The 72,089-nt window shown below is 38.9% G+C and overlaps 2 protein-coding genes and 1 long non-coding RNA gene across 10 annotated transcripts; 2 read left to right on the top strand and 1 right to left on the bottom strand.

The window, feature by feature from the left end:
- Nucleotides 1–2,484: 2,484 nt before the first annotated feature.
- On the bottom strand, nt 2,485–4,554 carry LOC311084353 (uncharacterized protein). The gene is made up of 4 exons (XM_084116339.1): nt 4,228–4,554; nt 3,965–4,099; nt 3,732–3,829; nt 2,485–3,221 (listed from the first exon to the last, which is right to left on the bottom strand). Exons 1-4 carry the CDS (start codon nt 4,550–4,552, stop codon nt 3,129–3,131), a joined length of 651 nt encoding a protein of 216 aa, XP_083972465.1. The 5' UTR covers nt 4,553–4,554; the 3' UTR covers nt 2,485–3,128.
- A 30,481-nt stretch (nt 4,555–35,035) lies between these two features.
- On the top strand, nt 35,036–36,556 carry LOC311084361. Its single transcript, XR_014606494.1, has 2 exons — nt 35,036–35,444; nt 36,219–36,556. It is a non-coding gene; the product is annotated as an uncharacterized lncRNA (long non-coding RNA).
- A 3,086-nt stretch (nt 36,557–39,642) lies between these two features.
- Nucleotides 39,643–59,257, top strand: LOC311084719 (uncharacterized protein). Of its 8 annotated transcripts, XR_014606575.1 has the most exons (8): nt 49,007–49,777; nt 49,959–50,023; nt 50,295–50,350; nt 50,694–50,774; nt 51,202–51,312; nt 51,861–55,483; nt 57,140–57,188; nt 57,511–57,594. XR_014606575.1 is itself a non-coding variant. In XM_084116944.1 (4 exons), the coding sequence occupies exons 2-4, from the start codon at nt 48,181–48,183 to the stop codon at nt 58,335–58,337; spliced, it is 915 nt and encodes a 304-aa protein (XP_083973070.1). In that variant the 5' UTR covers nt 39,643–39,836; nt 47,568–48,180; the 3' UTR covers nt 58,338–59,257. The 8 variants fall into 8 exon arrangements, 3 of the variants coding, with proteins under 3 accessions (XP_083973070.1, XP_083973071.1, XP_083973069.1); XR_014606572.1 differs by having other exon boundaries at nt 50,734–50,774; nt 57,140–57,623; XR_014606573.1 differs by having other exon boundaries at nt 57,140–57,623.
- Nucleotides 59,258–72,089: the final 12,832 nt, after the last annotated feature.

Below are 72,089 nucleotides of genomic sequence, written 5' to 3'. Positions count from 1 at the left end.
ACACAGCCATCTTTCAAATTTTGTGTTTGAACTTCCGTTTTTGCGGTAGCTCTGTGTATTTCTATGGCATCGCAGTCGAATAAGCAGCCGCTCACCTTGTTCTGGCATCAGCTGTTTTTGTATCCCTACACCTCTCCAACTCCACCAACATAATTTTAGAATTTACCATACTCATCATCCAAGCATTAGTAGTCCCACTGGGGGGAATATCTAAGCTCGAGTTGAAGCTGCTTCCTCGAGCCCCTCCACTGCAGACAGCAAGCAAAATACACTTAACCTTATTAGCTTAAAGATTATATGGACAAAGGAACTCATGAAATAAGTTTTAATATGACCTAAATTTAGCAAATAGACAAAATCCACATCCTTAGATTTAGTCCTTGCTCAGTACCTTGTGTTTTAAAGCACACTCAGTGAACAAAGGTTCACAACACAACGGAAATGCAAATTGGTTTTCATACATTTATAGCCAATGTAGTCACTATAGTCAATGTTTTTGATTTATTGTCAGCAAATGTTTTTTAAAATCATGGTTTTCTTGCTCAACACTGCTCTCTTGTGGTCAGGAGATATTTCCTTTGTGCTGTGACTTATTTTTATTTATTTATTTTTTTGTTTCAACAGAAATAAACAAATTACAAAAGCATAGAACAAAGCCAGCAAGAAACATGAAAACATTATTTCTGGTCACATATTTCTGATTCTAGGACATATTATGAAAATGAAAATCTCATGTATAATTGGGTATTATGTTTTTTATATTTACTTGCCCCTAAACAGCACATACATTGATATCAACCATATATATAAGCTTTAAACTTTAACAAAGAGAAAGACATATTGTTTAGATTATATTTTCATGTAACATATCAGTGTTTGTGTTGAGTCTTGAGGTTGTATGAAATCCATATCTTGAAGATTTTGTAGGTCTGTGTCTTGAAATTGTTTCAAGCCGTCTCCGTTTCTTGCATGAACAAACATCTTTAAGAGTCCTAAAAAGTGAATTCAGATTTATCAGTAAATTAGTATTTCGGACAAAAACATGATTTATTCACCCACATTTCATGGTTTTGTTCTTTCTGTAACATAACAATTGTATTCACTATAAAGAGCTGTAACTGCAAGAGCTGTTAAAATAAATGTAAAATAGCATACTGATATTATAGTGAGAATTCAAGAGCACAATGTTCACATTTGGAGACATACACATATAATTTCACCAAAGAGCTCACCTATGATCACAATGATCAGAAGACCATTTATGAAAGCAGATATGAAGATAATAGTCTCCCAATGTGTCTGATTCTTCTCAATGTTCTTCACCACTGTATGATTCTGGATCTCTGCAGTCGGTTCTATATAATATATAATATATTCAGCACTGGGCATCCATTGAAATGTTTAGTTACTTTACATAACAGTGTAAAAAGGATGCATTGTATAATAATTCGTTGTATGACATCAATATGATCACTGACTGTTCACTCACCAGTGATGTGTAGTCTGGTGCCGTCGCTGTATTTAGGAGGAGCGTCTGTGGACACACAGTAATAAAGTCCTAAATCATCAATAGTGACATTATTTATGAAAAGATGAGGTTTTCTTTGCACTGAATATTTTTGTCTAAATCTATTATTGTAGTAATGAGGAGCTGTAGATGAGAAAGTGCGTAATATCAAAACCGGAGAATCTGGTAGTTTTAGTAATAACCAGTTAACCTCCTTTACATCAAAATCACAGTTTATCGACACATTTTGACCCAAATCTGTTAGTTGATCAGTTAAAGTCTCTGCAGCTTCACACCATATGAGCAGATCTGTGGAATAAACACACACACACTAAATATGGATTATTATTATGTCATTAAACATTATAAATAATCTTATAAAGAACAATAAAATATTCATAAAGTACAATAAACTCACAGAGGTAAAGCTGCACAATCTTCATGATGTTAAAACACTTGTTTCTTTCACACGACTGTAGAGATGTAACTTTACCCCAGAGCTTTCAAATGAATAGAGTGATTAACCACAATCAAGAGGAAGTGAAAGGCAGGTTTGCTCTGGCCACACGTTTAGCGTTTTTGTCTGTTTGTTCAAAACTCAACCCTTGACCTAAATATCTCTTGTTTTTAAAAAATATATATTTATATCTAATTCGCTGGCAGCAAAATGACCCAAGACACTGAGAACAGCTCCATTTTTTTTTTTCTTCAGTGTCATTCAAACACATATATTATGTTTTCTTCAACTGTTTCTCATTCTAACCCGTGATTATTAACTCATAAGTTTAGATGAGGTTTATGGTTTCTCTCTCTTGAATTTCAATGCTCTCAGCAGCCACTAATTCACCACCATTAACAATATTTATCCTCGAGGCAAGTGAGAATGTATTTTAATTCATCTGGATTGAATTTCTTTTTGCCTAGTACGCCCTCTTTTAACTAGAAAAGAAGTGTGAAACTTATTTCTCATATTTGTTAAACAATTTATTAATCTTTGTTAATGTTAGTTTTTAAAATACAGCTGTTCATTGTTAGTTCATGTTTGCTCAGGTTCATTAAATAATATTAACAGATACAACTTTTGTTTTCAATAATGTACTTCAATAACTTTCAAAAAAAATTTAATTAGCATGAACTAAAACTTCAAGTTTCTCTTGACTTCAAGTTTTGTCAAATCTATGTAAAACACAAAACATAAACTAGCAGAAAATGTCATGATTAAAAAATAAATAAATAAATAAATAAAAATAAATGAGATGTGTGATTTAATATCAAGAATAACAAAAAAAATTGCTGATAAAAAAAAGAAGCTGTTTCAGCCCCAAGAAACCTCATCATCCATGTGGTTTACCACTTTCACTGCTGAGCATGTCAGCGCACTTATAATAGAGAGAGAAAAAAATGATTATATTACTAAGCAAGATCTCCACTTAAAACAGTACCAGCAAAAAGTGTTACTATCATACACACACTGCATATTTACATACAATGCAGCAAACTCATAAATGGAAATGGAAATTAAAATCTACACATTTAAAACATAATAACAATACATTTTAGTTTGTAAAAAAAACAAAAAAAAACATGCATATGTAGGCACACTCTGTATTCATAAAGTGTATCACATCATACATTGGCTGTAATAGACAGTAGTGCTCTGCTCCTGACTAGGCCTGGTGTTACTGGAGCACATGAAGAAATCAACTTCAGCACACTGAAAGAGGACGATATTATATATGAATGGCCATATACAGTATGATAGACATAATGTACAGTCAGCCGATAGGAAAATAAACCCTAATAAGGTGATCAGGACCCCGAAATGAAGCATAGGGGTCTTGTATCATCCTGAAGGACTAATAGAAACAGATGAAGGATGATGTGAGAGATATAAAACTAGCACAATGATCAAATATAAGGTTTAGCACTAATTACAAGAAATATATTTGATCAGAATGCTGCAACTAACCAATCAGAATTGAGTATCCCAGACAGCATGTGTGCTGTTTTTAAAAGTAATTTTCTAAACCACATTTCATATAATTTATTTAATGTAGTACATTATCTGAAGTTGAAAGGATTTAAGTCAATTAACCACTACTAAAAGATAACTATTATATCACTATACTAACCTAAGAGCATAGTGCAAAAATAATGTGAGCAGGTTATATTTAAACTAATATATTAAAAATAATTAAGATAATTTATTTAAGAAGTGTCTTACCTGTGGATCATTTGTGTTTTGAGCTGCAGTGGTACTTTGAGGTTTATTTGAGGTATTTTTAGATCTTCTAGTTGCGTCAATGCAACTCTTCACCAAACCTGAAACAACAGTGAATAAACATCACTGAGACACTTCTTGACAGTTTAAACAAAGAGCAGATATGATATGGCTGAATTTGTGTATTGATTTAGAATTTGTCTCCATGTAGTTAATTCAATGAAATTTTTACAAACCTATCACTGCAATGGTCAGAAGCACATTCAGCAGGACAGATATGATGGTCATATTTCTCCATGGTATCTGGTGTTGTGGAGCGTCATCTGTCTGATTCCTGTGGACGGAGTCTGTAATATTCTTTTGGACAAAATCTGTAAAAGGTTTGTAGTTCAATCTTTATTCAGTTTCAGTCTTTAACAGAACAATGAAACTCAGATATCAGTTCTTTAAAATCCATTATATTGACTGAAAATACACATGAAATGATAAAATAACTCACCGCTGATGTAGATTTTGGTGCCGTTGTTGAATTTAGTTGGTTCACTAGTTTTCACACAATAATAAACTCCTAATTCATCAATGGTGATATTTCTGATGAACAGACGACTGTTAGTTTTCACTGAGTATTTGTGTTTAAAGATGCAGTTTTCATATTCAGCTTTTTCATATGTTCTATCATAAGTGCGTAAGATCAACACTGGAGGATCCGGTAATCTCAGTTTGTACCAGTAAATCTCCTTTATATCAAGATCACAGGTTATATTCACATCAGATCCTAAAGTTACTGGTGTGTTTGTTAGACTCTCTGTGGCTTGATACAACATGAACAGATCTATGACAGAAAGAAAAACACATTTATTAAGATATAAAATCAAAAGAAAACTGACTCAATCAAATGTGACGTGAGAAACTCACAGATCTGCAGCTGTATGATCTTCATTGTCTGATCCAGATGAATAATATCTGCTATAGTGATCATTCACACATCTCGAACTGTGTGCGGAAACACAAACCTCGACCACACAGACGAGAGGGGAAGTCAGAGCTGGCCTTCTCTGAGAACATGATCATTCTTAGTTGTTTAAATCAACAAGTCATTAGAAGATACAGTGTGTGTTAATATGCCAGTGTGTTTTATTTGAATATACAGATGTGTGAATTTTGATTTGCTCCTCAAAAAAACACATAACTTTTATATAACCATATAAAATTGTATTTATTTATTTATTTATTATTTGCTACCAGCACCAGGTGACATATCAGATTGAGCTTTGACTAAAATGCCATTGCAAAGACTCAAGCTTAAAGAAAAACATCTGACAATATCTTGATGAACAAATCAAAATGTGCACGTCTGACTGGCTGTTTGTTCAGATGTTTAGTGGAAAAACATGCAGAGTTTCCACATTTTCATAATGCAAGAATTTTTTCTCAGAGTTTATTTTAATTTAAATATTGTATTGTTTGCTTATATTGTTAATTGTGAACATTGTGACTGTCAGTCCTACGTTTTAATAATCAATTCCAATTATAAATTTGCACTGCAATTCATATCTCTACCACATGATGCCAGTGTAAACTTTTGTAGAGACTTTAAAGAGGCATTTACCTGAAATATGTCCAGGACAGCCTAATTTTGTGAAAGATCAGTCAATCTAGGCAAGGCAAGGCAAGTTTATTTATATAGCACATTTCATACACTATGGAAATTCAAAGTGCTTTACATAGAGAGGAATACAAATAATCACAAAATAAAAGCAAGGAAAATTCCAACAGTTATTCAAAAGCTTTACATATAAAGGTATTATAATAATCACACTATAGCAATTCATTGATCTTTGCATAGGAAATAGACACAAAATAAAAGCAGGGGAAATTAAAACAGTTATAAAAGAAATTAAAAGAGATAAATGATACAGTTATAAAATGAATTAGAGTAAAATGAATTAAAATAGTAAATAAACTTCTCATCTGGCAAAATACCGGTGTTTCTTATTTTGACTCTGAGCCCACCAGATTAGTTATCTGTACCAATCCAGACCAGTAATCTGTACAAATCACCACAGTGTTCCCTTGACCGTCATGAGTCAATCCCTCTCAAACTCCACCACAATACCCTTCACAAAACACCGGTTATCAATCAGTGCCATTTGAGTTCAGTTTAGAATCAAAAGGAGAATTCAGAGATAAAATACAGTGTAATCAGTCGGACGCACAGTGCTCATTCAGTAAATGCACAGCTAAACAGAAGTGTTTTGAGTCTGGATTTGAATGTGATACTGTAGGAGCACATCTGATCTCTTCTGGAAGCTGGTTCCAGCTGCGGCTGGCCTAAAAGCAGACTCATCATGCTTAGAGTGAACCCTTGGTATTTTTAGTTGATGTGATCCTAGTGATCTGTTGGGTTTATATTCAGTGAGCATTTCTGCAATGTATTGAGGTCCTAGGCCATTGAATGATTTATATGCCTGTAAATAATGATAAGTAAAATGTGTGGAGAACTTTTTAACACAATACCCAAATATTCGAAATATGTGTAATTCCCAAATACTTTGCTTACATTGATAGACATCTTTAAAAAGAGCAGATACACCCCCACCTCTTCTACCCGCTCTGCATACACTCATAAAAGTAAAGTTAGGAGGGGATGTTTCATTGAGGATTGTTGCACTGCAGCAATCTAGTATTAATTTATTTGTTAGTTTATCTGTCAGGTTTTATTGATTTTTAATATTTGTCCAGGTTTTCTTTATTATAACATTAGAACAACTCAATGTATGTATTTAAACAGCCTTTTATCTATAAAAGGATTGTTTCAAATTTGGTGAAGATATTCTTGAATGAGTGAATGAATGAGTGAATGAGGCATTTATATAGCGCTTTCATATGTACTACCATACACCCAAAGCGCTTTACAATCATGTCAGGTGATCTCTCCTCAATCCACCACCAGTGTGAGCATCCACTTGGATGATGCGACGGCAGCCACAGAACAACGGCGCCAGTGCGCTCACCACACACCAACTATAGGTGGAGAGGAGAGAGAGTGATAGAGCCAATTCAATGGATGGGGATTATTAGGAGGCCATGATTGGCAAGGGCCATTGGAGGGATTTTGGCCAGGACACCAGGGTTACACCCCTACTCTTTATGAGAGGTGTCATGGGATTTTTAATGACCACGAGGAGTCAGGACCTCGGTTTAACTTTTCATATGAAGGACAGTGCTCTTTGACAGTATAGTGTCCCTGACACTATACTGGAGCGTTAGGACCCACACAAACCTACATAGGACCACATAGGACCCACACAGCGGCCCCTGCTGGCCTAACTAACACCTAACAACTAACACTTAGAAAGAAATGGTATCTGCAAGGATTTTCAGTCAGGATTTAGACCGTACCATAGTACTGAGACAGCTCTTATTAGAGTCGCAAATGATTTGCTCTTATCATCTGATCGTGATTGTATCTCGCTATTTGTGTTACTCGATCTTAGTGCTGCATTTGATACTATTGACCACAACATTCTTTTAAATAGACTCGAAAATGATGTTGGCATTAGTGGAATTGCATTAGCATGGTTTAAATCATACTTATCCGACCGTTATCAGTTTGTAGCAGTAAATGAAGAGATGTCTTATCAATCAAAAGTTCAGTATGGCGTACCACAAGGCTCAGTACTAGGACCGTTGCTGTTCACTCTGTACATGCTACCCTTAGGAGATATCATTAGGAAGCATGGCATTAGTTTTCACTGTTATGCTGATGATACTCAGCTCTATATTTCTTCACGCCCTGACGAAACTTACCAATTCACAAAATTAACGGAAGGCATAGCTGATATAAAAAATTGGATGACTAGTAATCAATTTAATTACTTAATTCTGAAAAAAACAGAGATTCTAATTATTGGACAAAAAACGTCCTCACGTAATGACCTAGAATACTGTCTAACACTTGATGGCTGCTCTGTCAAGTCTTCGTCGTCAGTTAGGAACCTGGGTGTGCTCTTTGATATCTGTAAAACTGCATTTTTCCATCTTAAAAATATATCTAAATTACGTTATATGAAAAATGCAGAACAATTAGTTCATGCGTTCATAACATCAAGGCTAGATTATTGTAATGCTCTACTGGGTGGTTGCCCTGCACGCTTAATAAACAAATAACAGCTGGTCCAAAACGCAGCAGCTCGAGTTATTACCAGAACCAGGAAGTACGACCATATTAGCCCGGTTCTGTCAACACTGCATTGGCTCCATTTTAAACATTGTATACATTTTAAAATATTGCTGATTACTTACAAAGCACTAAATGGTTTAGCTCTGCAGTACTTGAGCGAGCTCTTAACGCATTATAATCCTTCATGTCTACTGCAATCTCAAAATTCCGGCCAGTTGATAATACCTAAAATATCAAAATCGACTGCTGGCGGTAGATCCTTTTCCTATTTAGCTAACTGTTCATATCCCAATATCACCCAGCTACTTACCAAATAAACATGAAATACTGATCTAAATTTAAATTAGTTTATAAGGAGAAAGAGAAAGAAGAGATATATGAAACTATTACAGCTGAAATCAGTTTAACAGCAGTCAAACAAATCTGACCAATGCCCTTTTGTAGGGGTATTTACAGTTAAAGACCCAAGGTCCAGATATGATGAATGAAAGACCAGGAGTCAAGAGATGGAATCAACAGAAGAATATTTTGAAGTTTCATCAGCAGCTTCAACACTCAGCAAGGAGTTTGTAGGCCGTTCTGCCATACATTCACAAAACCACAGCAATTATACTTTACACAGGTCACTAATCTACATCATTACTTCAGGTTGAATTATTCTGATTGGTTAAGAAATAGATAAACTTAGAAAATCTCCACATATGGACTGATAGACTGAACCCTATCTCCATTGGTTATCCAGATGACACAAGGATCCTGGCTTTAGACACGAAGTAACTCTCTGAGGTCGTGGAGCCAGTTGTTCACCTCACCAATACAGGACCTGTAACAAAGAATACTATAGCGCACACACACACAGCTTCTTCATGGCTGAAGTTGATTGAGCTCTTGCTCTAATCAGGATGCATTCCCAAAACATACTGATAACATGTTCTTATTCTCAGTGAGAGGTTCAATGTTCATCATTATTTTCTAGTGACTGAAGATGAAAAAGTGTAGCAAATTAGCTCATAAGTCAAATATGTATAATTACAATGAATTATAATTATAAATATTTGGATTAGTTTCAGAATTGACTGTTGCAGAATTAATATTACAATTATTTAATCAGTCTGTCCACCGAACAGACAGCATAATCAATTATCAATTCTAGGATATAAATTATCTTCCTGGCCAAGAAAGAATTTTGCTGATGTACTAGAAGGGTAATAGCATGTAGCAAAACCAAAACGTTTCAGTGACTTATTTGTGAGCGGCAAACACAGAGACAATAAAGTGTGGATATAATGGTTTAATAAATGAAACTATGGGTATAGGCTACATACAATTAAACTAAGAAACTACAAACAGTTAACCACAGCCTATGAGAAACAATGAATCTGGGTCACCTTAAAGGGATAGTTCACCCAAAAATGATATTTAAGCCATGATTTACTCACCCTCAAGCCATTCGAGATGCATATGTCAATCTTTTTTCAGACGAACACATTTTCAGTTATTTTAGAAAATGTCTTAGATCTTTCAGTGGTTATAATGTGAAGCTATGGGGTCCACATCGTTCAAGTCCCAAAATGTGCATGCATCCTTCACAAAAATAATCCATCCGGCTCCAGGGGGATAAACGAAGGCCTTCTGAGGGTAATCTGTGCGGTTTTGTCGTAAAAATATACATATTTAAAACTTTATAAACGAAAATAACTGGCTTCCGGTGGCGGTCGGCGCGCGTTCATGGAGATGGATGCTGGCATATGACGTAGGACGTAGCGTAGGAAGCGTCGTGACGTAGAACGAACGCAGAGTTTTGTTTTGCTCTGCTCTCTGGCTGCGCTGTCACGCTCGTTCTACGTCACGACGCTTCCTGCGCTACGTCCTACGTATGCATCCATCTCCATGAACGCGCGCTGACCGCCACCGGAAGCCAGTTATTTTCGTTTATAAAGTTTTAAATATGTATATTTTTACGACAAAACCGCACGGATTACCCTCAGAAGGCCTTCGTTTATCCCCCTGGAGCCGGATGGATTATTTTTGTGAAGGATGCATGCACAATTTGCGACTTGAATCAGCTGGACCCCATTGCTTCACATTATAACCACTGAAAGATCTAAGACATTTTCTAAAATAACTGAAAATGTGTTCGTCTGAAAAAAGATTGACATATGCATCTCGAACGGCTTGAGGGTGAGTAAATCATGGCTTAAATATCATTTTTGGGCGAACTATCCCTTTAAAAAAAAGGCACAACTTTGAGATGCATCTACTGGCTGCAAAACAGAGACATGCATTGACTTTGGTTGCAATAGAGTCCAGAGATTCTTGATGATTTTGTTAGGAGTGTGCTGAAGGGTTCTTCTGGATGGACCACGTTGAATCCAACTGTAATAAGGCATCCACTGAAGGCAAGTGTAAATGAGAACCCAAGTGCAGTTTATTATAAACAAAACCAAACATGAAACAAAAACATGGCGTGGCATGAAAACTCAAAAATCAAGACATGAACAATGAACAATGAACAATGAACAATGAACAATGAACAATGAACAATGAACAATGACTCACAACAGTGGTTACAGGAAACAATACTTGACCAAGACACAAGGCAAACATCAGGGCTTAAATATACAGACTAATGACAAGACAAGTGACACCTGTGAACAATGATCAGACAATTAACCAATGACAAGACACATGACAGGATCACATGACAAACAGGGAATCACATGACAGACATAGAAACATGACATGAACAACCCAACACGTGACACCAACGAAGTTATCTTGAAGGTAAAATAGCCGGAGGAGGTCAGGAAACGTAGTGTCTAAAAAGAGATCGAGCAAGGATGTTCTAGATAAGGAACTCTAGAGATAGGCCCTATCAGTCACACCCATTTCTGGCACAAAGGCCAATCAGAGATGACCGGGAGGAAATCTTTGTTCTATCTTCACCCTATTAGCATGTTTATGCTGGTCTGGAGAATTTGTGCAGTTTTACACAAAAGGATGGTACAAATATTATGATGCATTTTATCATAACATACTATACAGCATTAATTATGGAATAAAATGAGGATTATTTTGATACCAAATAGATGGGGTCTGTAAACCTTAAAAACAGTGATACATAAATAAACCTGGATTTCAGCATTTGAAGTTTCCCCAACATAACTAAAGAATCACAACTAGGCTATAGCCCAGGGACACATAAACACTATATACAGTTGGGGCATTTTATGTGTATTGCAAGTTTGTCTTTAGGGTCCGCTAGGGTCGGTCAGGGAGAAGTTGAAGAGAAGTTGTTTTGCAACTCTTTAGGCAGGGCCAGTTATCAAGTTTGAACAAAGGGAAAAGGGGACTTTTATATGATGCCTCAATCATGAGATCATTTTGATCATGTCAATTTGTTACATAAGAATCGGTCACATAGGAGACAGGCTGGAGTGACCCCCAGTGACCTCGGCTGTCTTGGTCAACCTCAAGAGTAAATATAGGCTATGTTTTAACATATGTTGGGTGACTACATCCTTATGCATCGCTTTCTGCCAGGACTTTTACGTGCTTTTCTCAAATCACTGAAATGACGTTGACGTCCGGGTTAGCAGTAGCATGAGCCATCAGGCAACTGTTATTTAAATAAACTCCTGATGTACTTACAAACTTCCAATGCCTCGTTTTATGAGTACAGAACCTATTTGTACTACTGTAGAAGTTTGGTACCATTCTGGGCATTATTAGTGGGGTAATTTACGAGATACATCATAGGATCCATTAGCGCCTGCACTAAGCCATTTGGCTGATATCTCTAAATAAGCTCTAACTTTAATAATGTTCAACCAAGGGAAAAAAGGCTTCTGGGGGGGTGTTTGGCTCGAGGTCATGGTGCAAAGGACCCTAGGTTGAAATTATTCCGAACCATCCCTTTAAGGTTGTTCAAGATCCATAACTTGGAAGTTGCTGTAGGTTTGTATTTTGAAATTGTTTGTCTCTGGTTCTCTTCTTTCCAAGAAGAAACATTTTTAACAGTCACTTTCTTTTTTAACAGAAGAGTAATAAAATGCAATTCTATCAAGGAACTCGATCATAACAATGATCAGCACACCATTCAACAGACCAACTGTCTGCCGCCATTGCTGTATTTTGGAGGAATGTTTTTGGTCACACAGTAATAAAGTCACAAATCATCAACAGTGGCATTATATACGAACAGGCGTTGCTTTCTTTGCACTGAATATTTGTGTCTAAATATATTATTGTAGTAATGAGGGGTTGTAGATGAGAAAATGCGTAATGTCAGAACTGGAGAATCTGGTAGTTTTAGTAATAACCAAGTTAACCTCCTTTACATCAAGATCACAGTTTATAGTCACATTTTACTCCAAATCTGTTAGTTGATCTGTTAAAGTTTCCGCAGCTTCACATCATAAGCAAGTCTGCGACATAAACACACACACACACACACACAAAATATGGATTCATTATTGTGTCATTAAACATCTTAAAGTATTAATTTCCAAAGCACATGATCTGCAGGCTCTTAAAACACTTCAGCATGACCTAGTCTTGTTACTTTCCCATGACACTATACCTCATAGCTTTAAAACGGTGATTCACACATCAAGAGGAAGTTAAAGTCAAGCTTGCTCTGACCACAAGTGTAGTGTTACATTCTGTTCACAATATATATAGCCTAATCTTTTCACTTTTTGAAAAAATGTAATTCATACTTCGTACTTGTAACAGAAAGCAGTATGACTCAATATAACACTAATTTGATATTTTCTTCAACTGTAGCCTAAACAGCCATTATATAAATAAATGCTAATGACGTTTTTGGCAGTCAGTAATTTGCTGCACTAAACAGTGGTCGACACAAAACATGTTTATCCTCAAAGCAAATGAGCATGGATTAAAATTAGCCTGGATTGTATTTCTTTTATTTTTTGTAATTTTGTTCATATTTTTTCTTCTTCTTTGGAGTCAGATGGTCTAGTTACATTACCCACCAACAGGGGCTAACAGGCTTTGATAACCAGTTTTTTGTTTCTTGTTTTTGACTCACGGTGAAGTCCTATTTCGTTCTTCTTTTAAGGGTAAAACGAAGTTCAAGATATACGTGAGCAGCGATATACTGTTATTTATCATCTGACGCCGCCAACACTGCTGAGAGCGGTGTTTAGATGAATATGTAAATGTGCTGCGTGCTTTCCTCTCAATACCAAAATAAACACAACAAAATTGAGAAAACAGCAAGGATTTTAATAAAGCATAAGAAAAGCAACGTGGTTATATTTGCACAAGCTCTATGGCACTCTAGTCATGTCACGGTTATTTATATAGCACAACCATTGAAGGGTTTTACATACATTTTTACATGAATACTGGTAAAGTGAGACAATGGGTAAACGGATATATTTTTATTACTAAAAATCAACACTGAGCTCATCATTAGCAAGTACGTGATAAAAAAGAAAAAGATTCTGTGGCTATGACATCACTTCCGGGGTGTGGCACATCATATTTAACAACCTTGCAGTGAACCGTGATGGCAAGTAAAATGACATAGCATTCTGAGGTAAATAATGTTAAGGTTATAAAAATAAAAAAACTCATGGATCATTTGTAATTGTTATATATGTTGTTAAAGGATGTAATAGTGAATCAGAATTTTTAAAAATCACATTCATATTAATCTTCTTGGGGTTTTTTTATGCGATTTTGACACTGTCCCAGTTTGCTAATAGCATATTGTTAAACTGGGACAGGGTATTACTGTCAAACTGGGACAGCCATTCAAGTCATTCTAATGGAGGAATTGAGTTCCCTTTTTATATGTCCCTCATAAATTTAGTTAGTTAGCTAGATATTTCAACAAAGACTGACTTAAACTACTTATATTGAGCTTGCTTGCGATGCTAATGCTAATTGCGATGCTAATTGACAGAATAATATTAATGATGATACAGGGGCGTAGCCAGAATTTTATTTTTGGGGGGGCCCATCTTAAAATGAGGGGGCAACTAATAATATATATAATATATATATATATATATATATATATATATATATATATATATATATATATATATATAGGCTAGCCTAGGCTATAGCAGCCTACGAAATAGCTCGGCGATTATCTTTTACATGAAGTAGGCCTACTAGGGCGATTATAAAAAGTGTCAATCATGTCATCTTACTCAGCAAATATATGAAGAGTTTGGTTCCAAAACGCGATAAACGTTAAATATATATATATATATATATATATATATATATATATATATATAGTTCCCGCAAAAATCTGTATTGTTTCTGGTCGGTGTTGAAAAGTCAATTTTTAATTTTATGTAAAATGTGATATCCGCGCAGTCAGCGCACCATTCCACGCTTTGTAAACCGTAACGGCGGCGCTTTGAATAAACCCGGCATCCTAGTTTTCCTTCTACTTTGTGATCCACAAAAAAAAAATACAAAATTTGACGGCACTGGTGACCGTGAGGTGGTGGTTTCTGCGGTGGGGAAGAAACGTAAGCCATCGAAATCAGGCTATGATGAGATTAGGAAGATGAGGCACGCGGGAGGAGGAAAAATCTCGACTGTTGCTTGTTCTCACACGACAGCATCAAACTTCTGTCACGCTGACACTTTCACCCCAGGGGATCTTTTGAAAAACTTTCAATTGTTTTACTCAAAGTCAACGGAAACCAAGCAGGACCAAGCCATTTTACAGCTGATCGCCGTAAAAAAAAGTTCAGGAGGTATTTCTTAGTGGTGATTTAATGTCGGCTATTTTTTGTCCAGTGCCTGTAAGTTATATAAGATTAGTATTGACCAAGTTCAGAGGCTGTCATATGTGGATCAACTTACTTTGTTGTGTATTTCAACAGTTAAAATATGAAAAATATTTTTTATATTGATTCAATGGATTAATTGCATTTTGGAAAAAAAAGTGTCATGAATTTATTGCATTTTGGGGGGAAACTAATCCTTTATTATATTTTATAATATTTGAAAATCAAAATATGCTATGTGAAATAAACAAAAAAATAGTGGTTTTAATCTTTCCACTCTCTTGGTAAAGAAAACACATTATTACTCAAATTAATCATAACGAATTTATCGCGTTTTGAAACCAAACTCTTCATACAACAGATATAGGCTATACAGGAAATGTGTCATCACTGGTTGTGAAGGCGGTTCATCAATTGCAAACAAGTCATTGCGCATTGTGCCGATCTAAGTCGAAGTCTCACCGCTATTTCTGTGATGAAATATGTGCGTTTCTGTCTCCTAGCCACTTCACTCGCTGTCGTCTTGTAGTAAGCTGAAGCAAACTCAGATGTAGATGGCTTATTTTCCCCTTCTCGCTCATCTTTTCGTGCGTATTGTACTTTGCACAACGCTGCCATTCACCGCATGAACTCTCACGCGAAGATGAAAGGATAGGTTAGGCACAACACGTCAAATCAAGTTTGAAAACAGCCGCATTTCACCGCGCAGTATTTTGATTGGTCAATCTATCAATTAGACTAACACATCAACAATTTCTTATTTTTATTATTTTATTTTAAGCAATCAGAAATCTGAGGGGGCCGGACATGTAAATGAGGGGGCCTAGGCCCACCCAGGCCCCCTTGTGGCTACGCCACTGTGATGATAATAATCATGTAGGTCCTATTTCAGATTCCAATGTCAGAAAAGAGGACAGGGAGGAAGGAGATAAGGAAAGCAAAGAAGAATAGGCTAAGCCAGAAGCCATGGCAAAAGCTGAACCAATGGAGTGAGGATAGGATGAAGGGTGCGATTATGGAGTATAGGGAGCAGGGGGAGGCAGGGCAGCCTCCTCAACTTCGCATGATTGCACGTGCATGGAATGTGCCAAAAAGCACCCTCCAGTTGAGGGTCAAGAATCATGTACAAGGCTGCAAGCATGCTTCGGGTCGCAAACCAGTCTTACCTAAAGAGAGTGAGGCAGAGTTGGCTAAGCTGCTCAAGACCCTTTCCAAGAGAGGTTTCCCACTTAGAAGAAAGGAGATCCAGTTGCTTGCCTACCAATACGCACAGGCAAACAACTTGCCTGGATTTTCAGGAAAAAAAAGAGAGGGCTGAGCATTACTGATTTGAAAATTTTATGCGCCGAAATCCTGACCTCAGCCAAAGGAAACCGGAGGCCAGCAGAGATTAACCCCACAGCAATTGAGAAATGGTTCCAGCAGTATCAAGATCTTCTTACTGAGCTGGGAATCAAGGATGTGCCTTCCCACATTTGGAATTGCGATGAGACAGGAATGCAGGACCATTTTCTATCAGCCACTGTGATTTCAGAGGTGGGGAGTGCCTGCTATGAGATCACGTCAGGCGAAAAGGGGGAGACGACAACAGCTTTGGCCAGCTTTAATGCTGCAGGGGACTACGGCCCTCTCTTGGTCATCTTAAAAGCCAAGAGGCTAAAAGCAGAGTGGCTTTATAATGTTACCCTCAACACAGTAGTGAAGGTGTCCGATAATGGCTGGATAATAACTGAGCTGTTTTTGGATTGGGGGAAGCAGTTCGTGGACATGCTCCCTAAGGATGACCTCAGACCACATGTGCTGCTGCTGGACGGCCACACCAGTCATGTATTCAACATCGAATTCCTGAGGCTCATGCAGTCACACAGGGTACATGTGGTGTGCTATCCTTCCCACACCACCCACTGACTGCAACCAGCCGACAAGTCCATCTTCAAGTCCCTGAAACATCATTGGAATGAGGAGGGAAGGAGCTTCATGCAGCTAACAGGAGGGAGAAAGCTCCTTAAAGGGGAGTTTTTTCCTAGTTTGGGAGGGCATGGAGGAGGGCAGGCACAGTCCAGACTGGCTTCAGGGGGACTGGGATGTACCCAGTAAATCCCATGGCTATACACCCCAATGTGTAGTCTGACCACCGAAAGGCCACTGAAGCCTGAAGGAAGCGCACAGGAACATGAAAATCTGGATTTGCCAGAGATCCCTGACTGGATTGGGGCAGAAGTGGCTGTTGGGGAGGATGCCACTAACAGAGGCCAAGGAGAGGTGTTAGAGGGAGTGTCTTTTGCCACACTAATCCCAATTCCAAAGAGAGAGAGAGGCAAGATGAGAAAGAGGTCCAAACCACCCTCTTACCACCTAACCAGTGATGAACATTTTTCATACATTACCTCAAAAAACAAACAAAGCCTGCCAAAAATGAAAAAAACAAGAAAGATGGAGGGTACAAGCTCGGATGGCCAGGACATTTGCAATATTTGTAAAGCCACATTTGGTGATGAAAATGATCCAAAGAAGACAGAGGACTGGATCATGTGCATTGTTTGCGGGGACTGGTTCCATGAGACGTGTGGCGAGGAGAATGGCCTCATTGAAGACGGGGAGGCCTTCACTTGCACTGGCTGTATTGACGTGTAGATTAACCTACCGTACAGAAATGAAATTTAGCCTGTGTGCAATTAATTAGCCTACAAGAAGAGATGTTCATGAAGGTTACTGTTTTTTAAAATTAAATTTGTATGAAATAAATTAAACCCAATATAAAATTTTGTGGGCAGGCGAGGGAGGGGGTGGGTTGAATCTGCTGTACTGCACCCTGCCTTAAAAAAAAGTGATGTTTATATTATTGTTGTTGTTGTTTATATTGTTATTGTGTATTTAATTTATAAGGCCTACACTTGAAAAACATTGAATGTGTTTTAAGTGTGCCAGTTTGCCAATAAAGGTGTCCCAGTTTGACAGTAGCGCCTTGAAAAATGTGGTTTGGGGTCATTGTGTGTTTGAGGAAGAGTCATCCATCTTGTTTAATGTTTCTTTCTTTTTTATTGTGTATAGTATAGAAGAGCTCTTAAGCTATTTAGAATAGTATCATATGAGCGTCTAAGACATTTGGATCATAATGAAAAAGTATGCAGAATATATTATCAGAAAGTGTCCCACTTTACCAGTATTCACCCTACATTTTTACATACAAGTATGTATAATTTATAAAGGATGTTGTGTATTAACATGATCACTGAACTCACCAAAGATGTGCAGTCTGCCGCCATTGCTGTATTTTGGAGGAACGTCTTTGGTCACACAGTAATAAAGTCACAAATCATCAACAGTGGCATTATATACGAACAAGCGTTGCTTTCTTTGCACTGAATATTTGTGTCTAAATCTATTATTGTAGTAATGAGGGGTTGTAGATGAGAAAGTGCGTAATGTCAGAACCGGAGAATCTAGTAGTTTTAGTAATAACCAGTTAACCACCTTTACATCAAGATCACAGTTTACAGTCACATTTTACTGTCACAATCTGTTAGTTGATCTGTTAAAGTTTCTGCAGCTTTACATCATAAGCAAGTCTGCAACATAAACACACACACACACACACACACACACACACACACACACACACACAATATGGATTCATTATTGTGTCATTAAACATCTTAAAGTATTAATTTCCAAAGCACATGATCTGCAGGCTCTTAAAACACTTCAGCATGACCTAGTCTTGTTACTTTCCCATGACACTTACCTCATAGCTTTAAAACGGTGATTCACACATCAAGAGGAAGTTAAAGCCAGGCTTGCTCTGACCACAAGTGTAGTGTTTAATTCTGTTCACAATATATATAGCCTAATCTTTTCACTTTTTGAAAAAATTGAATTCATACTTCGTACTTGTAACAGAAAGCAGTATGACTCAATATAACACTAATTTGATATTTTCTTCAACTGTAGCCTAAACAGCCATTATATAAATAAATGCTAATGACGGTTTTGGCAGTCAGTAATTTGCTGCACTAAACACTGTGGTCGACACAAAACATGTTTATCCTCAAAGCAAATGAGCATGTATTAAATTTAGCCTGGATTGTATTTCTTTTACTTTTTGTAGTTTTGTTCATGTTTTTTTTCCTCTTTGGAGTCAGATGGTCTAGTTACATCACCCACCAACAAGGGCTAACAGGCTTTGATAACCAGTTTCTTGTTTTTTGTTTTTGACTCACGGTGAAGTCCTATTTCGTTCTTCTTTTAAGGGTAAAACGAAGTTCAAGATATATGTGAGCAGCGATATACTGTTATTGATCATCTGACGCCGCCAACACTGCAGAGAGCGGTGTTTAGATGAGTATGTAAATGTGCTGCGTGCTTTCCTCTCGATACCAAAATAAACACAACAAAATTGAGAAAACAGCAAGCATTTTAATAAAGCATAAGAAAAGCAACGTGGTTATATTTGCACAAGCTCTACGGCACTCTAGTAAAGTCACGTCATGTTTATTTATATAGCACTTTATACAATAGATTGCTTAAAATCAAGCAGCTTTACTGTATTAAACATGAAAAACAGTGTCAACTACATTTTCTTCTATAAAGCAGCTCTCCAGTGTGTTCATGTTATCACTCGCGGACGTCTGACCTCAACCGCCGACAACTGAACAAGAAAAGATTTTCACGTGAAAGAAGGCGGAGCCTCCGCGCACAACTACTTATTACGTAATCGCCACGGACCAATGGGAGTACAAATGTGTTTACCAGCTTTGGCAAGCTGTTTTGAACTCCCAAAACCAACTTTGTTTCGGCCTGATGTTGTTCTAAATGACATCACACCAGTTCGTTCTTCGATTTCGCTTTAAGTGTATCGGGGTCTTGACTCCTGAAATCTTTGTTCGGTTTGAGGAGCTTTTTAAAGTAGGACACGTACAACAGAATAGATCCCTGCAAACATGCTGGCTTTTTGCGGGCACAGTGGGCTAGGGCCAGCCACACCAAACCTAAACAGGCCCGCGGCTTTGGGCTCACCGCGTGCTCTCTGTGAGCAGCCCACATTAGCGGATTGCCCACATTAAGCCCATGATGGCCCATTGTGGGCTTTTGTACCTTTGGGCCCATGCAGGTTTTGTGTAGGCAGCCCACTTTCGTTTCCTACACTCTGTTTGGCTGCTTTTTAAAATGTAATGTGAATTTCAATAAGACCTTCCATTTATAACTCTGCACAGAAGGAATAATAAAGAAAAAAAATCATGTCTACAAGATACCCTGGTAATCCAGAGTTCTCGCGAGAGCACAAGTTGAATCTGAGGGATACAATATGGGATACAATATGCCCTTGTATCCGAGCTGCACCAATCACATCGGGTTATCTGATATAGGCGGGCCAGAGGCGAGATGACAACAGCGCTGTGACGTCGAAGTCATTAGTAAACATTGCAAGATGGCTATGGATGAACACCAGTTGTTTGAAACGGCTTCGCTACAATGAACGAGTTAGACTTGGCTTTTTATCTAAAAGAGGAACAGAAGACGCCGCTCGAATCCTTCCTTTGCAAGAAGGACGTTTTTGCTGTTTTGCCGAACGGATACGGTAAGAGTATAATCTACCAGTTAGCTCCGCTGGTAGCTAAGCGTATGGGGTTTATTGTTGTGACTGGTCAGTGTTATCCAATTGCGTGCAGTGAGATTTTCAAATGCATGCTTGGCGTCGCCCCTCGAGCTGGGTGATTTTCATTATTCGACGCCAGACCATTAATCTTTTAGATTTAGGTCTGGATTTCCAGGCTATCTATAAGACGCATGATCCCTTAAAAACTCATGCACAAATCTTACTTTAAAAATATATATATATTTATTTTATTTTATTTTCTTACTGGATATGATGTATGAAGTAGGGTCCAAAATTGTACCATGCCAATTGGTGGTAAAAATCTGGCTGGCTCGTAATTTAAAAAATCTACCAACCTACTATTAAAGCATGATTTTTTGCGACTTGAGAGGGAAAAAAAGTCAGAATTGTGATATTAACTCAAAATTACGTTTTTATTATTTTTTTAAATCTTTTATTCCGTGTCTTCAGACAGCAGAACTGTCACTTTCTGCCACCAGGTAGGCCCTGCCCACAAAACACATTAACACTGTTCACAAAGACACAAATGGACTATTCAGTGGATAACAGTTCCATAAAACAGTTGAAAGTTTTGAGTTTTAAATGTGATCTTGGAACTTTACAGCACATGCATTATAAAGATTTTATGTCTATCTCTCACAGCCTCGTTCTCATATGCATAAAATTAGATTTGGCTGGCATCTATCCCTGGTCTATGACTAATATATAAACAAAATATAAATAAACTCACAGTAGTGAACCATGACTAGAGCTGTGTCTATCAAGTGACCAAACAGCGGAAAAGTTCGTTTGCAAGAAACCACGCCGCGTGTCAACCACAAAGAAGAGATGAGCAGAAGTGGGTGTTTTAATAGGTTAAAACATATTATAAACTATTAATACGCAAGCCAAAGAAAGAAAAAAAGAAAAAGCTGTGATTACCAGCTGCATGTCAAATCTTTATGAAACATGAAAGTAGCAGGACATTTGAGAAAAACAATGCAAGGCAGGAATTTTATATTCAGACGTGCCATCTGATCTGTGGTGAGATTAAGCATTATTTGTTGCAAGTTTCATGAAACTGGGCTAAGAAGCTGCTTTCAGGCTCAAGAAACCCCGTTAGACTGTGGTTTACATGCAATTTCCACTGCTAGTCTGAACAAGTCAGCGCTGTAAAAGCAAGATCTCCATTCAAAACAGCAACATTTAATACCAGACAAGGACAGTATATATCTACCACTCTATACAGCATCGACCACACTGCATGTTTAAACATAAAACAATTCATTAAGCAGCAAACAAGGTAACACACAAAAACATGCATGCAAAATACTCTTTGTTTGTGCAGATCAACCTTGTGGTTAAAACCACCAGTCGTGGAAACTCCCGTTGGACTCGAAACTTTTTAACTTACAGATAGTCTTTTTTGACAATTTTCTCTTGTGGAAAATAGCCCCAGTGCCCACTACTTTCAGCACTTTATGTTCAACCAGTAAGTATTTTAATTCTACTTTTCATAACTTTAAACATTGTGTGTCAAATAATCTCAGAACTGATCATTAACTGTCTGCATTCATACAAGCATGAGTACATGACAACAGATTTTGTTCAACTTTGTTTCAAATCTTATCTCAATTTTCATGTTCATTACTCTGCATTTGATATGAATCAGATTACGCAACTAAAGTGTTTAAATCTATGAAATCCCACAAATAGAAGTACAGAAATGTTAAACTTTATATTTTTATTTACAAATTATGAATATTATAAATCATTAAATATCATACATCATTACGTTTTTATTGGCTGTAGAAGAGAGTAGATGGCCTGATCCTGGCAAGACCTGCTTCCACCGGGAGGCATGGATAATTCAATTTCAGCAAACTGAAAGATTAAGATATTAGCAATGAATGGCCATATATGTAAGGAATAATGTACAGACAGGCGATCATTATAATAAAACAAAACCTCCGACATGAAGTAGATGTGTCTGAACGGGTTTACTTTGCAATAATCTATTAAATCTATAAATGGACATGAAATAGAGATCTGGCAAAGTAGAAGTGCGGTTATGTGAGACATAAAACTAGTGCAATGTACAACAGTCAAATATGCATTTTAGTGGTTGTTATACTGTACTGTAGTTGTTTAATATCACATATTCATTCAAATAATGGATCTACAACACTATGTAAAATTGTATGCTAATTAAGCCATTTTAAAAAATTAAGTTAATATTCATTACACAATTATTCTTACCTGAGCTGGAGTTGTACTTTGAGGGTTCTCTGAACTATTTTTAGATCTTCTAGTTGCATGAAGGCAGTTCTTCACCACACCTGAAGAAAACAACAGTGAATAAACATCACCTTTTGACAGTTTAAACAAACTAAATTAAAAACTAAATTAAGATTTAAGATAGGATATTGTTACATATGTGTAGATCTAGATTTTGTCTACTTGTAGTTCGTTCAATCACCTTCATTTACATAGCACCTTTAACAATACAGATTGTTTCAAAGCAGCTTTACAGTGATAATAGGAAAATAATGGAACAGAGATTCAATGACACTTTTACTGTAGTAAAAAAAGAACAAACCTATTAATGCAATGGTCAGAAGCACATTCAGCAGGACAGATATGATGATGGTCATATTTCTCCATGGCATCTGGTGTTGTGGAGCGTCATCTGTCTGATTCCTGTGGACGGAGTCTGTAATATTCTTTTGGACAAAGTCTGTAAAAGGTTTGTAGTTCAATCTTTATTCAATTTCAGTCTTTAACAGAACAATGAAACTGCAAAAATATCAGTTCTTCATAAATGTGTACAGTATATTCAATCTGGAATCCATCATGTGGTTTATAAAGACATGAAATGATAAAATAACTCACCGCTGATGTAGATTTTGGTGCCGTTGTTGAATTTTAGTGGTTTACTAGTTTTCACACAATAATAAACTCCTAATTCATCAATGGTGATATTTTTGATGAACAGACAACTGTTAGTTTTCACTGAGTATTTGTGTTTAGAGGTGTGGTTTTCATATTTGCCTCCTTCAACTGTGCTATCATAAGTGCGTAAGATCAACACTGGAGGATCCGGTAATCTCAGTTTGTACCAGTAAATCTCCTTTATATCAAGATCACAGGTTATAATCACATCAGATCCTAAAGTTACTGGTGTGTTTGTTAGACTCTCTGTGGCTTGATACAACATGAACAGATCTATGACAGAAAGAAAAACACATTTATTAAGATATAAAATCAAAAGAAAACTGACTAAATCAAATGTGACGTGAGAAACTCACAGATCTGCAGCTGTATGATCTTCATTGTCTGATCCAGATGAATAATATCTGCTATAGTGATCATTCACACATCTCGAACTGTGAGCGGAAACACAAACCTCGACCACACAGACGAGAGGGGAAGTCAGAGATAAACTCATGATTGCACAGCACTTATTTATTCATTCCTTTTTCCAATTAATTTTGGCATCATATGAAGCAAGCTGGATTAAATCAAAGTCCCCTTTGTACAAATATAAAACAGAAAAGCAAAAAAAAAAAAAGACAAAAATGTCTAACAGGCTTTTTGTTACAAATATTTATGAATTGTTAAACACCGCCACCACTCACGTTGGAATGGAAAGATGCTGGAGTGGTTTAAAAGAATTTGCACTCAAGTATATAATTTAGCCAAAAATCACAATATCACTGACCACAAATTCAACTCTGGGCTTGAAAAATCTGTGCATTTGCAGTTTGAGGATTCCACCAGCAGGTGCTACTGAAGTACTAAATGTCCTGAATGTGTAACTGCAATAGAGAAACCCTAACCCTTACAATTAGTTACTACTAACTAACAGACAATAAGAGGCCCTTGCAATTTAACAGAACTGGAACGTTTTTGCAAAGAAGAGTCAACATGTGCCAAGCTGATAAACAATTAAATTGAATTGAATTCACATTTATTTGTATAGTGCTTTGCGATACATATGGTTTTCAAAGCAGCCTTGCAGAAAATGCATGAGTCCACATTACAATTTAGAGTGATCTGTTATCAGAGAAAACTGTCTAAGTTATGCATTTCAGAAATGAAATCACAGTTAGCGAAAAATCTATTAATTTAAACAATGTAATAATTTAAGGCAGAAACGATCTCATTAAAGTAATGAATACTTGTAATACTTGTTTGTTAACAGATCAAATGGTGCTTCAACAAGTATTAGTTCAGGAGTGCGCATACTTAGTTATTAAAAAAAAAAAAAATCTTTGAAAACAAAAATGCTAACAATTAGATAATTACAATATAAGTAAATCACAAATAAAAAAAACTGCTTTAAGTGTAGTTATATTTAACAATAACAATCGCATTCAGGAAAATGTGTCAGATAGCATGAGAACAGCAAGTGGATGCTTATTTTATCTATCTCGGTGACAAATTGCTTATATCCCTATATTGTAAATCATATTGTACATGTAAAAGATAGAGCATTTGACTATTTTTAGGTTTGCAGAACGTTCCCCTAGCTTTCAGCTAAAGCTCTCCTAATGTTTTTACTCTGATATCACCCGGCGTGTTGTATGTCAGTAATCGTCCAGCACTTCCCTTACCCTATATAGAGAATGTGAAGACGTCATGCCTTGTTTCATGTCAATACGTCAATGCAAGTTTAGTGAAAATATCTCATGTTTTTACAGAGTATAGCCATCTATATTAATGTGCACAAACGACAAAAAAAATGTCAGCACATAGAATACAAATTTTGATGTTTTCATGTCAAGAGTCCAGAGTGTCTGCATTGTGATCCACTGGTCCAAAAATGAGTAAAAAAATGAAATAATATAATAATATATAATAAATATACATATATTAAAACAGATGCAGATTGACAATGGTAGTGTTAACAGAAAATACAACTGGTGACTGTCGCTAAATGTTATCAAATGTAACAGGCACTCGAAGCAAGACTCAGATAAAGTGCAGAGTAAGTCCCAATAGAAGAATTAGGAAAGTCATAATCTTCTGTGATTGTGTTTCCATGGATGAGTTTCTTTCAGGCTTTTCTGTAAGAAAAACAAAATAATGTAGAGAGAAGCAGTTCTGTAAATTCATAAGTGTTGTATAGAAATAAAATGAAAATTTAAAACTCTTTAATTTACCAAACAACGATTCCATGTACCTTTGACAAAGAGCTGTAGCTGCTTTTCCTCGTTTGATTCTTGAATAAAACAAGTGTAGTTTCCTGCATGAATTAACTCCACATTTTTCAGTGTAATAGAATAGTTTCCGTTTACATAACCTGAAGACAAACTTTCCGTTCGATTCTGGAATATTGTGTCCTGTTCTTCTAGTGAGAGTTGGCCATCTATAATATTTAACACTTTACTGCTTACATTGTGTCGCCAAAGTACATCACTTTGTTTATTCTCATACAAGCACGGCAAGGTGACGTTGTCTCCAACAACACGCTCAAATTTGTTTGTGGAGTCCTGCAGAGACACTGGGGAAAAGAGTCATTTACGTTAGAAAGCAAACAACAATAAAAACTGCACCAAACTTAAAATACATCAATAGATACCAAATATCTTAACTGAGGTCTGTGAATACTAACCTTGGCCTGTGAGATGTAGAAGTAATACAACGAAGCAGCATCTGCACAAATGAGAGAAAGCAAAGTTAATATTTGATAAACAAAGTCTGCACCATCTATGATTCTTGTGCATATCCATTACTATTATGCTTTTTCAAATATTCCCTTTCATGCAGTGTGCAATATAGCCGTTTGTGAATGTAAAGTTCTGCAAAGTTGTAAAGTCGAAAGTGCACGATAAATGAAGTTATTATCTCTCAAAAGAAAGAATCGACTCTCAACCACCATTTGTGTTTCGAATCCCACTGCGTGTAATCCCACATACATTTGCATAATTCCCGTCCATGTTGTACGTTGTCCGTGAACAACTTGACCAGCCATTAAATGTCATTTTACTGACGACTGCTTCTCAAATCTCAGAGTTCAACGCAGGTTTCATACCCAGTTTATTTGGACCTGCTTGCTCCTCAGAATCACAACCGTAAGTATGAATAATTATTGATGCATATACTTTCTACCGGGTGTTCAAAATACGTAGTTTTGTGTTTTATATTGTGTAAGTTTCCGGCTAACTCACATTATTCCTGTCTTACTGAAATACTTCTGCTAATCAGCTGTGGCCTGGGCCGCTATTACCTAAAACTGTGTCTATTAATGCAAATCGTCTGCTGTTCTCACTACTTTGAGTAAAGATGAAGGAAGGAGCAAGATTTGTTTTACCAACGTTTATGTTACATCAGTTATTCACGTTAGTGCTGGGTTAAAATTATATGCTCCGTTATTTATACAGTTCCCGCATGAGCAACGCAATAAATTAGAAATATACACATTGGTTTGTTGATAGACATACTCTTGTTAATTCTGATGGAAAGGAATTACAGTTGCAACATCTCATAATGTACCTCAAACTGAGGAGTGTATCACTGAGAAACGTCCTGCAATAAACACTGTCATTGTCACATTATCTTGAGTTCGGAAGAATTTATCGGTTGAAAGGAACGGAGGTCATTACACCCAAACAAACATTTGAGATGCTGTGCAAATGAAATTGATTCACTGATTAGTCCAGTTAAACAATCAGATCCTCTGTTGAGGAAAATCAGTTTGTTTCGAAATTAAGGATTTAATCAGTAAATGCTTTTTCAATGTAGTTTGTCTTAATTTATTTATTATTATTTTTTTCTGCTTCAATTGAACATGTTTTTATATGCATTTTTTTTTTTTTTAACTGATACAAAATCTTGGTGTTTCCATCCAGCGGTTATGCAATATCTCAAAATTTGCATAAATATAGGCAAATGGAAACACAGCTAATGACAATTGTGTCCAGAGGAGTGCATGATTTCAAAGCCATACATCATCCTTGTAGTGAAGATAATATTAGACACACACACACACACACACACCATTTTCAGTCTGGGGGTTTACTGCCCAAGACCAGCTCCATCTTGTTTCAACAATAATGTACAGATAGATAAAAACTGACATACTAAACTTCTTAAGCAAACATTCTGCAAACAAACTTCTGTATCTGTACTAGACATGATACATGGGCCTATGCGGATTTTCTCTTTTTCTCTGGGTGTATGAGTGAGTGAGTGAGAAAAGGGCATCTTTTAATTCATAGCACAAGTAAATGATGCACTGCTTTAAATACAAAGTAAAGATGTGTGATAATTTACTCATTCATTAATTTATCAGACTCATTAATTCGCCTCACTTGCCAGATGCCAATAGTTATTGGAAGCCTGATTAATTTCCACGAACAGGTTTGTTTGTTTCAACGAACCAGTTGAGAAAATTATTCAGTGGTTCTTTTACTCCATTGCGTAATGACGTCACTAGAATGTATTTCAACTCAGTGTTATGGTATATCACGTTGAAACAAAACTGCAAGTAGAAAAACCTATGTTTTTAACTTATGGTTTTAGGTCCAAGCTCACATAGCTGAGTGTTTTTGAATTGTTTGGTTTAATAATTAGGCTAAAAGGGGGAGTGACATTTTACCTTTGCGATTATGACTATGCTTTCACAGTTTGCTGGCTTGAGGAAAAATTCTTCTATTTAACATTTAAACTCATGCAAATTGTATGCACATAGGCCAAAAAAAAAAAAAAGATTAGCTCACAATGTCTGGGTAAGTGAGTAGAGGTAGTGCTTCGGAGTCTGTAATCCAGTGTTTTGGGTGCCAAGTCAAATGGATCACTAGGCACGTTTCCATTACAAATTTGTGCAAAACATAACTAGGTATTGGTATCAATTTCAGTATCTATCAGCGAGTGATCCTCACAAGAGGGCCAGCATGCAACAAGGCATGACATCTTCACATTCTCTATATAGGGTAAGGGAAGTGCTGGATGATTACTGACATACAACAGGCCGGGTGATATCAGAGTAAAAACATTAGGAGAACTTTAGCTGAAAGTTAGGGGAACATTCTGCAAACCTAAAAATAGTGTTCCATTTCGGTAAAGCAAAATTTCCCAGCTAACCAAAAACAAATCTTAACTCGACAGCACAGCGTTTCCCTCAGGCAACGTAAAGTTTTAAGCCCTATGTTCAGTATATGTTTTAAAATTACATGAACTGTACATAAAAAATATGTGTGTATGTATGAAGGTGTAGAGAAGCCTTTTGGCAGGTTTTATGAAGTTTTATTTTATTTTGCATGTTTAGAAATTCAGTTTTTCTTTTTGTTGCCTCAGGGCAAAGTTGAGTTATCCTGCGTTGTGCAAAGTTGTACCCCTTGTACTTTTGAAGGATGTATTGGGCAATACCTCACACTGGAAAATAATGTGCTACTGCTTTTCTCTCCGATACAGTAGGAAATTAAATATCAAAATATGGAACTGTAAAATTAGGCTGTGTAGTTGACATGGAGACAAGACGTCGGAGCGCAAAAATGTGATTTCTCCTGTCCAACAACAACCAGGCCGTTATTTCCGGCGTGACGATCGAGTCTGTCCCAAAAATACCTCTCAATGCGCCCTCGTGGACTCGCGCCAAGGGCCCTATAGGTCTGCACTACATGACGTCACCAAAAGTGTGGACTCTGAGGAAGTCCACAAGTCCGGAGTGTGCCATTTGGGACAGAGCGGACTTCGGAAGACCGCTTCAAGGGTACAAAGGGGGCGCTGCTGAGCACACTTCAGAGCGTTAAAATGCTGAATGGGACGGCCTGCGGACCAGTGGCGTAGCCACGAGGGGGCCTGGGTGGGCCTAGGCCCCCTCATTTACATGTCCGGGCCGGCCCCCTCAGATTTCTGATTGCTTAAAATAAAATAATAAAAATAAGAAATTGTTGATGTGTTAGTCTAATTGATAGATTGACCAATCAAAATACTGCGCGGTGAAATGCGGCTGTTTTCAAACTTGATTTGACGTGTTGTGCATAACCTATGCTTTCATCTTCGCGTGAGAGTTCATGCGGTGAATGGCAGCGTTGTGCAAAGTACAATACGCACGAAAAGATGAGCGAGAAGGGGAAAATAAGCCATCTACATCTGAGTTTGCTTCAGCTTACTACAAGACGACAGCGAGTGAAGTGGCTAGGAGACAGAAACGCACATATTTCATCACAGGAATAGCGGTGAGACTTCGACTTAGATCGGCACAATGCGCAATGACTTGTTTGCAATTGATGAACCGCCTTCACAACCAGTGATGACACATTTCCTGTATAGCCTATATCTGTTGTATGAAGAGTTTGGTTTTAAAACGCGATAAATTCGTTATGATTAATTTGAGTAATAATGTGTTTTCTTTACCAAGAGAGTGGAAAGATTAAAACCACTATTTTTTTGTTTATTTCACATAGCATATTTTGATTTTCAAATATTATAAAATATAATAAAGGATTAGTTTCCCCCCAAAATGCAATAAATTCATGACACTTTTTTTTCCAAAATGCAATTAATCCATTGAATCAATATAAAAAATATTTTTCATATTTTAACTGTTGAAATACACAACAAAGTAAGTTGATCCACATATGACAGCCTCTGAACTTGGTCAATACTAATCTTATATAACTTACAGGCACTGGACAAAAAATAGCCGACATTAAATCACCACTAAGAAATACCTCCTGAACTTTTTTTTACGGCGATCAGCTGTAAAATGGCTTGGTCCTGCTTGGTTTCCGTTGACTTTGAGTAAAACAATTGAAAGTTTTTCAAAAGATCCCCTGGGGTGAAAGTGTCAGCGTGACAGAAGTTTGATGCTGTCGTGTGAGAACAAGCAACAGTCGAGATTTTTCCTCCTCCCGCGTGCCTCATCTTCCTAATCTCATCATAGCCTGATTTCGATGGCTTACGTTTCTTCCCCACCGCAGAAACCACCACCTCACGGTCACCAGTGCCGTCAAATTTTTTTATTTTTTTTTGTGGATCACAAAGTAGAAGGAAAACTAGGATGCCGGGTTTATTCAAAGCGCCGCCGTTACGGTTTACAAAGCGTGTAATGGTGCGCTGACTGCGCGGATATCACATTTTACATAAAATTAAAAATTGACTTTTCAACACCGACCAGAAACAATACAGATTTTTGCTGGAACTATATATATATATATATATATATATATATATATATATATATATATATATATATATATATATATATATATATATTAACGTTTATCGCGTTTTGGAACCAAACTCTTCATATATTTGCTGAGTAAGATGACATGATTGACACTTTTTATAATCGCCCTAGTAGGCCTACTTCATGTAAAAGATAATCGCCGAGCTATTTCGTAGGCTGCTATAGCCTAGGCTAGCCTATATATATATATATATATATATATATATATATATATATATATATATATATATATATATATATATTATATTATATATATTATTAGTTGCCCCCTCATTTTAAGATGGCCCCCCCCCAAAAATAAAATTCTGGCTACGCCCCTGCTGCGGACTCGTAGACTCGGCGAGCACGCGCAATTTAAGTCCACGAGACCGAAAGTCCACATGAAGTGCGCCATTTGGGACAGGGCCCTTGGACTGGAATGCAGCCCAGGCTGCAGTCACACCCTTCTCCTATCATAAGACAATCTCTGGTAGTGGACAATCAATCACGTGACTGGAAAGAAAAGTTTCTTTTTTTTCACGAAAAAAAAAAGAACGGAGCTTCACGAGAATTGCGTTGAGTAGCCTACTCGATACGCGATTTGAAGCTTCAGTGTCATCTGACTAACATCACTATTCTGAACACAGTACAATTTATAGTTGATTCAGTTATATAGAGGTCTGTGTTTTAGCTGAATATTTTGGTGGAGCTTTGCCCTTCCAGACGAGATGCGAGATATTTTTTTTTTTACTGTTAGTAAATCTGCTTAAAAAATCTGTATTGTAAAAACCGCTAGTCTATATAAATAATTGTGACATGATCGTGACTGCCATCGGCAATCTCACCAATCGTTAAGGCCGAACTTCGAACAGACCTAATCCTACTCAAAAATTGTCCACGTTATAAACACGTGTGTGACATGGGATTGTCAACGCACATACCTTAGTGTCATGGTTACCATGTAGCGGCCGATCGCCAACAATGATCAGCGGTTTATGCGTCTTCACGTTTCTCTTCCTGTTTTCCAAATGTTTATGGCTGGGCTGCGCTCCACTCCAAATTCGTATGCCCTTCTTCACATAACTTCCCTACGTCTCCCAATAAATAAATCAGTAAATCAGTTTCTTCTTCTTCTTCTTCTTCTTCCTCCTTGCTTTTTTACGGCGGATCGCAGACAAATATGTGCATTACCGCCACCTATCATGGAAATGGACCATTGACACTTCCTATACTATAACCTCTCAACCAACATAAATTCCCCTTATTTACCCGCACAGAGGCTTCATAGAGTTTCATCCGGCGCTGCGTGTTCAGCTCCTCCGTCCACTCTCAGCTATGGACGCTTGTTTCCGCCACAGAATAAAACATTTTAAAAGACAATTGCGACTTTTTATTTACATCTCGCAATTCTGACTTTATTTCTCAGAATTGCGAGATATAAAGTCAGAATTTAGTGAAATAAAGTCACAATTGCGTGTTATAAAGTCAGAATTGCGTGTTATAAAGTCAGAACTGCGAGATATAAAGTAGCAATTGCGTCTTATAAAGTCAGAATTCTGACTTTTTTTCTCGCAATTGCGACTTTATATCTCGCAGTTCTGACTTATAACACATAATTGCGAGTTTATATCTCGCAATTGACATCTTTTCTCAGAATTGTGAGATATAAACTCACAATTGTGAGATATAAAGTCCAATTCTAAGGGGGAAAAAAGACGGACTTTTTTTTTTTTTTTTACCTCAGAATAGTTTATATCTCACAATTCTGACTTTATAACACGCAATTGCGACTTTATATCATGCAATTCTGACTTTATATCTCACAATTGCGTGTTATAAAGTCAGAACTGCGAGATATAAAGTCAGAATTGCGTGATATAAAGTCGCAATTGCGAGAAAAAAAAGTCAGAATTCTGACTTTATAAGACGCAATTGCGACTTTATTTCACGCAATTCTGACTTTATATCTCGCAATTCTGACTTTATAACACGCAATTCTGACTTTATATCTCGCAGTTCTGAGAAATAAAGTCAGAATTGCGAGATAAACTCGCAATTGTGAGATAAAAAGTCGCAATTATCTTTTAAAATGTTTTATTCTGTGGCGGAAACAAGCTTCAATACTCAGCCCCCATGACAGATAAAATAAAATAAAAAATAAAAATAAAAAAACACCCTCATTTAAATACGCTTATTTAACCCAGTATTTCCCAAATATTCTACCATTAAATTTATTATACTCCTATCTGACTTTAATACATTTTGAATTGTAAACTTAACTCCTATATTATTTAATTCCTCCTTCAACTCTTTACTTTCAACATTATATCTCCTACAGTGCATTACTACATGCTCAACTGTTTCACTAACTTCACATGCCTCACATAAACCTGTTGGATTCTTACCTATTAAATGCAATGTACTATTCAATCTTGTATGCCCCAATCTTAATCTTGTAATCATATTCTCCTCCTACTCCTACCTGATATTCTTCCTTTACCCACTATTGACTGTATTTGATGCATATGTCTACCTTTTATTTCATTATCCCAATATTGCTGCCATATTTTCAGAATATTCTTTTTAATAATTGACTTAATTTCTGACCTACTAAATAAAATCTGTATATCTACTATTTCTCGTTCTATTGCCTTTTTTGCTAATGCATCAGCCTCCTCATTACCTCTCAACCCAATATGAGCTGGAACCCACAAAAACTGTACCTCTAAACTAGCTTGTTTGATTGAATATAATTCTTGAATTATCTCTATTACCATATCCTGTCTTGTTTCTGACTTCATCTCCTTCAAACTTATTAGAGCTGAACTACAATCTGAACATATTACTGCCTTGGATATGTTAACTTCCCTAATCCACCTTATTGCCATAATTATTGCAAACATCTCTCCAGTATACACCGATAAACAATCTGATATCCTTTTATTCTTATACACTTTAACCTTTGGAATAATGAATGCAGAACCCACATGATCAGTTTTTGAATCTTTTGATGCATCTGTAAAAATGTGCATATATTCCCCATATCTTGACCCAATATACTCCCTTACATTATATACTTCTGTTTCATATGAACCTTCCTTTTGTCTTTTTTCTAATAAACTTAAATCTACTTCTGGTTGGGGCATAACCCATAATGGTACTGGAGATAAAGGAATTATTGGAGCATATCCAACCTCCTCCAATCTCATATCTCTAACTAATTTCCTCACACTCCATCCAAAACTATTACACTCTCTCTTCTCATGTTCCCAACTAGGACTCATTACTTTTCTTGTTGGATGATCCTCTCTCTGTCCTCTCAAATTTGCCCAGTAAGATGCCATTAATTGCTGTCTTCTTATCTGCAAAGGCATTTCACCCATCTCTACTTGAAGAGCCGAAATTGGAGAAGTTGGATATGCTCCGCAGCAAATTCTTAGTGCTTGAGATTGAATTCTTTCTATTTTAATTAAATGAGATTTTTATTTGCAGAACCATATACAACCATAATCCATTATAGATCTTATCATAGATATATATATAGTTTTTAAAGCCAATCTATCTGCTCCCCATTCCTGACCTGAAATACATCTCATTACATTCACAACTCGCTTACATCTTCCCACCATTTTTTCAATATGCTCTCTCCAATTTAATCTATTATCAAACCAAACTCCTAGAAATCTTACTGTACTTACACGCTCTAATTCTTTTTTGTATAATTTAACATCTTAACATCCATATTCCTCCTCATTTTAGTAAAAACTATTATTTTTGTCTTTTCCACTGAAAACTTAAAACCATTTTCCCCTGACCACTTTTCTACTTCATTTAGCGCACATTGCATTTTCTTTATGTTATACTCTATATTCTTTCCTCTAAACCAGATAGCCCCATCATCAGCAAACAATGATTTCCCCATACTTCTATCAATCCTTGAAAAAACATCATTAATCATGATAATAAATAAAAGACTTTATCTTTGACTTTGGACAATAAAAGACTTTGGACTTATTACACTGCCCTGAGGTGTACCATTATCAATTATTCCACTTGAAGATATAGCTCCACCCACCTTTACTCTAACACTTCTTCCAATTAAAAACTCTTTAATCCAATTATACATTCTTCCTTTTATACTCATCTTCTGTAACTTTATTAGTAACCCCTCTTTCCACAACATATCATAGGCCTTTTCTATATCAAAGAAAACAGCAATGACACTTTCCTTATTTATAAATGCCTTCCTTATTTCATCTTCTAAAAATACTATTGGATCCATAGTCCCTCTACCACACCTAAACCCACTTTGATAAGAAGAAAACCAGTTCATTTTTTTCCAAATGATAAGTCAATCTATCAGTTACCATTCTCTCCATTACCTTACATAAATGAGAAGTTAAAGCTATTGGACGATAATTTATAGGATTACTTGGATCTTTCCCAGGCTTTTTAATAGGTATAATTAATGCTTCCTTCCAACTTTGGGGAATTATACCTTCCATCCATATTCTATTATAAAATGTTAAAATCACTTCCATAGAAATTTCACTAAAATACACATGGGCTGCGTTCGAAACCGCATACTTCCCTACTATTTAGTATGGGAAAAAGAGTAGGCGAGCGAAAAAGTATGTACGAATCCAAAAGAGTAGGCGAGAATTACCTGGGCGACGTACTAATTATCGCGAGATTCGGACTTAAGTGCGTTCGAATATGCCTACTTTCCTACTATATAGTAGGCGAAAACAGTACGTGAAGGAAGCAGTACGTTCGAAACATCGATATTCATAAAAGAGTAGGCGAGAAGTTCCCGGATGGCTTACTGATTCTGGACAGATTTTTGAGTGCTCAACCGATGGATACTCTTCTATCCCAGGAGGCCACGCGAGAGGATACGTCATAAAAAAGAAGAAGAAGGATAGGTCATACTCGAACGTGACGGAAAGGATGACGGACGAGACTGTTTTCAAATGTGAGTTTTACAAATCAAATGATCGCATGTGTTGAACTACTGTACAGTAAACTGTTGAATTGTTGAAGGTGTAAAGACGCTATATATTTGTGATTTTGCTGTAAATCACATTTTATTATGGGATAGGATGAGCAGCTTACATATAGCTAACAGAGAAGCTCCAGTAAGGACACATACGTCTCCAAAGTGGATTTGCATACATTTTAAACCGTATACATCTTAAATACAATTACTAAATGTCTATTTAATATCTGGCAAGAAACTCTTCTATAAGAATTGCAGATTACTACGTCTAATAGACATGAAATAGGCATCTGAGTGATGTGTGCTATTATGTAGAACCAATCTATAAAGTAACTAAACATAAGTTATCTATTTTATTTGTCCATTAGTACCGTTGATAAATTAAGGAACATTTATGTAGGATAAAAAGTTAAAACAACCTCAACATGTAAATGTAGTGTTGAGCTCATAAATCACAGAGGTATGTGAGTCTCATGAAGCTGAATGCTGCCATCAAAGGCTTTGTGACATTACAGAAATGAATAACAACAACTATTTAAATATTAAGTTGTAGTTTATTTAAATTATTGTAATTTCAAACTGAGCTACTACAGCACTTTTCTGATTCTTGATTTCTGTGCATTTGCTGCACAGCTGTTGTGGTGGAGCAGGACCTGCAAGGAAAGATGATGGCGGCATTTGTGGAAAAAAAGCATTTTTGTCTTCTAAAAATAATGACTGCTTTTGTGTTATGTTTGTGCATTTTTGCAGCATCTGAAATGTCAGCAGACTGGTGTGAGTACTGAGGATGAGGAGCGCAGAGCTGAATCCTGGAGATGGTGCCATGGATGAGACCCTCCATCACTCCACCTGCCCTCATGAGACCCTCCATCACTCCACCTGCCCTTATTGCCTCAGATTGTGAAGCACAACACATCACGCAACAACCTCCGGCACGAGGGAACGGCTCACCTCGGGCGGTCAGCTGATTCATCAGAATAAAGCCGCAGAATAGGAACCGCTGTGTTGAGACGGCAGAAGGATGTGGGGTTCAGCGCCTGTAGCCTACATATATGATTGTAGTTTGAATAAAGCTTTGTTTCATGTGTTGACTTGTATATGCATTTGTTTATTGTGTGATGGTGACTTTGATTCATTCTTTAACTAATTTATTAATATTTCTCATTGTTGTCAGTAAATAAAATACAATTAATTCATGCTTTATTTATTGTTTGAATGAAAATGTAGGTATGTTCGCTATATACACATCTAGAGTGTATTCATGCATAGCTATTTCAAATGACATACATTACATTTTGTTTGTTTTATTGAATTATATCATTTTCAGTAAAAAGTAATATAATTAATTGGTCAGCATTTATCGTTGTTATTATTGTATGTTTTGGGGTGGGATAGCAATGCAATTCGTTCTGGGGTAATATTAATTTTTAATAATGATACTTAAATTTTTCGAGTATAAAATCAACAGTTTTCTCCAATCTTCGCACAGCAGCCCTTTGTGCAGACATTACAAACGCTGAGGAAAACCGTTCTAGGTAGGGCTGTCGAGTTACTGATGTTATGAGGTATATGTGTATATATATCTATCTATCTATAGGCCTATATATATGTATATATATATATATATCATTCATGGGTTTGCAAACATGAGATTTTATACACAGGAAAAAACCTATAAGGTTGAATATCTAAATATATATTTTCTTAAATAATTAATTATATAATACATTTAAAAAATGCATTTTCTGTTATTTATAGGCCTGAGGGATGAAACGAGAGTTAAATTTAACAAGAAAAAGAGGAAAACATAAAGCAGTAAGCCACTTTTGCTTATGGATGAAAATATTTGGATATAAAATAAAGAAATTAACAACATTTAAGAGATGACAATTTTGGGATTTCGTAATAAAAATAAATATCGTTAAGGATAAAACGGTGGGTCACATTAGTAGGGTATAAGAACTTAAATCAACCCTAAATGTACTCACAAAATAAATGGGCAGCAGTTTCTTCAAAAAGTCCACAAAAGGAGCAAGTTTAATCAATATCATGATATTTACAGACAGATTAATTAAACGTGTCGTTCAAATCTTTTAAGTTGTTGCGCTTGTGATAACGCGTCGTAGGTCACATGATAACGTCAACATGGCAGATGTCCGGTTCTCATTCATACTCAACGAGATCTGGCTATAAAGTACCTACTCTTTTAGCGCTCGTTAAGTAAGTACTTATTGAAATTAAGTACCTACTCATTGAGTATGCGGTTTCGAACGCAGCCATGCACTTTCGGTCTTCTTCTTCTTTTTAAAAAATGGTGATCGGCATCCGACGGTGCATTACCGCCACCTACTGTACTGGATGGAGTGTGGTGGGTCTGAGTCAAATTCCTCCCAAGTAAAAAATTCCTGTTCCTTAAATTCTGTTAATTAATCCAGTTATCCAGTCTCAAGTATTTTATTAAACTTTAATTATTATCACCATTAAGTATGTCTTTAATGTTAACTTTCATTGTACCTTTCTTCCTAATTTCTTCCTTTAATATTTATCTTTCCGTGAGGTACTTTTGGCAGTGACTTAATATATGTTCAACTGATTCCTCATCTTGACAATGTTCACATAAGCCATTATGATGTTTCCCTGTAATGTTTTATTTAATCCTGTGTGTCCCATTCTCAACCATGTGATTATACCCTCTATTTTATTATTTCCTTTACATACCCTCCTACTTTCTTCTGTATTTTATAATAATGTACTGTTACTGCCCTATCCCAAATATGTTGCCATTCCTTTATTATACTACTCTTAATTATTACTGTGATTCAGATTTACTATATAGGATTTCCATCTACCTTGAATGCTTCGTTAGCTTTAAAATGTCAGCCATTTCATTTCCTTTTAACTCCTGTATGTCCTGGAATCCACATGAATGCTATAGTCACATTCACTCGCTGAAGTCTAAATAAGATTTCATATATTTCATATATACAGTCTTGTCTGTCCTTTGATGACATTGTCTTCATTGAAATCAATGCTGAACTGGAATCTGAACATATAATTACTTTCCGCGTACCATTTTCCTCTATCAGAGCATTATATTATTATAGCCATCAACTCTACTGTATATATTGCCAGGTGATCTGTAGTTCTTATCTACATTGAAATTGCTAATTCTGGTATAAAAACACCAAAACACGTCTTTCCTGTATCTAAATTCTTGGAGCCATCTGTGTAAACAATGGTCTCCCAATGTCTTCTTGCATATTAGAAAATATATCGTTAATCATTATTGAAAAGAGAATTGGACTTAGTACGCTCCCTTGGGGAGTTCGATTCTCCACCACATATCTTTCTGACAATGCTAAAACAATTCTAACTAGAATACAGTAGCTCTCCCAAATAAAAAGTCTTTAACCCAGTTAAACATCCTTCCTATGATTCCTAAATTATTTAATTTAATCATTACACCTTCCTTCCTTCCATACCATATCATATGCTTTTTATATAGCAACAAATACTGCCAATACTATCCCCTTATTAACCTGTGCCTTTCTAATTTATGTTTCTAGACAAACTATATGTTCCATAGTACTCCTTCCTCTTCTAAACCCGCTTTGATATTACATTTTAAATATTATGAGTTTTCCTTAACATCTTTAACCTCCTTAACCTTCTATTTCTCTTTCTAACACTCTCACTACAAACATCTGTCCACCAGGGTACTGCTCTCTTCTTCATTTTACCCCTACTTTTAGGAATTGTCTGCCTATTAAAGGGGTGGTATAATGCCCTTTTCAAAAGATGTAAAATAAGTCTTTGATGTCCCCAGAGTGTGTATGTGAAGTTTTAGCTCAAAATGTCCCACAGATATTTTTATATAGCATGTTAACATTTTCACTTTTTGAGGTTGAGCAAAAACGCATCGTTTTTGTGTCTGTCCCTTTAAATGCAAATGAGCTGCTGCTCCCGGCACAGAGGGTGGAGCTTTAACAGCTTGCACTCACACAGACATGCACTGAAAATTTCAAAAACTTTTAGCCTTTTATGTTCAAACCAGAGAAATCAGACAAAGATAGAGAGACTCAAGAAGAAGTGACAACATGTAGACAACATTTCTGAAGGGTTAGTTGATGAATTTATGTAGCTGATGTGTAGTTATTTTCTAGTCATTGATTAGCATATTCTGTCTTGATAATCTATAAATCTCGTTCCGGGGGCGGGGTTTATGTAAATTTTAGGGTTTGTGATGTCACTAACCCAGGAGGAAGCTTGTGTAGTCCCTACCAGCCGAGGGAGGCCAAGATGGCGCCATTCCAAGCAGACACGCTGCTCTCTTAATCCTCAGACATCATTGTGATTTACATGCAATAAGTGAGGAAAACTACTTTTCTCTTTTCATTTTGCTAATGACATATTAGGGATTAACATTAACTTGGTTTGAAAAGTCGGTCATATGGGCAAACGCAAAGCGAAACATCACTTTGAGACGAGCATGGAGAAAAATGGAAATATTGCTCCATCTGACAGATTTATCCAATGTTTCTACGGAGTCTGTCGAATCAGAGAAATCCTTAGCAACTCCTCTACCTTGCACTCCAGCTAAAAGCCCAGCACCAAAAAAAGGAAAGACTCTCCTGACTCTGACTTTAATAAGGTTATGGCCGCTATTCAGTCTCTCTCCGCAAAATGTGAAGTTATTTTCGAAAAGGTTACTTCTGTGGATACAACGGTGAGAAACACTGATCATGCCATGGCCTTTATGAATGAAACTGTTGAAAAACTACTTAAAGATACCGCTAACCACAACGGGAGAGTTGTTGCGCTGGAAAAGAAGACACTAGATCTGAAAGAGGAAAACAAACAACTCAAACTTCAACTGCTGAAGGCGAATAGCTATCGACGAAGATGGGGGCTGAGACTGCAGGGTATGAAGGAGGAAGATCAACAGGAAAACACTCGGGATCTGGTGATCAACATTCATGCAAGATCTCTCCGAAAATTGCTGGAAAGCTACCGGAGGTGGTGGATTCCGTGCACAGAATTGGAAAGAGGAAAGACGGTAACACTGCGAGAGGCATAATCATTCAATTCAATATGATTGAATGTTCAATTCATCGTGATATCGTATGGAGGGATGCAAGAGGCTCGAAATTTCTGGAGGATGCCAATCTCCGTCTAAAAGAAGATTTGTCACCTGATGTGTTGTGAATTCTGTCCCTTTAAATATTAAGTTGGTTGCGTGTGTGATATTTTAAGTTGCATTGTAAGCAAATAACGTAGTGCAGCGTTCTCAGCACATACGGACTCAGCGTAATTGGCTATTCACTAAGCTACTCCAGTTGAGCGATCATATCGCGTGCACGCATTCATGTGCAGTGTTTATGTGCAAGAGAAAGTTTATGACAAAAGACTACCTCAAGTACACTTATGTGTATATGGTCACTCTTGTGCAATAAACGACTAAACTATATCTGATGACTCCGACTCCGGTCAATAATATAATCCACCAGTTTTCAGTGGGGCAATCCCCAACATATGGTCCTTCGAGCCGGATCTATTGACTACTGCAGTGATGTCATTGGAAGAGCGATCAACCTCTCTCCCTCATGCTGAGAAGTCAGACAGACCCTCAAGGCATCGTCGCACACCCAAGCATCTGGAGGAGTATCTCCTTGATTACAGCCATCACCGACCTGCTCTTTCCTCCCCACCTACAGCAGAGGTGCCAGCGGAGCAGAGAGGAGCAGCAGCCGCAGTGGGCATAATTAGTCAATCACGACCAGCCTCCAGCCAGGGTGAGCATCCAGCCACAAGCTCCACAGACTTATTAAGTATGAGTTCACTGAGGGAATTAATGAAGTCTATCTCTGAGAAGGAAAGAGGTGAAGCTGCTGATATGGCTGCGCTTCAGAGCAAACTCAAGCAGTACGAAAAACGACAGCGTCGGCGTCAGGAGCTGATGAAACATATCACATCATTCCTGAGGGAAGAAGAAGAGGTGCAAAGTGTAAAGCCTGCCACACCACCGATGAGATCACCTCCAGAAAACTCACCTCATCCGACCCCTTCATCAAGTCATTCTTCCTATTCATCACAGTCACCTGACATTGAGTTACATACCAAAGGACAAGGACATGTGAGTGCCACACAAATAAATGTAAGCACACCTACTGCAGAGGCAGAGCACATTAACTCTGGTTTCGTACCAATACGGCCAGTCACTTCACTCCCTTTGTACTCACCAATTTCGTCTGGTACGTTACATGCCGCCATGCGCCAACACCAGTATGACACAGGAGCAGATACTGTGCCACTACTACTTAATACACAGTTTTGCCCTTATGGCGATGCTGGAACTGCCTTTAAGCCTCGGGTGCAGCCACAGTTAGTAGCTCCCACGCCAACCTACCAACATCCCAGTGTGCCTTACATCTATACAACAGTGGCACCTTCTCCTCGACAACCTGTCGCGGCTCCACCTGCACCCAGTTTTTCAGTTCCTCACTACACTACAATGCCTCCAGTAGCATCAGTGCCTCAAACCCTGCACAGTGCTTCAGTTCCTGCCATGAACATTCCTGCTCTCGCAGACACTTCTCTACAGCCATTGAGCCAGCCACTGAAGCGACCAGAATACTTGGTGCCTCACCGCCCTTTGCATGCTGTCCCCCAGCCAAAGATTCCTGATTTTGTGAATGACAACGAAAGGGAATTCGCTAAACTGAAGTTAGCTTTGGACAATCTTCTGGAACCTCATGCAGAGCTAGATAAAAAATACAAGTATCACATCTTGCTAGAACACCTTAAATTGCCTCAGGCACAAATGATCGGCCAGTCCTGCCGTCATCATCCCTACCCGTACTCTGCAGCTATGCAAGCTCTTCAGTTACAATATGGCCAACCCCATCAGCTGGCGCAGAGCGAAATAGCAGCAATCCTCACAGCACCAGAGGTAAAACCAAACGATGCACGCAGTTTCCAGAGTTTCGCTCTCCGTGTCCACCTCTTAGTGAGCATGCTGTTATCTTTGGAGGGACCTAGAGGGATGGAGTTGAACTGCTGCTCGCATGTGGATCGTTTGCTTAGTAAGCTGCCGAAGTACTTGCGAGATGGTTTCATAGAGTTTCTCCAGCTACAAGGGAAGCTCAACTCCCCCAGTATTAACCCGTACAACCTACAAGACTTCACAGGGTGGCTCGACATCAAAGCTCAGCAACAGAGATTGTCTAGTAGGTTAGTGCAACGCTACCAGTATGAAAGAGATCACAGCAGTTCAAAGGAGAAGAGTGCTGCTAAACCAAGAAGCCAAAGTACAGCCTTGTATCATGGTGCAGCACCCACTGAGGATAAAGTATCCCCCAGTCCTAAGGTGTCTTGGAAGAAGACCCCCCTCAAAGTCATCTGCCTTTTCTGTGGCAGTAAAGACCACTACATCACTCGATGCAGTAGTATTAAAGAACAGTCAGTGTCTGATCTTTGTAAGTGGATTTCAGAGGGGAAGCGCTGCTGGAAATGTGCCCGTTCCCATGCACATGAGACCTGTAATCTGAAGAAACCCTGCAGTGACTGTGGTGGTATTCACCTTCAAGTGCTTCATGGCGTGGCCCGAAGTCGTGCAACTGATACATCATCAGCTACCTCGGAGAGCCGCATCTACCTCTTGCCATCCATTGCATCTGGCAGAGTCCTTCTGAAAGTGGTGCCTGTGCTGCTGCACCACAAATCAAAGACAGTAGAGACTTATGCAATATTAGATGACGGAGCACAGCGCACCATGATCCTACCTACTGCTGTCCAGCAGCTCCAGCTTAAAGGTGAACCTGAGACTCTAGCACTTCGTACAGTCCGACCAGACACTACTCACCTCAATGGCTCAAAAGTCACCTTCGATATCTCTCCAAGAGGTAAACCAGAGAAACGCTATCAAGTGTTTGGAGCATTCACAGCTTCTGGCATTGATCTGGTGGAACAGTCATACCCAGTTCAGACTCTTCAGAGACGGTATGCACATCTAAGAGGAGTTCCACTACAGCCATTTCACAAGGTACGTCCACTGGTGCTCATAGGTTCAGATCAAGTTCACCTTATTACTGCTAAAGAGCCTATTCGTCAAGGCACCAAAGGGGGACCCGTGGCAGTTTGTACAGCTCTCGGCTGGGCACTCCAAGGAGCGGAAATGAGTACTACCGGCCGAGAACCAGTGCAGCAGTGTTTCTTCATCTCCACCGACCACCCAGATGATCTTCTCTACAGAAATGTGGAGCGGTTATGGCAACTGGATGTGCTGCCCTTTCGCAACGAGAAACTGGTTGTCCGGTCTAGGCAAGATAAAGAGGCTATGCAGTTGCTTGAGTCTCAAACTCAGCGAGTCAATGTCAAGGGAGTACAGCGTTACGCCACCCCTCTTCTGTGGAACCCAGGTGCTCCAGAACTTAAAGGCTCCATGCAATCCGTCCTTGCAAATCTGAGGAACACGGAAAGGAGACTCCAGAAGGACCCTGACAAGGCCTCAATCTATTCAGGAGAGATTGCCAAACTCATCGAGGCAGGTTACGTAGTCAAGCTCAACCAAATGGAAGCGACACAAACAGAGGCATGGTACCTGCCCCATCATCTCGTGAGTCATAACAATAAGCAACGACTGGTGTTCGACTGTTCTTTCAGATACCATGGTCGGTCCTTGAATGATCAGCTCCTCCCAGGTCCCACACTTGGACCATTGCTGTTAGGAGTACTCCTGAGATTCAGACAGCATCCTGTAGCAGTAAGCTCAGATATCAAGGGCATGTTCCATCAAGTCCGTCTATTGCCGAAGGACAGGCCCTTTCTCCGTTTCATTTGGAGAGATCTGCAGAGTGAAAACCTTCCAGATGTATACGAATTCGGCACGACAAGCAGTCCATGCTGTGCCATCTTTGCTCTGCAACACCATGCTTGCAATTCTGAATCCAAATATCCAGGGCTACAACACCTAGTCCACGAAAGCTTCTACGTGGATAACTGCCTGACAAGCTTCCCTACTGTCCCAGCAGCCAAGCAAACTGTGGATCAGTTACGCAGCATGTTAGCAGAAGGAGGGTTCGACCTAAGACAGTGGGCTAGCAGTCATCCAGCGGTGGTAGCTCATCTTCCGACGGAAGCCCAGTCATCAGCCACAGAGCAGTGGTTAGTGCAAAACCGTGTTGACCTTATGGAGCCCACATTAGGCCTCAGGTGGAATTGCGCAGCTGATACCCTCGGCTACCATTATCGGCTCATTGAGCATGCAGAACTGACTATGAGAGCTGCTTACCAGGTGTTGGCTTCCCAATATGATCCACTGGGGTTCATACTACCTTTTACCACCAGAGCAAAGGTGATCATCCAACAGTTGTGGGCTAAAAAGAGAGACTGGGATGACCCAGATCTACCACCAAACCTTCAGGCTGCCTGGACCGACTGGGAAAACGAGCTAAAACAACTCAGTGCAGTTTCCATTCCTCGCTGTTACATGCCAGCCTCTACAACTGCAGCAGAACAGCACAGTTCTCTTCATGTGTTCTGCGATGCCTCTGAAAGAGTGTACGGGGCAGTGGCATATTTGGCCATTCAAACCAGTGGTGACATTCATGTTTCCTTCATAATGGCCAGATCACGGGTTGCTCCTAAGAGGCAGCAGTCTATACCTCGCCTGGAGCTTTGTGCTGCCTTAGCTGGAGCTCAGCTGGCCAAACTGGTGAGGAATGAGCTGACACTCTCCATCAGTCAGACAATTCTGTGGACAGACTCCATGACTGTGCTAGAGTGGATTCAGTCAGACTCCTGCCGGTACAAGGTGTTCGTTGGGACACGAGTCACCGAGATCCAATAATTAACAGACCACAGCTCATGGAGGTATGTTAATACGCAGGATAACCCAGCTGATGACATTACGAGAGGCAAAACCCTCCAAAGTTTGGCCGAGCCCAGTCGATGGAGTCAAGGGCCTCCATTCTTGAAACAGAGCCCAGAGCACTGGCCTAAAAGACCTGAAGTTGCACAGTCAGAAGTAGTTTCCGAATTGAAAGGCCTAATCTGCTACTCCGTAATGGCAGTTGAAACAGAGTCCAACCTCCCCGATGTTACGCAATTCAAGACCTGGCGAGAGTTAGTGGGGGCAACTCTACGAGCCTGTCAAGGGGCGGCCGCATCGAACAGTGTAATAATGACTAACAGAGAGGCGGAAGCTGTCCTGCTGAGGGAATGTCAAGCTCAGAGCTTCCCGGAAGAGGTAGCTGCCCTTAGAGCACAGAAATTGATTCCTGTGCACAGTCGATTAGTTAACCTCGCTCCAGAGTGGGACCCCCTGACCAACATGATACGAGTTGGGGGGCGTCTAAGAAGGCTTGCAAACTCAGACCCAGAACAAATCCATCCCATTGTACTGGACCCAAGACACGCAGTAACAAAGCTCCTTATTCAAGAATTTGATGAGCGTCTGTTACATCCGGGAGCTGAGAGAGTCTACGCTGAGATACGGAGGCAGTACTGGATTCTCAGAGGACGTCAGGCTATCAAGCACCATCAACTCCATTGTCAGTCCTGTCAGCGCTGGAGAGCGCAGCCAAAGGTACCTCAAATGGCAGATTTGCCACCAGAACGCCTCCGTCTGCTCTGTCCACCCTTTTATTCAACGGGCGTTGACGGCTTTGGCCCATACCTGGTCAAAATAGGAAGGCGGAATGAAAAACGCTGGGGCCTGATTTTCAAATGTCTCACAACAAGGGCAGTTCACATCGAGCTTCTTAATTCGATGGATGTTGATGCCTTCCTCCTTGCACTCCGCCGGCTCATAGCCAGAAGAGGTCAACCCCGCGAGATCCGCTCGGATTGTGGCACCAACTTCCGCGGTGCAGAAAGAGAGCTACGGGAAGCCTTCTTAAGCATGGAGCCAGAACTCCAAATCCGTCTTGCAGACCACCAAATTGAGTTCAAGCTTAACCCGCCCAGTGCTCCACATTTTGGTGGAATATGGGAGCGCGAGGTCCGCTCTATAAAAAATGCTCTCCAGGTAGCCGTTGGTAACCAAGCAGTCACAGAGGATGTTCTGTCCACAATCCTAGTGGAAGTGGAGGGGATTCTCAATTCAAAACCTCTGGGATACGCCTCAACGGATGTCGCCGACATCGATCCAATTACTCCTAACCTTCTCCTTATGGGGCGGCGGGATGCATCTCTCCCTCAGGTGGCGTATGCTCCAGGAGACATGGGGCGGCGGAGGTGGCGTCACTGTCAAAACATGGCGGACCAATTCTGGATACAGTTTACCAGAAACTACTTGCCTACGCTTCAGACCAGGCAGAAGTGGCATAAAGCTTCAGAAAACCTGGAGGTCGACTCTGTTGTACTGATTGTGGATCCGCAACTCCCAAGAGCTCAGTGGCCCATAGGCAGAGTTCGGAAGACATTGCCCAGCAGTGATGGATGTGTGCGAACTGTCGAAGTTGTTATTGACGGTAAAGCTTACATTAGACCAGTTGCTCGCTTGATACAGTTGCCTGCTCTAGAAGGTAACCCCAAAGACATTTAGAGAATTCCCTTGATTACCCATTTGCTACTCAAATGTGGGGGCGGCTGTTGTGAATTCTGTCCCTTTAAATATTAAGTTGGTTGCGTGTGTGATATTTTAAGTTGCATTGTAAGCAAATAACGTAGTGCAGCGTTCTCAGCACATACCGACTCAGCGTAATTGGCTATTCACTAAGCTACTCCAGTTGAGCGATCATATCGCGTGCACGCATTCATGTGCAGTGTCTATGTGCAAGAGAAAGTTTATGACAAAAGACTACCTCAAGTACACTTATGTGTATATGGTCACTCTTGTGCAATAAACGACTAAACTATATCTGATGACTCCGACTCCCTGACCAGAGTTCTGCAGCGGTCAATAATATAATCCACCAGTTTTCAGTGGGGCAATCCCCAACATGATGAAAGAGCGGTTCGGGCCAAAGTTTGGCCTTTGGTTCAGAAAGCCAGAGAAGAAGGCAAAAGAGCGTCATTCATAGGTGCTTTTGCTTACATTGAAGGTAAAAGAGTTAATGTCGACGTTTAGTTAACAAAATAAACACTTTTTTTTTTCAGCCTCATGTCAACCAAGGCTGCTGCTGGTGGCAGCGGCTGGCGATGGTGGCGGCAGCTGACAATGGTAACAGTGACGGTGGCTGCTGCTGGTGGAAAACAATGCTGGACCTCTAGGATTGTTATGGCCATCACCAGTCCTGTCTGTTTCATGGATCACCTGCCCCTGTTTTTTGTTTTTCTTGTTCACACACACTCACACAAGCACACATTTTTGGTGTCTGTCATTGTTTAATAAAAAATATTTTATTTGAAAACCTTCATTTGTATCAGCCATGCTTAACTGATGTCTCAATAGCTGTAACAGAAGTTACAAGTGTTTTGTTAGTTAATTGCTTAAGTTACTTGGATTGAGTTACAGCTACCCTTACTCTTAGCCTACTCTGTACACTAACCCAGAGCCATAGAGAAAAATCTTCACTCTGCACTTACCTATAGACCCAAACATAAAAGCATAGGCTAAATTCGTTTTTAAACTGTTATAGTTTTGATAATATGTGTATGGCTTAATCTTAAAATTATATTCTTAGTCTTAACATGATCATGTTTCACGTTGTGGTCCAGGGGGTGGCCACTTTCATCAGAAGAAGTGAGCTAGCTTCTAAGCGAATTCTGAATGGACCGCCACGGCAGACCTCTTTGCGTGATCACGAAGGTAGGCTAATGGCTGAATCGGAATTTATAAGCAAAATCACGGGAATCAGTTGTGCTAAAACAAATATCATGAGACGTCCATCATCAGATGAATGATATGGAAAAGTTAAGTTAGAGCCGCTAAAGCCAGTGCTACTACCCATGCGAACATGAATACTAAGCTTTTCCCTCCAAAAATATAGCCTAAAACTTATCTAAGTAATATAGGCTACAGTATTTCGTTATCACCCTGCCTCTCCAAATGCAAAACTGATATTAACAAAATGCAATAACCCAGCAAACACAGAACGTTCCCCTAACGTTCCCGTTTGGTTCCCATTTGGTTATTTTTTTGGGAACCAAACAAGAACGTTCTGGGAACGTTCCCTGTAGGTTATTTTTAGGATCTATGTTTATAACATTAAGGGAACGTTCCCAGAACGTTCCCTGTAGGTTATTTTTAGGTCTAAATTTATAACCTAAAGAGAACGTTCTGGGAACGTTCCCTGCAGGTTGTTATTTAATAACCTAAAGAGAACCTTCCCAGAACGTTCCCTGCAGGTTATTTTTAGGTTTAATTTTTATAACCTAAAGAGAACCTTCCCAGAACGTTCCCTGTAGGTTATTTTTAGGTTTATTTTTATAACCTAAAGAGAACCTTCCCAGAACGTTCCCTGTAGGTTATTTTTAGGTTTAATTTTTATAACCTAAAGAGAACCTTCCCAGAACGTTCCCTGTCTTTAGGTTTAATTTTTATAACCTAAAGAGAACCTTCCCAGAACGTTTCCTTGCAGGTTTTAGGTTTTATTTTTATAACCTAAAGAGAACGTTCTGAGAACGTTCTCTGCAGGTTATTATTTTAATATCACTTACTATTAACAGGCAGATTCAACTGACAACGTCGTCAGTACGGTCCCCTAAGGTTATAAGATAACCAACAACGTTCAGATCTATTCGCAATAACTTTTTATTAATGATATTTTAAATTATGTTATATATTTTAATTCTATATGTTAAATGCTGCGTGACTTTGAAGTGTTTTAATGCGCATGCGCGTGATCAAACACTGGAGCACGTGCGCTGCGCGAGAGCAGATGGAAACGTCATCGACAACTGACAAACAACAAAACTCCCGTCTCTCGCTGTTGGTTTTACTGCTTTCAGGTAAGTTTAGACAACAAAATCTCACAAATAATACACACAAACGCCCCTGACACATTTCTTACGTGTAATTGACACGCTTCTGTTAAATATTTATTTTTAAAAAATGGTTTTATGTCTTTGAAAAAGTCCGTTAGCATCTACGCTAGCTAACCGTTTTCAAAAGACAGCGTTAGGCCTAAGTTACGTTAAGTTGAGGTCTTATTTATGAAAGTTTGGGTTTTTAAACACATATTTAGTGTAGATAACAGTTTTTGATAGTTTTGCTGGTAATTTGTCAATGGGAAGTAAGCTAATTTATTTAGGCTAACCTAAAAGAATGCACTGTATTGTTAACTTAATCAGTGACGTCACTTACCAATATTGCTAAAATGTGATTTCAGAATAGCGAGAGAAAAAATAAAACTCTACAACAAGGGGTGAGTTATTGTTTAATCATGATGATAATTCCATATGCATTTATTTCACAATATATATTCTTAAGATTTGTATATATTTATCTTTTCTGCATTGCACCTCTGTTCTAGCTTGGTTCCTTGTAATAAACCAATCCCATGTAATATTTTTGGCTCTGTGACAAACAGCATGTTATGTTCCTAGATCATCATGCTGTGATGGCCTGCTGCACTCCCTGTCCAAGAAAATCTCTATGAACCATATGACTAGTAAGCAAAACCACCTCAAACCTACAGTGCACTACTGTTCAAAGGTTTGGGGTCTGTAAGATTTATGCTTTTGAAATAAGTCTCACATTTTAAAATCATTAACCCCAAGTTTTTTCAGTGAGATTGTCCTTGAGAAGCCTGTAAGCTAAATAATCAGCTAAATAATAGGCGACTAATACAATATTATAATGGTCATAGTTATAATAATTCATTTAACTATTATGATAACATGATATCCTGATGATTACTATATTTTATTTTATTTCTTTAGGTCTGTTTTGAATTATGTTGGCCAATGAGACTGACACCATACTGTCCAACTCAAAGGTATTTATGTATTTTTTTTATTGATCAATACTGAAATTCTTTGTACTTTTAAATGCGGTTCAGGGGGTCGACAACTTTAGGCAGTTATTTTTCACAGATTTATTTATTTAATGTTTATTTGACAGGGACAAATGCATAGAACATTGCTTTATAAAAAATACAAAGTAGATGCCATGCATACAGGTTTATAGCCATGGCTAATTTGCAACCCCTTGATATCTTGGGCAGCTGTGGCTCATACTCTTAGCCTTTAAAAATGTTTGAATTGATATCCCCAATGCAATATCAGGGGGTAAATATATCAGTAGAGATCTTAAAGTTATGGCTTTGCTCTTGTTACCAGATGAGATAAAATCCCTATTGTTTGGCCCTGTATTCTTCAGGACAAGACCTTGATGCCATCCACAGTCAGTAGATGAAGAAGGTGAGTTTAGCCGAATTCAGTTCTCTTTCACTTTTTTTTTACAGACACGTGCACGCAAAATGAAGTCAAAATGGCGAGTTTCCTCTTGTCTTGTGTTTTAAACAGAAAGAAAACGGATGCGTGTCATTTATATTAGTTCTGCGCATTCGTCTTAAAGGGACAGCAGCCTAACGTACCCACAGCTGTTTGTGTCGCCAATGGTGATCAAACATCAAAAGAGAAAATGACTTGTAGCTTTAGCAAAGATACATTAATTTTATAGTTATTTTATTTTTACACTGAAGACTTATTTTACATTTTGATAAATCAATTTCTGTACCTGATAAGTTAGATTTAACTGAAAAACATAATGCACTGCTTATTTCAACTGTGTTTTTCTTCTATTGTATTTATCTATGCTTGTTATCTATTGTAATTTTCTATGCAGGTTCACTCCTCTACAAAATCCCCCCAATAGGGGTTATGCGGAGCGCCCAGCGGTCAAACCGGAAAGAGGTCTAAGCATTTCCGCTTTTCACTTCCGTACACATCTGCAGCGGTAGGTGATCTCTGAGTTTACTGTTAATTTTTGCTTATTACACTAAAATTCTTACTTCTGTTTTAATTAAAATGTCACGAAGGCTAAAATATCAGAAAAGGGAACATCCGAACAGCAGTTTTTGTTGTGTGCCGGTCTGCTCTATGTCGGGGAAAATGAGTAGTACAAATAGGTTCTGTACTCATAAAGTGACGTCAACATCAGCAGTAGCATTCGCCGTCAGGCAAGTGTTATTTAAATAAACTCCTGATGTACTTACAAACTTTCCAATGCCTCGTTTAATGAGTACAGAACCTATTTGTACTACTGTAGTAGTTTGGTACCATTCTGGGCATTATTAGTGGGGTAATTTACCAGATACAAACCTGGAGCCGTTAGCGCATGCACTAAACCATACGGCTGATATCTCTAAATAAACTTTAAATTTTTCAATATCGTGCAGCACTAATATTGAGCATATCTTAAAGTGAACCTGGAATGATAATTTGTGATACCAGATGAGATGTATGTATGATAGATTTTGAACTGTACTATTTTTTTTATTTCAGGTTCCAGCGGAAGGCATCAAGGCATCAGACGTTGGCCTGGACAGATGCACCTGTAAACTACACCGACCTTTGCTTTTGCATGGATGGCTGATTATTACCATGTTCTGTGAGGGTTTCATTATAGCAAAACTGAGCACCTGTGACAGTGGAATTTGTAGGTGTAAAGTCACAGAGATTTAAAAAAAAAATTGATAGCAGTTTCAAACTTTTTTTCACTTTCTTTCTCATAAACAACACAGCAGTTACAGGTTTTTAAATTCTTCATTGGAGGTGAGACTTATACATAAAAGGTAGAGCGAATTCGCAGGTCAGAGTTCACTAGACTTAAATATTATTTTCTCTGTTTTTTATTTGACTTCAGAGAGAGAGGCTTAATGGGTATCCTTACCCTTATATAAAACATTCCTTTTTTGATTTGTAGTCTGAAATAATAAATAGTGCAATATAAATAAATGCAATGTAGTGTTTTGAAATATATAAATTTTTCTATAAACATTGATGCTGAAATATCTGAATAAATACATGATACCAGCAGCGCTCGTGCTCTCATATCTCCTACAGCTTGTGACACACAATCCCACCTCACTCTTTTCATTTGCTCCAGATGAATATTAATGCCATTACAGGGCTTGAATTTTGGCATGGGATTGTGTGTCCATGTAACATGTTGTCTTTTTATTTTCTTGTTAAATTTGCAGATGGTGTTGGGAGTTTAAATGTTTTGAGCGGTGTGAAGATTGGCACATTCATGTATATTGTATATAAATAAATACTTTTTCAACTTTTTAGCCAAAGTTATAGGCTACAGTTTGCAAAAGATAGTTTTAATTAAAATGTTTTTGCAGTTTTATTTATTGAAATATTTTCATGTTTGAAATATTAAATGTAAATTACTGTTCCTGAATACATTTTGCTAACGCTGTATTTAATGACTTATTTTAGGTTGATAATTAAACAATGAATCAACAAAAACATGGATTGTGTGCTGATTTATTTATTTAATACAAACTGATTGATTTACTTATTAATGATAGTTTCTGTAAATTCAATTTATTGTAATAATATATTCATAGGATTCTTAAGTGTTTGAACAATAAACAATGTAGAATATGTTTGTAGACCTATAATTTGTGTACAGGCATATCAGGATGTGTAGACGTTAGGAGAACGTTCCGAGAACCTTCCGGGAACGTTCTGGGAACCTTTCGGCAACGTTCCCCTAACCTTCCGGGAACGTTACGAGAACCTTGCGGGAACCTTTCGGGAACGTTCTGGGAACCTTTCGGCAACGTTCCGGGAACGTTCCCCTAACCTATAGGGAACGTTCTATTAACGTAAAGAAAACTTTCCTGGCTAACCAATAGGGAACGTTCTTGGGAACGTTCTGGGAACCAAAAACTAACGTTCCCAGAACGTTAAATTGTTAGCTGGGAATGCAATAACAGCTGAAAAAGTACTTGGATGTGTGTTTTATTTTATATGTACCGTTCAATAATGCAATCGCTGCTGTTTGTCCCATAGAAGAACATGACAGCCAGTGTGTGTTTTGGAACTATTGGGGCTTACATGAACCACGTGACAGCCATAGCGGCGACATCAAAGAGTGTCGCAACTCTTTCTCTCTATGGCTCTGACTACGGTTAAGCGCGATGTGACGTCACAATCAAGTTGAATTGTGGGATACAGAGCTGCTTGAAGTGTGCACCAGAGTAGACTCGCTCCCTCGGTCAAAATCGAGGGGTCGAGGAGGGTCTGTCGATAAACTTCCCTCGTCCACTTCACAAAGTAGAACTTCCTTCTCCCGAGGGGAAGTGCTTAGGGAAGTTCGCGAGTGCGTGTCTAAAAGTGAAGTGGAACGCAGCCCATGTCGGTTCTTTTGAATCACTCTGTAAACATCGACACACCGAAAAATATATCTTCCGCTGTATACTATTGCTTTATTTCAGTGTTGTTGAGCGTGTATTTGACATGGATGATACAATTAGATAATGGCGTACGTCATTTTTTTTTTTTTTTTTTATTAATGCCAAAAATGAAAATGTAACAAGTACATAACAACAGGAGTAATAAAAAAAACAAGACATAGATCACGAAAAATACATAAACAAAATAAAGTGCCAGAGGGAAGGAAAAATAAATAAAAATAAATTTTACAAGGTTAAACATTGAAAGCAATCTTTGACTTTTCAAATACTTTTTGTTTTTTATGCCCATTAAAAAAAAACAAAAAAAAAACACATGTCTGTATTAAAGAAAAAAAGACTGATAAACATGTATTTGGAATGGAATTAAATAAGTAGGCTACTTTGGGTGTCTTGTTCATTATATTTATTTTCATATAAAAGCAACAGAACTTAAATTACATCCAGTTTATTAGCAACACTGTGCACGAGCGTGAATCCCGCGAATCCCGCGATATCCATCGTTGATCTCGCAGGTGTCAGATCCACTGCGAGAAGGGAGAACTGTCCGGCTTGCCTGCGCTTTTTTCACTCCGCCTCTCACTGCAGCCGCCTACTCTCGCCTACATTTCAGGCGAGGCAAGGCGCATCTCAAACAAGCCTACTATCTTCATTTAAGTCAGTGGTTCTCAATTCCAGTCCTCGTGACCCACTGCTCTGCACATTTTGTATGTCTCCCTTATTTAACACACCTGAACCAGATCATCAGCTCATTAGGAGAGACTCCATGAACTGAACTGAGTGTGTCAGATAAGAGAGACATACAAAATGTGCAGAGCAGTGGGTCACGAGGACTGGAATTGAGAACCACTGATTTAAGTAGAGTGATCAGGGGGGAAAACAGGAAGGAAGTAAATTAGTTAAGTCGAGAGACATTAGGCTTGTTTGAGATGAGCAAAATCTGCGCAGAACCGATCACCGGTGATCAGCGCGAGATGCATGCGATGCCGGTTAGAAATGTGTCCGAGTGCGGTCCGCCTTGCTCTGATGTCATGCTGACGTATGTCAAAAATCTCTCGCGACCGCAAGGCGCACGTGTCGGATTCTGCAGTCGAGCGCAGTTGCTCTCCACCGACTGCGCTGATCAAAAGCATGATGGGAAACGACTTACTGACGACACAGCTTAATGTTCATTGGTTTAAACAACTGTGATGTATTGTTCTCTTTTAAAATGTTTTGATTTTAAAATTCTAATATCATGTTTTATGTATATATGTTATGTGTGAATATTCCCAAACTATCTGACAGTGCGATCTCTTTGGGTTATGCAATTTAATTTTTATAAAAAAATAAAATAAATAAAAACACATATGTCTGTAAAGAAAAAAAAATATTGATAAACATGTATTTGGAATGGAATTAAATAACAAGTAATTTGGGTGTCTTGTTCATTTTATTTATTTTCATATAAAAGCAACAGAACTTGAATTACATCCAGTTTATTAGCAACACTGTGCACGAGCGTGAATCCCGCGATATCCATCTTTGATCTCACAGGTGTCAGATCCACTGCGAGAAGAGAGAACTGTCCGGCTTGCCTGCGCTTTTTTCACTCCTCCTCTCACTGCAGCCGCCTACTCTCGACTACATTTCAGGCGAGGCAAGGCGCATCTCAAACAAGCCTATTATTAGAACCCGGTGCTCCGCCCATCAAAGAAGAGGGTAGGTGGCGCTACATATTTAATATTCTGATTATTCCAAATAAAACAACGGTGAGGTGAAAAATTATGTTTGTAAACCAGTAACCATGATGGCGTACGTCATTTAATATAAAATAATTGTTGAATTCTTAACCGATTCTTAGAAACGAACCGTTTAAAAGAACCGGATCGCATAAATGAACCGGACTTTCCATCACACGCCCTTTCGTGACTCATACAGTAAACAACAGGACTACCCCGTGCAAATGACATAGGCAATATATAGTCCATTCTTGACAATAATATAAGTTGTTATTATTAATTTAATTCATTTAGCCTATAGCCACGGACAAGTTTCGGAGCTGACACATGACAATTTATTTTAAAAAACGCTCATCATGCAGTGTGGATTTAGATATTTAAGCAAACACATTTCAACAATCTCTTTATTCTATCACGGTATCTATCACTTTATATCACGGTAGTTTCGTAAAGTGTGTCAGATACTTTGTGGTGAGCTAATAGCATCCAAATTCAGGAAATAATATACCTTTCCAAAAAAACCTATCAGGCAGGCACAAGTTTTCAAAATTCCTACTACTGAATATAACACATTGGCTCCCTCTTCTGGTCGCACTAAGCAAAAAGGAAACAGTAGCCTTCATAAATGCAGAAATGATAAATTCATAAACAACTCCAATAATTGCTAAATCACAAAAGTAAACTGCTCTATCTCAGTATTTTCTCAGTTTTCTCAGTGTTTTCTCAGAGATCAGCAAAACATCTGTTTATTAACCATTGCAATTTTTTTGGAAATGCATTCTAGATCTATTAGTTGTTGTGAGATTAGAGTTTTTGACTATCGTTAATCAACACTCGGTGGTGTGATACGCGTATGTAGTGCATTTTTGTGTTTAAGCTAATGGACGTGGCATACAATTATTTATCTGTATCAGTGCATATATATTATAGTGATTGAACGATAGGACAGGCCTATATTAGTCCAATTATCACGCTAAATTATTTTTTAAGATTCAGAAAGAGATTATCTACATTTGGGGTTCATTGGTAACTTTAATGGCGCTCCGAGCTGTTAACAGAATGAGATAGATGTGTATTCCTTATTCCTTAGTTTACCATGTGATTTGTTGACACTTTTAAAATCTCTATTAGTTGTAAAGTATGCCTTTTATCATATGGTTAGGTTATTACTTCTGCACAACCAAATTAAGAATGATTTTAAAAGTTTGAAGTGCTTGAACTTTAATATGCTTTTATGCTAAATATATTGTTAAAATCTATATATTATTAGGCTATTATTATTATTATCTATATCAAAACTATGTCTGGTAGTTTTGCAGATTCACTGTTTGGGCATGTTGCCCTGTTTGTGAAGTTTAAAAATAATATCAGTGTCTTTGTGGCTTCTGGATTTATTTATTTTTTTATTTTTTTATTTTTTTATTTTATTTTTTTATGATGACCATGTTACTCAATTTATTAGAAAATCTCCTGCAGTTTGTATATGTCTGTATTGTTTGAAGGGTCATATTGGCCATATATTGGCCATTTCATATATAACATTTTAGGACCATGAACCATGTTCTCACATAATTGTCATATTCTGAGTTTGTTTGTTTGTTTTATGTTTATTTTTTTGTTTTTCTGTTTGATTCAGTTTCCTTGTCATTGCTTCTACTTCTGCTCTCCTCTGTTCCTCAGTTCAGGTGTGTATGGTTAAGTTACCTCGTTTAGTCTCTATATATTCACTTAGTATCTTAGTATTCTCTATATGGGTCATTCCTGGGATTTGGTAATATTTCAGTCCCCCAGACTTTTTAAAGTGACAAAATTAAATATTAAAAGCTTTCCACAATACTTTGGTATGCCCATTATAATGAATAAAAAACATTATTGCATTTAAATAATTGTTATCATAAATGTCACGGTTCTGTTAGTTTGGACTTTTTGTGTTTCATGACCTTCTGCCTGAGTTAGTCGTTTGTTGTCTTGGTCACTCATTATGCTTCTGCACATTCCTATATGCAGGCCTAAACACCACCGCTAAGGGGCAGTTGTCTGGGGAGGGACCTCGGGGGAGCTTTGAGGATTTTGTGGAGTGGGTGCTGGTGTCATGTGGATCACCAATCACTGTCGGACCCGTTAACGATGACACCAGCCCCACTCGCAACCCAGTGCACAACCATGACCACCCAGATGGCGAGGATCGACAGCAAGAGCCCAACGCAGACGTGAGAGACTTCACCGCGACGTTTGAGCCTGCACCCACAGGTGCAACCGAACTGAACATCGCCATGGAGCCTGAGCAACGTGTGTCTGACCTGGAGTGCGAGCCGGCTGCACCATCCATCGGCGAGGGAGTTCTCGTGGAATTCAAGGGCATGGAAGTGAGCCCCGCCCACCCTCCCGCCACTGAGAGTGAGTTTTTGGTTCCAACACGGGAAAACTTTAATTATTTTGGAGAATTTTACTTGTTTGCCCCATTATCATCTGAATCTGTCTGTCATGTCCCAAATTCTCAGCCTCCTCTCAGTGGTGTGGTTTCATCGCTGGACTGCTGGGAGTCATCCCTGACTCCCACGCCTGCGCTCCTTCCACCCTCGATGTCTGCAGTGACCATCGGACTTTCGGCCTTGCCGGGCTCCCTCGTTACGTCGGCTCCACCTGGGTCGGACTTCGCACCACCTTTGCCACGGCCGATCACTGCCCTCCGGCCCTCCACTCCTTCAGCTGCGGATTGCTCCACCCTCCCTCAGGCTCCACCTCCGCCCTCGGTCGCTCCTGCTCAACCTCAGCCCTCCGGATCCCTGCTTCCCTCTCGGGGGGTGTTGGAGAAATCCCTTTGTCTCATGTAAAAGTCTGAATGCAGTAATGCCAAGCAGAAAATAGGTCACAGGTATAAGAGAATGGAAAAGTACCCGAAAACCTGTTGGAGGGATGCAGGTGTTGGGAAGCACTGGAGGAAAAACATGTTATATAAGATGTTTTGAGATGTTCCTCCAAAAGAAGAAGGTCTAGAGGGGGATGTTTTTAATGGTGACAAGGACACAAGGAGAGACAAAAAAGAAGAGATGGATATGAGGATGCCCATTGGGCACCTAGCGATAAGAAAAAGGTATAAAGGTATAAGACATGAAGACTGGCAATGGTAACTTTAAATGTCCAGCTTGCATCTCACTTTGTTGTTTGTTCATTAAAGTTAATTCTTCTGAGACCTGGAACTTCGACTCTGAGAGCTTCCTTTGAGATCTGAACCAAAGACTTTGAATTTGCCACAACAGGGGTCGTCGCTGCGGCTCCGTCAAGGTCTCCTAGGTCATTGGTGTCCTGTCACTCCATCGACTCTCTAGCTACGCGGTGGGCTCCACCTCCTAAGTCGTCATCGCATTCTGTTGTCACCATGATACCATCCGGCTGTCTTCCCCCATGGCTCCTTCCTCCAGCTACACCGCCATGAAGCGCAGTCCTGGTTGTGCACTGGGGTATCATCTACCTGCCCCTGCTCAAGGCCATCCCATGGATGGGGGTGTTCTGTCACGGTTCTGTTAGTTTGGACTTTTTGTGTTTCACCACCTTCTGCCTGAGTTAATCGTTTGTTGTCTTGGTCACTCATTATGTTCAGCTGTGCACTCATTATCTACCTCGATATCACGTGTACTTAAGTTCAGTTCTGTTTGTGTTCATTGTCAGGTATTGTCTATGTTACGTGTGTGAACAGCTCTCTTTCTGGTTTGGATTTATGCCTGTGATATAATTAAAGAGACTTTCCGCTTCATCATCGTGTCGATCATCTACACAGCATATGTGACAATAAAATAATGTCTTATTTCTATTGTAAACTAAGCATTTTGTCAGGTCCCTGGGGTACTTCACTGCTTCACAACTATTCTCCACCTATAATAATTTAGACTCCACCCATATGTGACATTTACCAGAAATTAAATCATTCAGGTCTTTTTAACAGTGTTGCATAAGATGGTAAGTAGTATCATACTTTTTATTAATATTTTTGAGGCCTGTTATAGTCAAGGGAGGGTACTGTCAAGCTTAACAACTCAACCCCATCACATACAAATTCAAAATGTTACTTTAATCCATAGGTATATACAATGTATGTAATCCCCCCAAAAAAACCAGGCAGTCTAAACCAGGGGTGCCCAATCCTTCTCCTGCCGATCAACTGTCCTGCACAGTTCATCTCCAACCATAATCAAACACACCTGAAGCAACCAATTAAGGTCTTCAGGATCACTTGAAAATTAAAGGCAGGTGTGTTTGATTAAGGTTGGAGATGAACTGTGCAGGACAGTCAATTGGCAAGAGCAGGATTGGGCACCCCTGGTCTAAACAATAAGAGAATCCAGGGCAGAGGCAAAACAGAGAAATACAAAGGAACCAGACAGAAAGTCAAAAACCATGAACATGAGAAACCAAAGACAGCTCTCAGAAATGCAGCAGTGACACACACAAGACTTCATAATGAATGACTGAGGCACTTGGCATTAACATGCTATCACCATGATCCGATCAAGCAGGGGTGCGTTTCCCGAAAGCATCGTTGGCCAACTATGGTCGCAAGTTCATCGCAATGTCCATTGAACTCTATTGGTAACGACGGAACTTGCGACCAGAGTTGGCCAACGATGCTTTCGGGAAACGCACCCCAGATCTGATCATAAGCCAATCAGGACACTGTGCGTTTACACCTGTCCACATCGAGTGACTTCTGTATCTGGATAACAGATCGGATCTCGCATTCCCGCAAAAAAAAAAAAAAAAAAAAAAAAGGATGGCTCCGGTGCAAAGTCGACCTGAAGTGGTCGGTTTTCTTTTAAAAACAGTTTTCAGTCGGGGTACATTTTACAAATCTCGCAAAATGAGGAGGATGAAGAGACTGCAAGTACTAATAATGTGGATATATTCCGTAATTGAAACGGTACAGATAAACGTATTCGAGAACGTTGCCAGCTGTGGTGGGGAAAATGCGTGTTCTTTACAGAAAATAAATTGGTTCTGCAACTTTAGGGTGCGAAAGCAAACATTTCAGTATATTTGCAATGTACTTCGTACTCGACTGTATTGCAAAACCACACAGCTACATGCAGCAATTCCTGGAGAGAGGAGGGGGAATAAAGACAGTGGGCGGGGTTTTGTGTGACGTACCTGTGAATGCAGACACGATGGCTGGATTGCTTTCACATTACACTGAGAATGACTGAGTGATCACAATGCGTCCTCGACTACCTCCGAACCTGCTGGTGACAAGCTGAATTCAGCTGACAGTAATTAACATCCCACAAATACCAAAATATACTGCATACAGAGTATTGTAGCTCCAGTGCTTACATATCCTGACCCAGGGCGTCCATTCATTGTTGACACCGACGTCAGCAATGTGGAAGTGGGTGCAGTGCTATCCCAGGCACATGACAATAGGGGTACGTTATCATGTACAACAGTCAGGCTTTCAATAAAGCTGAGAGGAGGTGTGTCACTTGCCGTGGGCTGTTGGTGCTCCACCATTTCCAGGCCATACCTTTACGGAAGAAGGTTCCGGCTACAGACTCACTGACCACGCTTCCACTACCTGGCTGTTAAGAAACCCAGAGGGTCAGGTGGCCTGATGGCTGGAGGTCCTTCAGGATTACACCTTCAAAATACAGCACGGGACCAAATGACCCGTTGCCAGTGTGAGGTGACACTACTGTTATTGCCAAAGGTTGAAGGAATGGGAGCAAGCAGCGATAGAGAAGATGGTGCAGCCGGTCACAGAAGAAGATGGCGACTGGGCACTCCTGGAATGACATGAATTGCAGCAGCTACAGGAGACGGCCCTACCCTGATCCGAGTAGCTGGTGACTGGGCAGGGACCAGAGTGGACAGAGATAACAGCACGCAGCTTCTGTTGTCTCACACATTTAGATGCTGGATCCTACAGTTGGTCCACGGCTCAGTGTGAACTGGCCATGGCTAAGACCTTAAAATGGCTAAGGATTCAGTTCCATTGGGCATTGTGTTGTCAGGATGTGGAGCTCCATGACCATTGCAGCGATGCAGCCTGAAAAGGTCCCATGCAGTGACCACATGCCACTCTGCAGCGGGACCTTGTGGGGGCTCTGATGGAGCAGTTCAACATCTCCAACATCCAACACCTGAGTCAATATTCTGTGGCCCTTTCAATTTCAGAGGCTGGGAACAGCTCTGTTTTAGACAACATGATCTACTTCACTATGTGGTCACACTATGTGGTACCTCATCAGCCAAGATGCTGATCCAGAAGAAATTCACAGTTACCAGGGATGCAAATTTGGGGAAGTCTGTTGGCTCCTTGGAATAATTAAGGCCTGCACTCCTCCCCTCCCATCCACAAAGCGATGGCCTAGTGGAGCGGTTTTATCCGCACTATGTCCAACCAGCTGGCTATCCTGACTAGTGAACACCAGCGTAACTGGGACCGTCACCTACCTCTTGTCCTGTGGTCCTATTGGACAGTGTACTAGGGGTCCAAATGCTGAACACTGGCTGTTCTCATATTAAATCTGTTTTTACCAGTGGTTGATGATAAAGAGTATAGGCTAATTGCTCATGTATTGGAACTTGAGTGTTGAAATGTTTAGCTCTGTTTAACTCTGACTGTTTCAGGGGTTGAAGAGTAGCATGCCTGCAACAATCTCAAACTTGTAAAGTTCAGTTAACTAGAATGCAGCACCCATCTCCACCTGGACTTTTTAGTTCTGTTAAAAGTGAGAATAGTTTGAATAGAGACAGATCCTATAACTTCAATCAATCTATTTTACACAGAGAACTCTAAACACAGACTGCATAGGAAAATATAAAAATTTCAACTGCTTAAAAAAACAGCAGAAGATTTAAACACATGGCACACTGGGACAAATATTGTATGGTATTAGCAAGCAAACAAAGTTTTGGTCACAACCCACCAGATGTATTGATATAAATTATGGTAAACCATAGAAAAACCACACAAACACCAACTGAAAAAAAAATGCACATAAAAGCAAAGTTAAATGTAAAAATGAATAAAAAGTAATCTGAAGAGGCACTCTAAATATACTGTACACAGCATTAAAGACACATTATATTCACCGAACACAAACACCACAAAAGCTCTGGGTAATAACTGATTCATTCCTGTACAGTTAAACAAAATGTTTTCTCCTTATTTCGTTGGCTATATCACACAATTGATTTATATTAATGTTTTTAAAATGCACAGTAACACAAATGCTCAAGTTATTCAGGAGAATGCACAGTAAGAACATCCGAGTAAACTCCAAAATATTCACATCAAACTTTCTTCCATTAGTGACTTGACATGTAGCCAAGTATGGTGTCCAATACTCTCTCTCTCACACACACACACACACACACTGTGAACACACCATCTATACAAATGGTGTAATATAGCAGCTCATTTGCACACCATCTATACAAAAGAAAATCACCTACCAGACTGCCACTGGTATCTGTTCAACCCTAAATGCCAGATCACATCGCAAAAACTACATACTAAAACAAAACGAGATTGAATCATTCCACAGCTTCTCAGGAGAAGACAAAGTCAAGCTGGCTATTCTCAAAACAACCACTTCATGTACACTGGAGTCCCTCTCTCACAAACATAAAGACATACCGTTTACATTCCATCTCAGTCAGGAGATATTTGTCCTTTTTGCTTCTGTGTTTCAACAACAATATGAAATACATTTTTTTTTTCAGAGCTGGTTTTTCAATTTTTAAACTTATTTTAATATTTTACATTGCAAATTTTCTATTTTAAACCTATTATGCAAAATTCACTTTTGCATGGTGTTTGAACCACCCTAAAAAATCCATGGTAAAAAATCCACCCACTCTTATTTTTAATCCCCATAAATCATCATAAATCCATTGCAATGGTTGAATATTAATGTTTAATAATTATTACATGAAGTCACGTGAAGGCCAAGCATGGTAACCTATACTTGGAATTTGTCCTCTGCATTTAACCCATCCAAGTTAGTGCAGACACATTAGGAGCAGTGAGTAGTGAACACACAGGAGTGATTGGGGGTTATGTGCCTTGCTCAAGGGCAACTCCTTGTCATTTCCTGCCAGTATTGAAAATCGAACACACAATATTTGGGCAACAATCTTCAATCTGAGCAACACACATACTCACACACTGTTGCCTTGATGCTATATGCACGCAATCATACCAGCATGTACACATAACACCAACAAACACACACACACACACACACACACAAAAACTGTGTTTTTTCTGTTGTGTCCAGTTAAATACGGTTCCCTTTCTGGGAAAAACTGGCAGTTCCTGAAATTATAGACAAAATAGTGTAGGCCTATATATATATATATATATATATATATATATATATATATATATATAACCTTTTTTGTTTTGTTTTTTTTAGGGCTTTTCACACTGCATTTAACCCCGGGTTATTGTTGTTCTAAACCCTGCTTTTAACCCCTGGTAAAGAAATGTTTCACACATGTAATTTACAAGCAAGTGTTAGCATCACCTTTTACCCAGGGTTATTAAACCCTGCTCCGGAGGTCGTTGCTCAGTTTCGCTGGTCTGGACATGCTGTACGTGTGGCAGATTCACGCCTGCCTAAGGAGGTTTTCTTTGGCCAGCTCCAAAGTGGTATGTGCTCTCAAGGAGCGCAACTCAAACGTTACAAGGACGGCCTATTGAAATGTGAAACTATGCAACGTGAACCCAAATGACGGTCGCAGAGAGGAACATCATTAAGAACACACTCCTTTGAGTCCAGCCAGAGAACCATTGCAGTAGAGAAATGAAGACACTGAAAGCACAATACCTTAAAAATAACAACATCTAGTCAGTTTATGTGCGACACCTGTGGCCGGCTACATCGTAGGACGCACCAACAACAAATGTGATGAGATGGTGTCGACAGCTCAGAGCATCGACAGGGTGGACTGGAGTTTGATAAACTAATTTAATGGTTTTACACATTATAAAATTGTTATGACAATAAACTGTATTTTTTTGCCAAAGAGAATTAGTAAATGTACATGATAATAATCAAAATTGCTAATTTAGAACAAATATGTAACCATATATTTGAATGTTGAGTTGAAAACATGATTGGGGAAAAATCTAGCCTCTCTTTGTTTTCCACAACTGAAGAAAATTAGAGAAAATAAGCAGTACAGTACCATTTAAGGAACAAGTCTATGCTTGCTACATACTAATGTATTTGTACAACAGCAGTAGAAAAACAGTCATTTTATCCCTAGTCAAGCATGGAATTTTAAAAAGATAAGTTTTTTTTTTTTTTTTTTTTTTTTACCAGTATCTAGTAAAGGGAAAAATGCTTGGAGAGTCTGCTGGAATAGCATGACTAGCTTGTTTGAACTTGTAGGGTACAGCTGGGCTATAGGCACATCTTGAGGAAAACATGCTTTTCGTTAGTCAGGGAGGGAGGTATGCATTTTGTCATTATTTTCATTTTATTTTGGTAGGATATTTAGTTTTGTTCTTCCTTTAGTATGATTCAAACACACACACACACACACACACACACACACACACACACACACACACACACACACTTAATTATTTTCCAAATAACCAAATAAAGTTTTTGTTAAGCTTTTATCTGCTGTGGTTGATCTATTTTTATTCTGTGTCTTCTTGTTGCATTAATATTTGTTATTTCTTTCCCTAACCATAGACTGGGGTAGGAATGTAACACATTTGTATTATAAATACATTCTCTAATAAAACTAACATGCAACTCAGAAGGGGCACCAACACAATGTGATCACAACCACACACTAGTCACAAATGCCCAACATAAAATGCAGCCTTACCACCATAAAATGTCCACAACACCACAAAATTACTTATATCCTATACCATTAAAAGCACATGATTCTGGCCACATAATATACAACATCAATGTTAAAAGCAACATGATTAATGTGACACTCAAAAGAGAGGAAAGGAGGTATGTGATAAAACATTATATAACTATAAATGCAATGAACTATTCAAAAACAATTAAGATAATTACTTACCGAACAGTGACTGGAATCTGTTGTTTAAATAGCAGTTGTTTAAATCTGTTGTTTAATCATGTGCAAAAACCACCGTAACTCATACTCCCACAAGAATCACTTCCTTGACAATCACAAATGCTCAATTCCAGTACAAATGGTCCCTCCCACACAAAGGTCTGTTTACATGCCATATCAGTCCAGTGGTTATATAAGTGACATATAAAGATTAAATTCTGTCAAGTCATGCTTGGGTCACATTTCACACCACAATCAGAAGGAAAGGCACATTAAGTTAATTTGTCATTAACTACATCTCAATCTAGATGCTCACGAGCTGTAAGAAAAAACAATGAATTAGTTAATCTTTTCCCACAAACTTTCCTCTGTTGTTCCGCTCATGCAGTTTCAGATAATTTTCATGCATTCCCACATGGGAAGAATAAAAACACAAGCAATGCTCCACATCTCCTTCTACTTTCTCAAACTTTATTGGTCAGCTCAGTTTAAATAATCTGCTTGTTATGCATATTCATTTATCATAGAAAAAACTTGTACTTCTGTTTACCCAAAGTCTAATTTCAATACATTGCATAATACATGGTCCACACAATAAAATCAACAGAATGATAGTTGAAATCAGGGTTTGAAATTAACCTTTTCACTCACCAGCCAATTTGGCTACTAAATTTTTAAGTTACCAGCCATTCAGAACTTCTACTAGCCGAAACAAAATTATCATTAATAAATCAGATTATCAAAGTCACATCTTAGATATAAATATATGTATTATTAAATCTGATTCTGAATCATTGAAACGCCTTCAGCCTTATGACAGCCATTCACTGTTCACGCATACCATTACCATTAAAATAAAATAAAATAATATTCTCTGTGACTTCTCTTGTAATTTTAACAGCATTTATTTTGTTGTAAACTCCAAATATAGCTCACCCCAAAATTAATTTTTAAATTTAAACATGTTAATTAGTGAACAGGCTGTCAATTCATGCCTCTCGCGTCAGTATTGACCGCAAATGTTTCTTTTTCGAGTTTATCTACGCATAGCAATAAAGATGCTATAGGGTGCTTTTTGCACTAAAGTCTTGGACATGCGGCATTTATGAGACTGGGTCGGAGAAAGTGGCCTCTTAATTGTCTCCTAGGACTCCAGCAGAGCGTTTGTAGGCTACTTGCATTCTCAAGTTCAAGGCGACAGTCCAAAACAGTGAATCTAATCACCATACAGGCAAAAGTTCAATTCAAGAATTAACAAAGTGTCATCAATGAGTGAATTAAGGTATTTGGGGGGAACAAAAACGGCGCAAACAGAAAGGCGATCTTAGGCTATATTATTATGAAGCAAAATACCTTTTTCAAGCCACAAAAACCAAATTGTAAATGCACAATACACAATCTTTCAGCCAAGGATGAAGTCAGTATGTACATATATTTGTCCCAAATCTTTATATTTTAAATGGAAAATGTGAGTGACGCTGTGGTGCAGCATTGTTTTGAACAGCTGGAGTCGTAGTTGGGTGCGCACCGTTAATGTTTGAATTTTGAAGATATGGTGTGCGCATTGCTTCTCTCAGTGAGCGACCTTTTTCGCCCTTTGTTTTGCTAATGTTTGAGGCTTCTTTTAGGGGAAGGGCTCTGATAATGGTGCCGTGCAAAGTGATAAAACAATTTATGAATCATAACACGCCAAATTGGCTAGTGTGTTGATATGCGGTCGATTTACCTGCATTTCATCCGCGGGTACGGGGATGTTAATTTCAGTCCCTGGTTGCAATATAAGAATTAAGTTTCTTGAATATCCATTATTTTAGTCAAAAGTTATTAAATCCTTCTGAAGTATTGTGTTTAGAATGAAAGTACAGCACATACTGTATCACCATAGCAGCCCATAGCAAGGTGACATTGATACAGTGTTGAGTTTTGATCTAAACAATCATTTTGGTTGAGACTGAAATTTCAATGTTTATAGGATGTTGGATCAGCATTGAAATGCCGACAGCACACATGGATGGAGACAGTGACATTGAACTAACAGTGATTTGCAGTTGATGACCACGATGATGAGCATTTTCAACCCCTTTACCCGATTTGCTCTAATCCCTTGGGGGCTTGGTTCAGGGGTGGGCCTTCATGATTTTAGTAAGCCTGATGAAAAATGCTAGAAAACACGCAATGTAGTTTGAAAATGCCCACTAATTGGTAAACACCAATATTGGTTCTGTAGGTGCATCGTAGTCTAATTGATTCTTCCTCATTAGAGAGAAAACACATCCTATGCAGAATTCTTGGTTTGTTGATCAACCCAACATACTTACATGACTTCTCCTGCACAATTTCAAACAATGGTTTGGTCAGTGTGCTAAAAGGTGTCTAGGGTAGGTTCCAGAGGCGGTTGGCAACACTGGATAATGACTGGAGTGCTGATGGAAGGAAGTTACCGTAGTTCAGGTACTAATCCAGAAATAGAAGATGAATTATGTGCTGGCGAAAGGATTGGGAAAGGTTGGAGTAAAGTTGTGAATTTAAAAAGGAAGAAAACTTGCAGTCAAGTACTGGGAACAAGCAGTGATTATTTAGAAAAAAAGTAACAGAGGTAACAGAGGTAAATCCCATCAAGAGGGGGAAAATCGCATAAAAAGATATGGTACAGTTCAGCCTATTATTGATTTTTAATTCCACTTCCCTTTTATCCAAAGAGACGGAACTATTTGCACTGTATTCATTAATGGCAAATAGCTACATCATGCTAAAATAATCTGTCATATACTGTGGTTTACATTAATGGGGTCGCTTGCAAGTCGCAGCAGCACAAATTACGTGACCAGCAACATATTTCTGCTTCAAATATTACCATACTAAACCATCTTCTTCCGCTTATCCGGGGCCGGGTCGCGGGGGCAGCAGTCTAAGCAGAGATGCCCAGACTTCCCTCTCCCTAGACACTTTATCTAGCTCTTCCGGGGGGACACCGAGGCGTTCCCAGGCGAGCCGGGAGACATAGTCCCTCCAGCGTGTCCTAGGTCTTCCCAGCAGACCCTTACAGTACGCTTGGGTCTGCCGAGTCTGTCCAGCTTCCCCCCGCCATTGGATCCAACTCACCACCAGGTGGTGATCAGTTGACAGCTCCGCTCCTCTCTTCACCCGAGTGTCCAAGACATACGGCCGTAGGTCAGATGAAACGACCACAAAGTCGATCATCGACCTACGGACTAGGGTGTCCTGGTGCCACGTGCACTGATGGACACCCTTATGCTTGAACATGGTGTTCGCTATGGACAAACTGTAACTAGCACAGAAGTCCAATAACTGAACACCGCTCGGGTTCAGATCAGGGTTCCTCCCAATCACGCCCCTCCAGGTGTAAATGTCGTTGCCCACGTGGGCGTTGAAGTCCCCCAGTAGAACGACGGAGTCCCCAGTCGGAGCACTTCCCAGCACCCCTCCCAGAGACTCCAAGAAGGCCAGGTACTCTGCACTGCCGTTCGGCCCGTAGGCACACACGACAGTGAGAGACCTATCCCCGACCCATAGGCGCAGGGAAATGACCCTCTCGTTCACCGGGGTAAACTCCAACACATGGCGGCTGAGCTGGGGGGCTATAAGCAAACCCACACCAGCCCGCCGCCTCACACCATGGTCAACTCCAGAGTGGTGAAGAGTCCATCCTCTCTCAAGGAGTGTGGTTCCAGAGCACAAGCCGTGTGTAAAGGTCCCGACTATAAATAATTCCCGGCTTCAAATATTGTGCGTAGTTAACAGTGAGTGGTGGTTTCAGACATTATTTTATTAAAGTGCATTTGTCAGTGCCGCACTCGTACTGACTCTTATTCTGCCTGACAGAAAGAAAAGCTCAAAGCCTACATGCTCAGCGTTTTGACCAATAAGATGAAAGTGCCGCCCATGTGTGCAAATTAAATATCGAACCCATAAACCGATTTGTAAACCAAAAAACGAAAAATGAAAAATCGAGCCAAAATCTAATTTTTCGTTTTTTTAAACTAAACTAAAAAAAAAAACGAATAAACGAGCTGGTTTTCATTTCTTGTTATTCCATTACAAACAGGAAATGAAATGATCAAAAAGTACACAGACCGAAAAGCTAAAATGTTTTAAAAAATGTGACTGAATCCCGACACACACACTTTCATTTTATTATGCCATATCAATTTTAGATTTGATAATAATCACATACACTATCATAAACACATTATTTCTAATGTTATTTCCAATTCATTCCAAATGTACTTTTGGTGCTGAAAGAGAGTATTCATACCTAATTTATACTAGTGTAAAACAATAAGAACAAAGATTTTAATTTTATAGGACAAATGTAGGCTTATTTTATTAAAATAATAAATAAATAAAAATAATCTAGGACAGACACTTTACCTTTTACATTACATCTCTGTTTAAAAAAAACACATCATAATTTTTTTAAACTTAATTAAGTGACACTTAATTGACACTATAGTGTCAAGTTTTACTTTAGAGTTATTAAATTAATACAATAAAAGTTTTGAGCAGCTCTCTCTTCCAGTTCTTCCAGTCTTACAACCATTTTCAACTCTTTCTATGACCCCTCTTTTTCTTCAAAAATTAGAAACATTGCTTACTTACGGGCTGGTTTTCTGTTGGATCCCATATAGGTTTTCTCTCAATGTTGCACTCCTCATACTTAAATATCAGCTTGTTTGCATAGTCTGCTTTACACTGTGACATTCACAAAACAATCCACACAGAAATGTGCCACACAATCTACTAACAATCGTTATAAGATCCGCGATAAATTATTTATGCAACTGCAACAGTTTGACGTCATGAACAGCCACAAGCTAAAAATAAACAAAAAATGATGGAGACAAAGGCTTTTGTATCTTTTGTATCTCGCTGAATGGAAAGGTAGGTTAGAAATTCTCGGGTTACTTGCGTAACCATGTTCTCTGAATATGGAACGAGATGCTGTGTAGCGATGACGCAATGGGAACGCCCTCGAGGCGGTGCTGATTGTCTGAACCCATATAGATGGCTTGGGCGCCTCCTCCAATAAGCCAATCACTCTTATACAGTGAAAGTGCCATCTCCTCAGATTTTCCACCGAAGAAGAAGCCCCTTCGGCAGCGAGAGAAAGAAATTCTCCTAATTGAACTTTTTTTTTTTTTTTGCCAGACCAAACTCAACTAGGACCTAAGCGACCAGTTCATACGGAAAGAACTCGGGAACCAAGGGCCGCATCTAAATCCAACCTGCCGCCACACAAATATCTTCCGAAGGAACTTCCCTAAAAAGAGCCTGGGAAGATGCGATACTCTTAGTAGAGTGAGATTTAACGCCCAGAGGTGAAGGAAGCTTCCGCACCTCATAAATCAAATAAATTGCAACTCTCACCCAGTGAGAGATCCTGTGCTTAGAGGTGGCGAGCCCTCTGCGGCCGGCCCCAAAGCATACAAACAGCTGAGTCAACTTGCACCACTGGCCGGAGCAGTTCACATGTGCCTTTAAAGCCCGAACAGTGCAAAGCAAATGAAGCTTCTCCTCCTCAGCAGAGGAAAAAGGAGGGGGACAGAAAGAGTGAAGCACGACCACTTAAGAGCAGAATGACGTGGACAAAACTTTGGTGACATAACCAGATCTAGGTCGCAGGAACACCTTCACAAGTCCCGGGGCAAACTCCATGCAAGGCTCACTCACAGAAAGAGCCTGCAGATCCCCCACATGCTTGAGAGAGGCCAACGCTAACAAAAGTGCCACCTTGAGAGTCAGAATCCAAAAGACTAGACGCCACTGTTGCTAGCGATTGCCCCTGACCCATATCTCGGGTCGAGAATGCCACATTCTGCCCTGGAGCTGAGACAACCGATCTCTTCTGATCGGAATCTGCCAAGTGGAATCCTCAATCTGTGAGCTCAGATCCGAGAACCACATCTGGGATGGCCAGAATTGGGCTACCAGAAGGTGGTTGGTGGATTCCACAATCCCTCACTCTGCAAAGGACTGAAGGGATTAGCTTGACTGGAGGGACTGCATAGAGTCTCAAATCCGGCCACGGATGAGCGAAGGCATCTATCCCCAGAGCTGTCGGATGAGACAGGGAGAAACACAGGGGGCACTACATCGAGCCCTGTGACGCAAAGAGGTCCACATCCGCCTCGCCGAACATGTTCCAAATTTGAGCCACTATTTGGCGTTGCAACATCCACTTCCCCGACCTGAGCTTTTGTCTCGAGAGGAAGTCTGCTTCGACATCCAAGTCCCCTGGAACATAAACTGCTCTCAGCGAAAGAAACCTGTCTTGAGCCCAAAGGAGGAGGCGACGCACATCCCTGTCCAGGGTGCACGACCGCGAGCCTCCCTGCGATTTACGTGGGACACCACTAGGGTTGGGAACCGAAAATCGGTTCTTATCCAGAACCGTTAGTGTTAATACCGGAACCGTGTGAAATTCGTACGTTTCGGTTCCGAAAACGGTTCAGGTGCGATGTGTGGGCGAAGTGCTGGGATCTTATCCTTTAATAGCGACGTACACCTCATGAATA

The sequence above is a fragment of the Abramis brama genome (genome assembly GCF_963993115.1).
Source record: "Abramis brama genome assembly, chromosome: 6".
In the NCBI taxonomy this organism is placed as follows: Eukaryota; Metazoa; Chordata; class Actinopteri; order Cypriniformes; family Leuciscidae; genus Abramis; species Abramis brama.
Note: the sequence above shows the minus strand (reverse complement) of the source record. Positions and strands in the feature narration are given on the sequence as shown.

Excerpts from the sequence above, each read along its gene's own strand:
- LOC311084353 (XM_084116339.1), bottom strand. The coding sequence starts at position 4,552 with ATGTTGTATCAAGCCACAGAGAGTCTAACAAACACACCAGTAACTTTA. Across the intron at positions 4,100-4,227 it reads CACCAAAATCTACATCAGCG|ATTTTGTCCAAAAGAATATT; the intron begins GTGAGTTATTTT and ends AACCTTTTACAG. Across the intron at positions 3,830-3,964 it reads TCTGACCATTGCAGTGATAG|GTTTGGTGAAGAGTTGCATT; the intron begins GTTTGTAAAAAT and ends CTGTTGTTTCAG.
- LOC311084719 (XM_084116943.1), top strand. The coding sequence starts at position 57,062 with ATGTTCTCACATAATTGTCATATTCTGAGTTTGTTTGTTTGTTTTATG. Across the intron at positions 57,189-57,510 it reads TCCTCTGTTCCTCAGTTCAG|GCCTAAACACCACCGCTAAG; the intron begins GTGTGTATGGTT and ends TCCTATATGCAG.